The 60,948-nt window shown below is 42.3% G+C and overlaps 2 protein-coding genes across 4 annotated transcripts; both read left to right on the plus strand.

Annotated features, from left to right (window-relative positions):
* Window positions 1–2,677: 2,677 nt before the first annotated feature.
* On the plus strand, window positions 2,678–10,407 carry LOC139381071 (BAG family molecular chaperone regulator 3-like). The gene is made up of 4 exons (XM_071124298.1): window positions 2,678–3,972; window positions 6,999–7,337; window positions 7,557–7,907; window positions 8,316–10,407. Exons 1-4 carry the CDS (start codon window positions 3,778–3,780, stop codon window positions 9,165–9,167), a joined length of 1,737 nt encoding a protein of 578 aa, XP_070980399.1. The 5' UTR covers window positions 2,678–3,777; the 3' UTR covers window positions 9,168–10,407.
* A 3,297-nt stretch (window positions 10,408–13,704) lies between these two features.
* On the plus strand, window positions 13,705–57,494 carry LOC139381354 (phosphatidylinositide phosphatase SAC2-like). Of its 3 annotated transcripts, none has more exons than XM_071124819.1 (20): window positions 13,705–14,084; window positions 16,636–16,716; window positions 30,487–30,623; window positions 32,090–32,218; window positions 32,430–32,597; window positions 32,816–32,872; window positions 36,071–36,269; window positions 36,403–36,582; window positions 36,798–36,865; window positions 37,006–37,130; window positions 38,079–38,156; window positions 38,313–38,433; window positions 38,645–38,773; window positions 41,823–41,940; window positions 47,739–47,937; window positions 48,492–48,563; window positions 48,653–48,726; window positions 48,975–49,103; window positions 49,215–49,302; window positions 49,501–57,494. In XM_071124819.1, the coding sequence occupies exons 1-20, from the start codon at window positions 13,988–13,990 to the stop codon at window positions 50,609–50,611; spliced, it is 3,360 nt and encodes a 1,119-aa protein (XP_070980920.1). In that variant the 5' UTR covers window positions 13,705–13,987; the 3' UTR covers window positions 50,612–57,494. The 3 variants fall into 3 exon arrangements, with proteins under 3 accessions (XP_070980920.1, XP_070980921.1, XP_070980919.1); XM_071124820.1 differs by having other exon boundaries at window positions 13,750–14,084; window positions 29,956–30,623; window positions 49,501–50,834; XM_071124818.1 differs by having other exon boundaries at window positions 13,773–14,084; window positions 32,412–32,597; window positions 49,501–50,834.
* The last annotated feature ends 3,454 nt before the right edge of the window (window positions 57,495–60,948 follow it).

Consider the following 60,948-nt stretch of genomic DNA (forward strand, 5'->3'; position numbering starts at 1 on the left):
ATCAGCTTTTTAAAAATGTTTTTTTTTAAATTAAATGTAATTAGGCAAGTCAGTTAAGAACAAATTCTTATTTACAATGACAGCCCACACTGGCCAAACCCAGATGACGCTGGGCCAATTGTGCACAACCCTATGGGACTCCCAATCACAGCCAGTTGTGATACAACCTGGATTTGAGCAAGGGTGTCTGTGGCGACACATCTAGCGCTGAGATGCAGTGCCTTAGACCACTGCACCACTCGATAGCCCCATGAGGTAGTCACCTGGAATGCAGTTCAATTAACAGGTGTGCCTTGTTAAAAGTTAATTTGTGGAATTTCTTTCTAAATGCTTTTGAGCCAATCAGTTGTGTTGTGACAAGGTAGGGGTGGTATACAGAAGATAGCCCTTTTTGGTTAAAGACCAAGTCCAAGCAAGAACAGCTCAAATAAGCAAAGAGAAACGACAGCCCATCAATACTTTAAGACATTAAGGTCACTCAATATGGATCATTTCAAGAACTTTGAAAGTTCCTTCAAGTGCAGTCCAAAAAAAACATTCAGCACTATGATGAAACTGTCTCTCATGAGGACCGCCACAAGAAAGGAAGACCAAGAGTTACCTCTGCTGCAGAGGATACGTTCATTAGAGTTACCAGCCTCAGAAATGGCAGCCCAAATAAATGCTTCACAGAGTTAAAGTAAGAGACACATCTCAATATCAACTGTTCAGAAGAGACCGTGTGAATCAGGAATTCATGGTCGAATTGCTGCAAAGAAACCACTAATAAAGGACACCAATAATAAGAAGAGACTCGCTGCGGTGGAAATCTATCTTTTGGTCTGATGAGTCCAAATTTGAGATTTTTGGTTCCAACCACTGTGTCTTTGTGAGACGCAGAGTAGGTGAACAGATGATCTCTGTATGTGTGGTTCCCACCGTAAAGCATGGAGGAGGAGGTGTGATGGTGCTTTGCTGGTGACACTGTCAGTGAATTATTTAGAATTAAATGCACACTTGACCAGCATGGCTACCACAGCATTCTGCAACGATTCACCATCCCATCTGGTTTGCACTTCAAATCAAATCAAATTTTATTTGTCACATACACATGGTTAGCAGATGTTAATGCGAGTGTAGCGAAATGCTTGCGCTTCTAGTTCCGACAATGCAGTAATAACCAACAAGTAATCTAACTAACAATTCCAAAACTACTGTCTTATACACAGTGTAAGGGGATAAAGAATATGTACATAAGGATATATGAATGAGTGATGGTACAGAGCAGCATAGGCAGGATACAGTAGATGGTATCGAGTACAGTATATACATGAGGTGAGTATGTAAACAAAGTGGCATAGTTAAAGTGGCTAGTGATACATGTATTACATAAGGATACAGTCGATGATATAGAGTACAGTATATACATATGCATATGAGATGAATAATGTAGGGTAAGTAACATTATATAAGGTAGCATTGTTTAAAGTGGCTAGTGATATATTTACATCATTTCCCATCAATTCCCATTATTAAAGTGGCTGGAGTTGAGTCAGTGTCAGTGTCAGTGTGTTGGCAGCAGCCACTCAATGTTAGTGGTGGCTGTTTAACAGTCTGATGGCCTTGAGATAGAAGCTGTTTTTCAGTCTCTCGGTCCCAGCTTTGATGCACCTGTACTGACCTCGCCTTCTGGATGATAGCGGGGTGAACAGGCAGTGGCTCGAGTGGTTGATGTCCTTGATGATCTTTATGGCCTTCCTGTAACATCGGGTGGTGTAGGTGTCCTGGAGGGCAGGTAGTTTGCCCCCGGTGATGCATTGTGCAGACCTCACTACCCTCTGGAGAGCCTTACGGTTGTGGGCGGAGCAGTTGCCGTACCAGGCGGTGATACAGCCCGCCAGGATGCTCTCGATTGTGCATCTGTAGAAGTTTGTGAGTGCTTTTGGGGACAAACCGAATTTCTTCAGCCTCCTGAGGTTGAAGAGGCGCTGCTGCGCCTTCTTCACGATGCTGTCTGTGTGAGTGGACCAATTCAGTTTGTCTGTATGCCGAGGAACTTAAAACTTGCTACCCTCTCCACTACTGTTCCATCGATGTGGATAGGGGGGTGTTCCCTCTGCTGTTTCCTGAAGTCCACAATCATCTCCTTAGTTTTGTTGACGTTGAGTGTGAGGTTATTTTCCTGACACCACACTCCGAGGGCCCTCACCTCCTCCCTGTAGGCCGTCTCGTCGTTGTTGGTAATCAAGCCTACCACTGTTGTGTCGTCCGCAAACTTGATGATTGAGTTGGAGGCGTGCATGGCCACGCAGTCGTGGGTGAACAGGGAGTACAGGAGAGGGCTCAGAACGCACCTTTGTGGGGCCCCAGTGTTGAGGATCAGCGGGGTGGAGATGTTGTTGCCTACCCTCACCACCTGGGGGCGGCCCGTCAGGAAGTCCAGTACCCAGTTGCACAGGGCGGGGTCGAGACCCAGGGTCTCGAGCTTGATGACGAGCTTGGAGGGTACTATGGTGTTGAATGCCGAGGTAGTCGTTTAGCTCAGTTACCTTAGCTTTCTTGGGAACAGGAACAATGGTGGCCCTCTTGAAGCATGTGGGAACAGCAGACTGGTATAGGGATTGATTGAATATGTCTGTAAACACACCGGCCAGCTGGTCTGCGCATGCTCTGAGGGCGCGGCTGGGGATGCCGTCTGGGCCTGCAGCCTTGCGAGGGTTAACACGTTTAAATGTCTTACTCACCTCGGCTGCAGTGACTTAGTCCCACTATCATTTGTTTTTCTTTCAAAAACAAGGACATTTGTAAGTGACCACAAATTGGCTCCAATTAAGTGCCGTCCACATGGCGTTGCAAAATGGAGTGATAGACTTCCTTCTTCAAGATCCTTTTTACCTTGCATAAATCTCCCACTTTACCACCACCAAAGCACCCCCAGACAATCACATTGCTTCCATCATGCTTGACAGATGGCGTCAAGCACTCTTCCAGCATCTTTTTATTTTTTCTGTGTCTCAAATATGCTATTCTTTGTGATCCAAACACCTCAAACTTAGATAAATTGTCAATGACACTTTTTTTTCAATCTTCCTCTGTCCAGTGTCTGTGTTATTTTGCCCATCTTAGTCTTTTCTTTTCATTGGCCAGTCTGAGATATGGCCTTTTCTTTCTTTGCCTTAGTCCACTGCGCCACACGGGAGGTCCGCAAATGAACTTCTAACAAGGCACACTTGTTAATTGAAATATATTCAAGGTGACTACCTCTTGAAACTGGTTGAGAGAATGCCAAAAGTGTGCAAAGCTGTCATCAAGGCAGAGTGGCTACTTTAAAGAATCTCATATCTAAAATATGTTTTTTTTGTGGTTACTACATGATTCCATATGTGTTATTTCAAAGTTTTGATGTCTTTACTATTATTCTACAATGTAGAAAATAGTAAGAGTAAAGAAAAACCCTTGAATGAATAGGTGTTCTAAAACCTTTGACGGTAGTGTATATATAATGTCAATTATAACGTTACTTAATCAACATTGACCGACGATACATTTGTAACTGTAGCCACCATCTGAGCTGCACACATTATAGCCACCACGTGTGAAGGATACATACAAACATAACTTTGAGTTTCCTGACTGAAATGCCAGTCGCCTTACTGTCAGGCTGGAACCCCTTGAATCTCGAGACACACTTGCAACTTTTACGCAACATTGACCGTGCTATTTATTTCGAGAAACTTCCAGCCCCATCTCCCACACGTCACCGTGCGGAATCTTTAAAGGGTCCATTGACTGAATAAAATGGCACGGTATAAAGGATCAAGGAGTTTGAGCAGCATGAACACACAGTCACCAATGGTAGATATGGTCAATAATAACGATCCTCTACCGCCAGGATGGGAAATAAAAATTGACCCACAGACAGGATGGCATTTTTTTGTGGATCACATTAATCGCAAAACAAGCTGGAATGACCCAAGACACGATTCCAAAAAGGTAGGATCATGGATGTGTAGTAACATGATGTGTACCGTGGGAGGGCTCGTGTGATATATATTCAAAGTTGGAGTGAAATGTCATGTCTGCTTGACAGCATGGCAGACACAACACATAATCACTCTAATATATGGCACGGTCCTCGATCAAGCGCTTCAGTGGTTAATAATGATGGTCACCGCTTCTGATACGCACTGGCTTATATTATAGGGGAGACAGAGTGGGCATATTCTATTTATAGTAGACTATGCTTCTATACATTTTTATTTACTTTAAAAACATGGGCTACAAATTGTCTCTCCTAAGACTTAATATACGCCAACGCAATGGCATGCTGTCTATTGTAGGTTCCAGCTCTCTCCCACATGCATTATAACGGGTTAACTAACAATAGCAATAGCTGTTATAAACGGCTATGTTCTTGTGTTATGGTCTAAGCTGAGCAACGGCTGTTGTAAAAGGCTATGATATTGTGTTATGATCTAAGCTGGCAGGTTTGTTGATGACGCACAGTCATATGTAAAGCCATGCCTTTGAGTGTTTGATCATTTCCATAATGTTTATTTAAAGCCTATTAGGCCAAGCAGACTACAGACTGCATTTGTTCATATTTCTTACACTCTTAGAAAATAGGGGTTCCAAATGGGTTATTTGGCTGTCCCCACATAGGATAACCCTTTTTGGTTCCAGGTAGAATTATTTTGGGTTCCATGTAGAAAAGGGTTGTGTGTAGGGTTCAACATTGAACTCAAATGGGATCTACCTGGGATCAAAAGGGGTTCTTCAACGGGTTCTTCTACCAGGACAGCCAAAGAACCCATTTAGGTTTTTAGATAGCACCTTTTTTTACTAAAACTTTTCCTTACAAGGGATTTGAAGGTGTTCATCACCCACCCATATATAACAGCTCCAAGAAACCTACAATAGCCTACATTAAATTAACAAATCGCTGAATTTGTTGACATGTTTTTACACCATTGAACTGTGCAGAAGTACTATGTGTCAACTTTAAATGTTGAAGGGTTGGAGGAGCAGACCCTAGGCTGCCAGTTGGCGTCTTGCATTAGGAAGATCAACACTTTCTGCTGTCCGAAGTTAGTGTCACTAAGAATCTGCTGGAAAGACACAGCTGTTAGGGGATAAAATTGGTGCAATGCTGGAAGTGCACAGAGACCCTGCCAAAATGGCAGAGGGCAAATGGTCGTTCAGAGCTATTGGCTGTGTCATAACTACTTTTGTTGTATAAAAAAAAGTCAAGGAACGATGTTAAGAAAAGGTAGAATATACCCCACACATCACTCTTAAGTCATATTTAATTGTAATTCTTATTACCATGCAATATACAGCTATTTTGTTATTACATAGTCATGGCAGCTTGAGACTGTTCCAATACAGTGAGTCCAATGGGCCAACAGTCTTGTGGACAAACTTTTGTCTTTGTCGTATCAAACTGTGTGGACTTATACTGAACAAATATATAAACGGAAGATGTAGTGTTGGTCCCATGTTTCATGAGCTGAAATAAAAGATCCCAGAAGTGTTCCATACGCACAAAAAGCTTATTTCTCTCAAATTTTATGCACACATTTTTTTACATGCCTGTTAGTGAGAATTTCTCCTTTGCCAAGATAATCCATCCACATGACAGCGGTGGCATATCAAGAAGCGGATTAAACAGCATGATCATTACAAAGGTGCACCTTGTGCTGGGGACAATAAAAGACCACTCTAAAATGTGCAGTTTTGTCACACAACACAATGCCACAGATATCTCCAAGTTTTGAGGGAGCATGCAATTGGCATGCCTCCAATGTTGTTTTTGAGAATTTGGCAGTACGTCCAACCGGCCTCACAACCGCAGACCACGTGTAACCACACCAGCCCAGGACCTCCACCTCTGGCTTCTTCACCTGCGGGATCGTCTGAGACTAGCCATGAAACTGTGGGTTTGCACAACTGAAGAATTTCTGCACAAACTGTCAGAAACCGTCTTAGGGAAGCTCATCTGCGTGCTCGTCGTCCTCACCAGGGTGTTGACCTGACTGCAGTTCGGAATCGTAACCGACATCAGTGGGCAAATGCTCACCTTCGATGGCCACTGGCACGCTTCTAGGATTAATCCCAAAACTGATCATGTAGTGATATCAAAGAGATACTGTTCCCTGCTGTCACAGTCAGGTGTCTCACTCTGACAGTTGACTGCTTAATTGGTTGTCCTGGTGATCACCAAGACAGCATCATGGAGTTTTTTTTGTCTCCACTGTGAATTTATGATCAACATGCATGTGAGGACATGAGACAACTATGATTTGTTATGTTTTATAATAGTAAACACTGCCTAGCAAACCAACAAATGCAGAGCCTACATACCCACATGTAGTGTTGGCTTGCTTCTTCTGACAGGCACATACTTGCAATTGGATAAGAACTACACTCTTAGAAAAAACAGGTTCTTTGGCTGTCCCCATAGCAGAATCCTTTTTGGTTCCAGGTAGAACCCTTTTGAGTTTCATTTAGAAGATAACCCTCTGTGGAAACGGTTCTACATGGAATCCAAAATGGTTCTTCCTGGTACCAAAAATGGTTATTCAAAGGGTTCTCTTATGGGCACAGCTGAAGAACCCTTTTTGGTTCTAAATAGCACCTTTTCCCCCCCTAAGAGTGTAGTTTCCTCTTCCAAGTGGTCAGAGAAGTGATACTTTTCTTTTTATCTCCCAGGGATATTTCACAATGTACCGAATGTTTTTTGATTATAGATACCAGAGCAGATTCCAGAGCAGACATATTTGTTTCAGCCTCTAGCAAATGGCTCTTTTCAATCAATCTCAATTTAATTTTAATAGCCCAATGGTCTTAGTTTGGAAAAAATAGCAAATCTTTCCGGGATGTTGGACATCATTCCCTCATAGAAAACACATTTTATGATGGATTGGCAGTAATTGCTTGCCTCTGGGGCTAGGGTTTCACTCACATACTTATTTGCATGTCTTAGATATGTATTAATACAGACTTTTTTTCTTCTTCAGGTCAGCCAGCTGTCTCAAAATGGCCCCAGTGTGCCCCCAGAGCCGAGTCCTCAGGAGATGCAGAAGGCCTTCGTGAGAGACATGAAGCACCCCACCCTCCGTCAGGGTTACATCCCAATCCCAGTCTGCCATGAAGGCGGAGACATCCGTCAGCAACAGCAACACCAATGTTTCCCGTACATTCAGCCGACTGCTCTGCAAAATGTACGAGCAGACGGGCGGACACCCTCCCCCACCCCGACGCTCCACTGCAGGCCTAGATCTCCTTTGCAGGGTCCCTCCGAGAGCACTACCCCTGAGCCCTACATGTCCTGTTCGCCTAGTTCACAAGGACCTGAGGTGAGATTGATTTAGCTAATGAGATTACTACGCATTAACTCTTACCATTTGCTTTAATCATAGATTGATGTCATTGGAGGATTTGCAGAGAAAGTTGTAGTTAAATGCAGGTGTTTGATGTCGGAATCAAACTAAACCTCCAGCTACTTCTAGAGCTACTTGTAATATTGAATATACAATTGTACTTCCTCTGATTCATGCTAGACTTTCATTCCTTAGGGCCACCCCTTCCACCAGCCCCCACGACCCAGCAGCACAGGCCTCCAGGCAGGTTACATCACCATCCCAGTGATCCACGAGAGGGCCGGAGGTCACCCACAACAAGCCCCTGTCAACTCCACTCTCTACACCCAGCGCTTTCCGGCTTACTCAGAGCTCCAGCCCTCCTTCCACCACCTACAACCAGAGGACTGGAGCGGTCATCATGGGCCCACGTCTTCTTCCCGGGACCGTGCATCCCCCTTCCCGAGCGTGCTTCCCCAGCACCGTGAGACTGCCGCCATCCATATCCCTCCGCATATGAGGAGCCAGTCTCCCCTCAGTGCACAGGTCATTACAGAGAGACCACAGGTACCTTTTTTCCATCATCACTTCACCTATTGCCAGTCCAATATCATTAGGATTCATCTATATAAAAAGTATAATATAAGTACATAGCCATAAATGCCAGAATAGCAAATTTGACATTATTCCTGATGAATAATTAGCAGGTTGACATTTATTGTGAATGAATCTGAATCTTGCCCAAGAGGTAGAACTGAGTGATTTCCGCTAGATAGGCCAGCTGCAATGTCGAAATTGTCTATATCGTAAACATTTAACTTTAGGGTTAGCAATGTGGTTTTAAGGTTAGGCATAAAATCAGATGATATAACTTTGTAGCTGTGCTAGTTAGTGACCACTCTGCAGAGCTACCTCCAGGTCAAGATTCATGACAATAAATGGCAACATGCAAATAATTCCTTCTTTCTTCCCCAGGTCCAGGTCCACCACCACCATGTCCCACAGAGAGAATCACCCCACAGAATGGAGCAGGAGATCTCTCAGTATCCACAAACTGTGCAGAGAGAGGCTGACACACAGCAGCTTCAACAGCCACAGATGTCACAACGACCACAACAACAGCCACAGCAGCCACAACAATACCAACAACCACAACAATACCAACAACCACAGCAGCCACAACAGTACCAACAGCCACAACAACCACAACAATACCAACAAACTGAACAGTACCAACAACCACAACAGCCACAACAGTATCAAAAGCCAGAAAAATACCAACAACCTGAACAGTACCAACAACAACCACAACATCCACAACAACCACAGCCACAACCGCAGCCGAAACAGACAGAAAACATCACAGTCCAGATGCCCCCAAAACCAGAAGCCCAGGAGCCAGTGGATGCTCCTGCTCCACAGGAGGTCCCGTCCACAACAGCAGAAAACGAGTCCGCCGCTCAGTGTCACCCAGGCTTGGCTAAAGTACAAAAGATAGTGGAGAGAGTGGCGAAACTGGAGCAAGAGGTGAAATGCTTTGATGGAAAGAAGAACGATAAGAGGTACTTGCTGCTGGAGGAGCTGTTGACCAAAGAGCTTTTGGCATTGGACTCAGTGGACCCAGAGGGGCGTGTGGATGTGCGACAGGCGCGACGTGACGGAGTCCGGAGGGTCCAGACCATACTGGATGCACTGGAGATGCTGGATGAGCGGCCATCGGAGCCAGTCAGTGCGTCCTCGATGGAGGGCGAGAGCCCGCCACAGAGTGGAGAGCAGCCTAGTACGATCAGCCAAGCGAATGTGGAGATGGCCAGGGAGATCTCATAATGACTGCTTTATTATGGCGAAGAGTGAAGAGAAACGTCATCAAATATGACGTGGAAATAGGCTGCTCCCAATGTTCCCTATACCCCCCTTTCTACGGCAGATATCACATATGAACTATAAGATGCATGTTTGCTTAATTTCCAGTGTTGGTATTTTCTGGTATTCACCACATATGTGATGGTGGTATCTGAGTGCAATTATGTTTAGCCACTGTTGTTGCCTTTTGCCGTGCCAATGTCTTTTTGCAAGAACATTGTCATGTTCAGTGTGTTAAAGACACATGCAGAATGGAGATGATCTAAGAGGCCTTTATCCATCCATATAGGAAAATACTATGAAAATAGCTTATTTAAATTTTAAAAAGTACATATATGTTGTTGCCTTGGGACCATGTGACGTGGTTGTTGTAAAGTTGTTCAGAACATATTCAATAAGAGAACACTGGTTGGTATGTATAGAGAAGGCTACATCTCTCTATCTAAGAAAGGGACTCAGTTGCTATCGTTAGAGATGCCTAATATTTCCCTCTTAGTTCTAATCCACTACTTCGAGAAACAATATTTACCTCAGATTCCATATGAAGAAATGGGATAAATGTTAGTGAATGTTAATGATTCAGTCAGAGAAAAGTATTTATTTTTGGGCCTCAGGTGACAAAGAGCCACTTAAAGGGAAGAATCTTCCTTTTCTCCTCTCAGAGATTCCTCTCAGAATCTTCCTCTTCCTCTCGGTTCCTCTGGGTTATTTAACACACACCCAACAAATTATATGGTTGATAGAGTTACTTCGGGTTTCATTAGTTTCAGCCTGTAGGTGCATTGCCTATTTTGGGTTCTTGGCACTTATTTCACCATTATAATATGTTTATATTTCATTTGTAATGATTAGGGAACTTGATATGTTACATTCAACAATTACATCTAGTCACCTTTGATTCAAGTAAGATTTAAAATTGGTAGAATGTTTTACAACATTTTTACATTTGTAGTTTCACTTGTAATGTTATTTAAAGAAAGGAATTATTGCTGAATTTAAGAATGCATTTAGACATGTTGGATGTGAGCTGCATAACCTCATGAGATGTGAGACTATTAGCATCAGCTGCTAATCAAGAATAACAATTCAAAGGGTCAATGTAAAAGAAGGCATTGTTTATCACAGCTTGTGCATTGCAGGTTGTTGCAGTGTTGACAGCTTGGAGTCACGTTAGCATGGTTGCAAATAAAATGATTTATTTTGACGTTGTCTATAATTGAGTGATTTTATAGTAGGTTACAGTATTGTGATATGTTGCCATCCTTGCTATCAAATGGTTCTATATGGTTTACGCAAATCTAAACCTCACCTTGTATCCTCTCCATCACGTAACACCTTGTGTGAGACAAGCAACACATGGTAGATCCAGGAAAAAATGACACATTAGGAGAATGCACAGTATTGAATAAGCACTCTATTAACTTGGCATGGGGTGTTCATTTTTTTAGGTTTAATATATTCCATTCAATAATACATTCCATTCACCACCAAACGTGTTTTTTTTTCCACTAAGAGAGCATATAACCCTGCTGTAAGTGCCATCTGAAATAAATATAATGAACTACTACAATTTCAACATACAAACATAAGGGGAAAATGAAAGTTTGATCGACCTTCAATATTCATAACCAACCTATCAACGTTGATAATAACTGGTAGCCTAAATGTGTAATTACCCAAATACCAGTATATCAATAAAACATTATTTGAATTGAATGTCGAATTTTGATGAGAGACGTGTCACTAATTCAGACTCAATCAGCTCAAACAGCTGAGCATTTGAAAACCTTAAACTTGCTGTACGTTGGATTTTGCTCTAGCCTAGGCGGAGCTCCTATTGAACAGTCCCAGAAAAGAGACGTCCACCAATCGGTGCACTGGGCAAGGTAAATCGAGTGCACCTGGTGGAGCTCAATATAGAGTGAAGAGTAAGGTCACGTGTGATTGTTTTGTTTTGGAGCGTGAAATCCTGTGGAAGCAGTTGAGCAACACTGACTTGGCTGTGACTGGGGCAGAGATGGATGGAAAGGCAGTGGGTGAGGTGTTGAGGAGGATGGGATGGAGTGTAGTTAGTGGTGGAGTGGAAAAATGGGTAGGTAGAATAGTGAGATTAAAGGTTAAGAAAAAGAGGAAGCCTAAGGCACCTTTGCAGGTCTTGTGAAGGGAGGGTCTCTTATTGAGGCACAGCGCCTCCAGATGGGAAGAAGGTGAATAGCCTGTCAGTGCTACTAAACTTTTAGGATCTGGTACTGACAGAAACAGTTAGGATTGGGTATATGAGTTACTATGTTTGAGCTTACGTTCCTAAACCATTGTGTTGCTATAACTTTCAAAGGTTTGGGCATGTGGCTGCGGTGCGTAAAGGCAAAAGGAGGTGTGCGAAGTGTGGGGGAGAACATGCATATGGGGAATGTGAGGACGGGGTCCAGTTAAGGTGCTGTAACTCTGGGGGCGCCTATAGTGTGCCATATGGGGGTTGTGCATTGATGAAAAGACAGGTGGAAGTGCAGCAGGTGTGGAGTGAGCGTAAAATCTCGTATGCAGAAGCAGGGAAGGTAGTTCACGCAAAAACGAACGGGGAACCCAGTAGAGCAAGTATTCCAGGGCAGGTCGGGATGCAGGTTGGACGGGATTGAAAACAGGTATGTGGGAAGACAAGACAAAACCAATGGAAAATGAAAAATGGATCAATGATGGCTAGAAGGCCGGTGACGTCGACCGCCGAGCACCGCCTGAACAAGGAGAGGCAACGACTTCGGCAGAAGTCGTGACACTGGTAGTAGATATGAGGAAGGTTGTTACATTTGTGATCGCAGCAATCAATTGCACAGAAGAATTACAATCTAAGACTAAGAAGATACTGATCATAGTGGATCAGGCAGTGAAGTGTCTTTGGATCGCAGGACTGACATGGGAAAATGTACAGGATGACCTCAATAAGATTGAGAATCAGTCCAGCCAGGAATCATGTATTGGTTAATTTTCATAATGGTGTTAATCATTCAATGGAATGACAGAAGTTTGATGGCTTAATGGGCAAGAGTTCAAACAGTTTCTTGAGGAGTTACCGGTCAAACCTATTGTGATATGTCTCCAGGAGATATGGCTTAAACCAGTCTGTAGAGATAGGCTGGCAGGGGAAGGAGGCGGGTGTGCTACCTTTATAATGCCGGGGATCCCATATAGGTGTGTGAGAGATGGAGTTGAACAGGAGTATGTAGTGGTAGAGGTGTGGTTGGGAAGGGGAATATGGTAATAGTGAACTTTTACAACATGTGTAAGAGACTAGAGTTGATGGCCTTTGGGAATGTAGAAGATCAAGATAGGAGACAGCTAATGTGGTGTGTGGTTTTTAATGCTCATAATACGCTCTGTGGAGGGTTACGGACTGATGTAAATGGACATGTGTTGGAGGAACTACTTGATGAGAAAAGTCTTGTGAGACTTCATGATATCCGGGGAACCGGAGGGTGGAAGATTCAGTAGGAAATGGATTGAGGAGATATTTGAGAAAGCAGAGAGGGGTCAGTTTCAGGAGTTGAGTGAACAAGAGCTGTCTCAGGTTGATCTCAATTCAGATATAGAAACAGTCAATGATGAAGTAAGAGGAGCAATAGTAGGGGCCGCAGGGCAGGATATTCCTATGGGTACAGGGGGGACAAAGAGCAAGGCAGGTGAGTCCTATGGGTACAGGGAGGACAAAGAGTAACGCAGTCCCCTGGTTGAGTGTGGAGAAGCTGTGAAGAGCAGGAACAGGGCATTCAGAATGTTGAATAGGTCCCATAATTACCAGCACCTGATTCAGTATAAACAAGCACAATCAGTAGTAAGGAGGATCATTAGGACAGCTAAGAGGGAGTGTTGGTGCCGGTTCTGTGGAAACATAAAAAGGACCACTCCTGTGGGAGAGGTATGGTAGGTGATAAAGAGGATGAGTGGGGTCAGACGAGATTGGGATCTCCCTGTGCTGGATTAGCCCCCTGGGCTAAAAAAAATCAAAATGTTATCTATGCCCAAGCCCTAAGAATATGTTGTGGAGCAATCAGGAGCTCCCCGGTGGCAGCGATGCAGGTAGAGTTGGTAGAGATGCCATTAGAATTAAGAAGACAACAGCTAACCATGATATAATGGGTAAGTCTAAAAGGACATAAGGTTGCACATCCTACAAAAAAGGTACTCCTAGAGAGCTGGAACACGAACAAAATCTGAATACAAGTTTTGGGTAGATAGGCAATGGCATGGCGAGAGAGATGGGGTTGTTTGGGAGGGAGTTTCGACCCTCTGTTGTTCTTCCTGCTATCCCACCTTGGTTGCTCCCTCAGCCAGTGATAGATCTAGGGTTGCCTGAGCAGGTAAGGAGTAGTTGTATTCACAAATAGATCAAGGGAAGACAGGTGGGGAGGACAGGTGCAGTTTGACCTTATGGCTTTGGTCCACACTCCAATCCAGTTGGTGGCGGTAATGCACATTAAAGGTGGTTACCAACCGCGATCAAACATCCATAGAAGAAGTCACGTGTGCTTGTTTCTGCAGGAAATCGACAGTCAGTTGGTCTTTCGACTGGAAATGAATAACCAGCTACATTTTCACACATTGAATAAGTGTCTCATTATGTCTACTTTTTGAACTAAGAAAGAATATTTAAAATAAGCAAAGCAAACGTTAGCCAACTTGCCAGGGCAACGCCCTGTCAGTAACGTTAGATAGGCGTGCTAGCTATAGCTAGCTAACCGGTTTGGACCACAGAAATATTTACATGGTTTGACATACTGTACACCGATAAAATGGAGCTGTTTCAAGCCAAAGACCATTATATTCTCCAGAGTGGCGACCATGCTCTTTGGTGTAGCCGAATAGATGGGACCATGAGCGCCAGACCTGGTAGGCAAAATACATTTGTCATTTTTAAAATTCAGTTTCTCATAGCCATCAATTAGCTAGCTAACGTAACATCAGTAAGCTCGGACATCAAACCCATAACTAAATGGCTAGCTATAATGACGTCAAGCCCATAGCATGAGCATTTCCTCTTGTCTTAGCTATGTCTTCATTATCCAAGCAAGTATTGTTTTACACGTTGACAATGACAACTATATAGGACGCTGTGGATCCAACAACAGCGCACCTTACTAAAATTCGAGTGCCATTCCATTTTTGGTTGCAATAATTTAGCTATCTAAACAAACATCCTCATGTTAACTGCCAGTCCATTAAATGTGTATTATTACCATACTTTCATGTCCAGTGTGGCACTGCCCAGTTGACCTGATAGGGATATTTGGAATAAACAGACTGCGATGCTCGAGGGGCACAGTACAAATTATGTAGCAGGGTTCCATTCAAACAATGAGCCAGAAAACAGACGGTGACATTGCTCCATATGTTTCCATGTTTAATTGTCTTTAAATTGTTTTGTATTGAACAAAACAGTTTTTAGGGTTCATAATTCCTGCATCCTCCATCCATTTTTCTTCTTACATGAGCTTGCTTAATTGAATTCCTTTGGCTACATGGTTAACTGTTCATTTCCTGAAATGCCACTCAAGCATCTGTTGTGGTTCCTTATTTCCTTACACTGAATTCCACATATCTACAGACTAGTTACGGGCTCTCTGCTACACAACACACTACCTTGCGTGACTTGTTCTGCTTCTTGGGAGACAAACATACTTAGGCCAGATTAATTGAGACAGATGGGTCCACCCCAAAGTACCAAATGTCATAATGACACCTGTCTCGAACAATGAGAAGATTTTAAATAGACAAGATAGCGGTGTACACATTGTTGGATTACTTAATGGAGAACAAATAATTATTTTAATAACAGAGCATTTTCTAAATTCAAATGCACCGCACCTTGTAAGTCCCAGTAATGGATACCAAAAATCTTTGGTTAAATCAAATGATCTGGTGTAACAATCTGTAGCTACCTTAGGCTAGATCGTTAGCTCTTGTGCTCCTGTCTGACCTGCACCCGTGTCTTGCCAAAACACCTCCCCCTTCTCTGTGACAGAGTGGCGAGCTAAGCCGGGACAATTCACAGCTGAGCCAATGCCTTTCTGTTGTAACCAAAAAGCTGTTGAGGGGGAGCAGCCACTGTATGGATGTAAATGACTACCCTGTGGGCTAGCTGAGGTCACATGGGTGTGCAGTCAGCCTGAACAGGTTTAGGTTGCACTGCTCTTCCATTATTTAATTGGAAAAGGGTTTCCATTCCTCATTGGACTTGTTGACACTAGCACCGACACGAATTTCCACAATATTTCACATTTCTGAACAAATCTATGGTTGAGTTTGTATCATGGACAAACAGAGAGGTGTGTGTGTGTGTGTGTGTGTGTGTATAGGGGCAGCCCCTATTTTCCACCTCCCTGCCCGGGCTCCAGCGCTGAGGTCGGTACAGAGTTCTCTGGTCCATGGAACAGGAACAGTTATTGTCTCAGCTACCTAGATGTTCTCCAATCTCCACCCTCTTTGTTGCCCATTCATGACTCAACTCTTCAACTGCTTGACATACCCTTCACGTCTAGTTTTCTGTTATACCAAAGTTGTTTTAGTTCAGCATCAGTTAGCTAGTTGTGATGTAGTAATTTGGCATTGATGTAGTCATGCCTCAGTGCATCATGTTACTACACAATTATTTAAGAATGAAAACTGACATTCGCTAGGTTTCCATCCACTTGTTGAATAAAAAAAGTGTAATGATGTCACATCCTGAAAGTTCCATGTGTTTTTTTTTTCTCATTCTAAACTCTATCGATGATGGGTTTGCCATAAAAAGTGTTGCCAGAAACATGGCTACTGTCTGTGACCCTCTGACCTGGTTTTTGTACCTCCGCTTCAGTCAAAGAAATTGTCATCATGTATTCTTTACATCCCTCAAACTCAACTCTGGACCCCTTTAATCGGGGACTGAATGGGACTCCAGGTGGGTGCAATTAATTATCAAGTAGAAAAGAAAACCAGCAGGCTCCGGAGGGTAAGAGTTGAATACTCCACCTCTACATGTATTCTTCCCAAGTGATAACACTTGTTTATTTGAACTGTGAGAAGAATCTCTTGATGTTTTAAGCACTGGATGCATTAAATACTTCTGAACTTGGCATCTAGATACTACTGTAATGTAATGCATCATGATGATCCCTAACAGTATAATCAGAAACCCTCAGTCCAAACCTTGCATGGAAAGTGCAGCAAATGGTCCACAATGTAAATATTATTGGGATGGCATAAGACTGGCACAACCAGGGATAGCCTACAATCCATCAACTTGGTGCTCTGTTTGGAAAATAGGCTAATATGCATGTGCTGTTTATCATTAAATAACTTAATTGCTCTTAGTTTGTGGGGCGATTTTCTTAAATGTTTTTACTTTGTGTCCACTCCATAAGTCTTTATTTTCTCTGATTTGTCTCTTCTCTCTTTATTTCAGCAACAGACCTTCTGTTAGCTTGGAACCCAGTGTGCTTGGGCCTGGTTGAGGGTCTCATCGGGAAAATACAACTTCATACAGGTAAGTGAAATGGTGTAGGCATTGTGCTACAAGTACTGGCTTATTGGCTGACTGGAGAGGTACCATCGATCTTCAAAACAGCTGCAGTCTTCCTTACTGAGAAACACAACCTTGACCAGGACATCCTATCCAACTACAGGCCCATCTCCAACCTCCCCTTCCTATCAAAAGTACGGGAAAAAGTGTTTGCAACCAGCCTCAATCCCATCTATCATCTAATCAGTTGTAAAAGGGTTTCCAGTCTGGTTTCTGGCCTTTGCACAGCACCAAATAGGGATGGGCATGAGTACTCAAACAAACGTCAAAGCTCGATCTTTAACCAGAGATAACAAAAAAAAATCTGTATTCGGTGGAATGCGCTTTGTGGCTGCCCAAATGGGAAAGTAAAACTTTCTCTTGACGACAACATTCATTTGCTTTGACTCTAGTGTTCCATTTGTACATATGATTTGCGGGGCACCACAAAAAAGAAGCCAAGCATCACAATGTTTATCTCCCTAAATTCCTTTTCCCCTCCTTGTCTCATTCACTCAATTGTGTTCTGACCGCTCCCTCCACACACGCAGTGTGCAAACAAAGTCCTATTAAAAAGGTATCTAAATGATTGGATACACAAGCTAAATGACGACAGTTTATCACAAATTCAAAATGGACTGGTTGATTGAAGTAGGAAAATAAGTGTTCTAACAACCATCTGCAGTTTCAGAATAATTGCGTCCCGTCTATTTTCTGTTTAAGGTACTTTGCCCACTGATAGTGCCATTTAGAATTGGTTACCCTAGGTCGCTGGTCATTTTAACTCTGGATTCTGCATTTTTCACACCAAAAAGGAAATAACTATCTTGCTGCGTTTTGTAAACGCAGATCTAAAATGCTTCTTATTGTAAATCCCACTCAGCTTCAGTCAGTGTTTGCTCCAAATCATGAATGTAAAATATTTGTTTCAGTTGCACTTTTCCACTCGGATGAAATATATTTGCTCAGGTCATTGAATCACCAGATAGCGCTCTGACTTAAGCGTAGGCTACTTTTCCCCCGGTACTTTTCTCCGGTAGCAAGTTAAAAGGCAAGATTAACTTAAAACAAAACAGAAAGAATGTAGCTAGCTACATTTCTTAATATGATCTACGTATGAAACAATATGATTGCAATGCTTAATTTTTGCAAAAAATACCTTGCTTTTTCATTGTAAGCTAATGTAGTTGTGTGGCTGCTAGCCAAATAGCTTTGCAAGTCTGTTGAACTATTTTCTGCCGGATGTATTGCACTTATGTACACTACAAGGTCAAAAGTATGTGGACACCTACCTGCTCGTTGAACATCCCATTCCAAAATCATGGGCATTAATATGGAGTTGGTCCCACCTTTGCTGCTATAACAGCCTTATGGGAAGGCTTTTCACTAGATGTTGGAACATTGCTGCGGGGACTTTGTTCCATTTAGCCACAAGGGCATTATTGAAGTCAGGCACTGCCTCGCAGTCATTGTTCCAATTCATCCCAAAGGTGTTCAATGGGTTTGAGGTCAGGCCTCTGAAGGCCAGTCAATTTCTTCCACACCGACCTCGACAAACCATTTCTTTATGGACCTCACTTTGCACAGGGGTATTGTCTTGCTGAAACAGGAAAGGGCCTTCCCCAAACTGTTGCTACAAAGTTGGAAGCACAGAATTGTCTAGAACATCAGTGTATGCTGTAGTGTTAAGATTTTCCTTTACTGTGTTAGGTTCTGAACAGAGTAAAAACTCTAACGGACGACTAGAAAAAGCTCAAACCAAGTTTTTATTCACCCCCTGGGTCATACAGCTGCAAAGACAAGGTATGATTACACAAGGATATATATTTAGAACCTCCTACTAAGCGGGGTTAACTCCTTACACATCTAGACAGCCAATACATCTCTGTTGTTAGGCAGGAACTTCATTGGTTTCTCACACTGATGTAGTCATGGCCCTGCCTGATGCCTTCATAGCCGTGGAAGTGTATGCATTTGACATAAGACTAGTAGGATGGTCGTTGGGGTCTGGCCCCACCCCGGAGGTTTCTTCTCACTTCATCTGACTTGACCTCGAGCCAAAATCCTCCCTAGTTCCACAGCTCGCCTGCCTTATCAGGAACTGAAACTAGACTGTTGCCCTTTGCCTCCCTCCTTAGGAACATTGATATTCAACAATAACATGTTTGAACAGAATATGAACTTTCTGCACTTCACCTCGTCTCACTCAGTAACTTTCCATACATCAAGTTCATATCCACCCTTCATTGACCCCAACATACTTTCCTTATACATGTAAAGTAATTAATAACTTCTAGTATGGTAACATTAACAAGTATATTTCAAGCTAGAATCCAACTGAAACTAAGGGGCCAGCCCGAACCTATGAAAAACCGCTCCAGACCATTATTCCTTCTCCAACAAACTTTACAGTTGGCACAATGCATTCGGCCGGTAGCGTTTCCACTGCTCCAGAGTCCAATGGCAGTGAGCTTTAAACCACACCAGCCGATGCTTAGCATTGTGCATGGGTATCTTAGGCTTGTGTGCAGCTGCTCGGCCATGGAAACCCATTTCAGGAAACTCCTGACGAACAGTTCTTGTGCTGATGTTGCTTCCAGAGGCAGTTTTGAACTTGGTAGCAAGTGTTGCAACCAACGACAGAGGATTTTTATGCACTTCAGCACTCAGCGCTCCTGTTCTATGAGCTTGTGTGGCCTACCACTTCGTGGCTGAGCTGTTGTTGCCAGTGTTTGGTGGATACATTGGCACGGATGTGGTTAGGCCTGAGACGGACCGTGCCAATATATCCTCCAAACACCGGCTTCAAGGGCATTATCACTTTTATATAGCGGGTTACCAACATATTCAAATAATGATTTACCTATATTCCACAATATTTACATCCTTCCACAAGATATAGTCCCTACAAATCTAGGGTTGCTACCCAAGCTGGCTGGTCGTTCATTCTATTGGTTCGGTTGCCAGAGACGCGACCCAGTCGTTCAGTCTTTTTGTTCTGTATCTATGGACCCAGTTGTTCATTCTAAATGTTCCATTGCCATACTGGCTGGCAACGTTCTTATCCTTGGCTTGCTAGCTATCCAACTACGACTAGCTTACAGTCACGTCAAAAAGTGGAACCAGAATAACCGCAAAGTAGCTGCATTTGCGTTTAAGCTATTTTCTAGTTACATTTAATTTGGATACATCCATAACAATAAGCTAATGATGCACGATTCCTCCTGGTATAGAATATGTGCTCTTGTCAGGACACTGTTGTTCAGAGTAGCTAGCCAACAACACAACTAACACAATCACTTCAAGCTGAAGCTGGAAAGACGGTAGACTAGCTGCAATTCGTTTAATTTGACCTGTTTTTCTATTGATCATTTTTAAGGATATATACAAAACAATGCTGATTCAGGATTTTGACTGGCTGAGAAAAGCTGCCGCCTGCCTGTCTGTCTCGTCCCAACTCCTGACATGTTCATTACTATGGGACAGCTGGAGATCGAATTTGAATGTTGAAACAATGTTGCAAATGTTAGACAGACAGCAAGGTTTATACAAATCTCCACTGTTAAACTAAATGTTAGTCTAAAAGAAATGTGAGAATGTCTCGATGTGTTTTATAGTGGAGATCAAGTTTATAAATTGCCTGGCTGGGCTGATGAGACAGTGGATTGCGCAGTCAGATGGAACAGAGTAAATAGGCATTTTTAACATCATAGATTTAGCCGGTGGTAACTTGTGGAATTCACACCAGCTGGAATGCACTTTTAACCAATCAGTATTCAGGATTAGACCCAACCGTTTTATAATTCACAATAACAGCACTTGCAGCTCTAACAGAGCAGACATTTTACGAAGTGACGTGTTGCATCCTGTGACGGTGCCACGTTGAAAGTCACTGGGCTCTTCAGTAAGGCCATTCTACTGCCAATGCTTGTCTATGGAGATTGCATGGCTGTGTGCTCGATTTATACACCCGGCAGCAACGAATGTGCCTGAAATAGCCGAATCCACAAATTTGAAGGTGTGTCCACATACTTGTGTGTGTGTTTGTGTGTATATATAGTATATATTGGCCATATACCACAAACCTCCTAGGTGCCTTATTGCTATTATAGACTGGTTACCAACATAAAAATACATGTTTATTCATGCCTGTGGTATACGGTCTTGATATACCACAGCTTTCAGCCAATCCGCATTAAGGGCTCGAACCACAGAATTTTATAAATATATTTATACTCTGGACTCCTACATTTCTGAACCTAATATTTCTTAATTCCATTCTTTTACTTTTTAGATGTGTCTATTGTTAGATATTCCTGCACTGTTGGAGCTAGGAACACGTGCATTTCCCTACACCCGCAACAACATTAATAAAATACTAATACTAAATATGTGTATGCGACCAATAAAATGTTATTTCATTTGGATTTGACCTACGGGACATCAGAGGGCCAACCAACTTTTTGGTAGAGAATGCCGTGATGAGTATTAAAACTGTCGCCCGTAATAAAGCACAGTGCATTGATGATGAACTGCATCGAAAGTCTTTAATGAAGTGGCAGCTGCATTCAAATCTCCATAGTCTAGGAACGATAGGAACCTCGACTGAATAATCTGCTTTCTGCTATTTAGTGAGAGGCAGGACCTATTTCTATAGAAGAAGCCAGTTTTTTATTTTTTTTATTCTCAGCTTCTTAACTAACTCGTTAATATGCTTTTTAAGAGATGCCCAGGTATTTGTAAGCAGGGACACTATCAATATTGACACCATCCAAAGTACGTACAGTGGGGCAAAAAGTATTTAGTCAGCCACCAATTGTGCAAGTTCTCCCACTTAAAAAGATGAGGCCTGTAATTTTCATCATAGGTACACTTCAACTATGACAGACAAAATGGTTTTAAAAAATCCAGAAAATCACATTGTAGGATTTTTAATGAATTTATTTTCAAATTATGGTGGAAAATAAATATTTGGTCACCTACAAACAAGCAAGATTTCTGGCTCTCACAGACCTGTAACTTCTTCTTTAAGAGGCTCCTCCGTTCTCCACCTCTTTACCTGTATTAATGGCACCTGTTTGAACTTGTTATCAGTATAAAAGACACCTGTCCACAACCTCAAACAGTCACACTCCAAACTCCACTATGGCCAAGACCAAAGAGCTGTCAAAGGACACCAGAAACAAAATTGTAGACCTGCACCAGGCTGGGAAGACTGAATCTGCAATAGGTAAGCAGCTTGGTTTGAAGAAATCAACTGTGGGAGCAATTATTAGGAAATGGAAGACATACAAGACCACTGATAATCTCCCTCGATCTGGGGCTCCACGCAAGATCTCACCCCGTGGGGTCTAAATGATCACAAGAACGGTGAGCAAAAATCCCAGAACCACACGGGGGGACCTAGTGAATGACCTGCAGAGAGCTGGGACCAAAGTAACAAAGCCTACCATCAGTAACACACTACGCCGCCAGGGACTCAAATCCTGCAGTGCCAGACGTGTCCCCCTGCTTAAGCCAGTACATGTCCAGGCCCGTCTGAAGTTTGCTAGAGAGCATTTGGATGATCCAGAAGAAGATTGGAAGAATGTCATATGGTCAGATCAGACCAAGATATAACTTTTTGGTAAAAACTCGACTCGTTGTGTTTGGAGGACAAAGAATGCTGAGTTGCATCCAAAGAACACCATACCTACTGTGAAGCATGGGGGTGGAAACATCATGATTTGGGGCTGTTTTTCTGCAAAGGGACCAGGACGACTGATCCGTGTAAAGGAAAGAATGAATGGGACCATGTATCGTGAGATTTTGAGTGAAAACCTCCTTCCATCAGCAAGGGCATTGAAGATGAAACGTGGCTGGGTCTTTCAGCATGACAATGATCCCAAACACACCGCCCGGGCAACGAAGGAGTGGCTTCGTAAGAAGCATTTCAAGGTCCTGGAGTGGCCTAGCCAGTCTCCAGATCTCAACCCCATAGAAAATCTTTGGAGGGAGTTGAAAGTCCGTGTTGCCCAGCAACAGCCCCAAAACATCACTGCTCTAGAGGAGATCTGCATGGAGGAATGGGCCAAAATACCATCAACAGTGTGTGAAAACCTTGTGAAGACTTACAGAAAACGTTTGACCTCTGTCATTGCCAACAAAGGGTATATACCAAAGTATTGAGAAACTTTTGTTATTGACCAAATACTTATTTTCCACCATAATTTGCAAATAAATTCATTAAAAAACCTACAATGTGATTTTCTGGATTTTTTTTTCTCATTTTGTCTGTCATAGTTGAAGTGTACCTATGATGGAAATGGCCTCTCATCTTTTTAAGTGGGAGAACTTGCACAATTGTTGGCCGACTAAATACTTTTTTGCCCCACTGTATGTTTAAATCATCAGAGTTATGTTTATGCGAGTCCAACATACAAGGTTTTACCTGCATTCAATACCAATTTGAGGTCAATAAAGTTTTTCTGCAATACAATGAAGGCAGATTGAAGTTAAGATAGAGCCTGGTCAACCGTGGGTTCAATAGCATACACTACAGTATCATCGGCATACAAGTACAGGACATTTTTTTGACAGTCAGTATTGTTAATGTAAAAAGTACAGGACCTAGAATTGACCGCTGCAGAACCTGATTTGACACCATCTGAAGATACACATTGAATTATGTCAAGTAATGTTTAAACCAGTTACATGCAGCCTTTAAGGACAGCCTCTGAATTAGCAGTGACAGTATTAAAGGTCTTTGAAAGATGGTGTTATGTATTTTCAAAACTTTGGTTTACTTTAATGTAGCTGTAAGCTAGTTGTTGATAGGGGCGGCAGGGTAGCCTAGTGGTTAGAGCGTTGGACTAGTAACCGGAAGGTTGCAAGTTCAAACCCCTGAGCTGACAAGGTACAAATCTGTCGTTCTGCCCCTGAACAGGCAGTTGTTCCTAGGCCGTCATTGAAAATAAGAATTTGTTCTTAACTGACTTGCCTAGTTAAATAAAGGTAAAATAAACTCATGTAGCGCTAATGTAACGTTAACAGGCTAGTTGGCTAGCAACCTTGCAAGTTACTTTAGGAATTGATTGTTATAAATCATTTCCTTGTAAGTTGGCTCAATGCTATTGAGACCAGTCGTGAGTGCAAATGATTTGGTTTAATTAGAGAACTTTAATGCGTAAAGCAATTCCATATGTTACATGTGGTTCAGTTTATGCCACCTACCCTTTTTAAATACAATACAGGTAAACACAATTAACCAATTAAATGTCTTGGGGGAGGTAATGAGCAATTAGTTACACTTGTGAGGTGTGGCCAGAGGTCTGATACGTTGGGCTGCACCACCTCCTGTGCCTTTTGTTTCTGTTCTGTTATTTGGTATGTTTTATATTTGTGGTTTATTTGTGTTCTTGGGTCAAAACCATAACAGTACTGAAAATATGAACTGATGAAAGGATAACATCATCCAACTTTCAAAACAAGTCCTTTTTGGCTAGCTACAGCATTCATCGAGTTAGCTAGGTTGCTGTTTAGCTTTCCAGCACGTTCACTAATTTGTTTGTAAACAATTAACAAGATAGTTACCTACCACGTCTTGTCCAACTGTCTTTACACATCTATATGCACATAGTTTGGGTAGCCATTTGATTAGATGTTCAGGAGTCTTATGGCTTGGGGGTAGAAGCTGTTTAGAACGTTCTTGGACCTAGGCTTGGCGCTCCGGTACAGCTTGCCGTCCGCATAGCAGAGAGAACAGTCTATGATTAGGGTGGCTGGAGTCTTGGACAATTGTAGGACCTTCCTCTGAAACCGCATGGTTTTTAGGTCCTTAATGGCAGGAAGCTTGGCCCCAGTGATGTACTGGGCTATACGCACTAGAGGTCGACCGATTAATCGGAATCGCCGATTAATTAGGGCCGATTTCAAGTTTTCATAACAATCGGTAATTTTGGACGCCGATTTTGCCGATAAAATAAAAAAGTTTTTTAATTTTTAATTTGATTTAATTATTTATTTGATATATACACTGCTCAAAAAAATAAAGGGAACACTTAAACAACACAATGTAACTCCAAGTCAATCACACTTCTGTGAAATCAAACTGTCCACTTAGGAAGCAACACTGACAATAAATTTCACATGCTGTTGTGCAAATGGAATAGACAACAGGTGGAAATTATAGGCAATTAGCAAGACACCCCCAATAAAGGAGTGGTTCTGCAGGTGATAACCACAGACCACTTCTCAGTTCCTATGCTTCCTGGCTGATGTTTTGGTCACTTTTGAATGCTGGCGGTGCTTTCACTCTAGTGGTAGCATGAGGCGGAGTCTACAACCCACACAGTTGGCTCAGGTAGTGCAACTCATCCAGGATGGCACATCAATGCGAACTGTGGCAAGAATATTTGCTGTGTCTGTCAGCGTAGTGTCCAGAGCATGGAGGCGCTACCAGGAGACAGGCCAGTACATCAGGAGACGTTGAGGAGGCCGTAGGAGAGCAACAACCCAGCAGCAGGACCGCTACCTCCGCCTTTGTGCAAGGAGGAGCAGGAGGAGCACTGCCAGCGCCCTGCAAAATGACCTCCAGCAGGCCACAAATGTGCATGTGTCTGCTCAAACGGTCGAACACTCCATGAGGGTGGTATGAGGGCCTGACGTCCACAGGTGGGGGTTGTGCTTACAGCCCAACACTGTGCAGGACGTTTGGCATTTGCCAGAGAACACCAAGATTGGCAAATTCGCCACTGGCGCCCTGTGCTCTTCACAGATGAAAGCAGGTTCACACTGAGCACATGTGACAGTCTGGAGACGCTGTGGAGAACGTTCTGCTGCCTGCAACATCCTCCAGCATGACCGGTTTGGCGGTGGGTCAGTCATGGTGTGGGGTGGCATTTCTTTGGGGGGCCGCACAGCCCTCCATGTGCTCGCCAGAGGTAGCCTGACTGCCATTAGGTACCGAGATGAGATCCTCAGACCCCTTGTGAGACCATATGCTGGTGCGGTTGGCCCTGGGTTCCTCCTAATGCAAGACAATGCTAGACCTCATGTGGCTGGAGTGTGTCAGCAGTTCCTGCAAGAGGAAGGCATTGATGCTATGGACTGGCCCGCCCGTTCCCCAGACTTGAATCCAATTGAGCACATCTGGGACATCATGTCTCGCTCCATCCACCAATGCAGACACCAACGCACACAGACTGTCCAGGAGTTGGCGGATGCTTTAGTCCAGGTCTGGGAGGAGATCCCTCAGGAGACCACCTGCCACCTCATCAGGAGCATGCCCAGGCGTTGTAGGGAGGTCATACAGGCACGTGGAGGCCACACACACTACTGAGCCTCATTTTGACTTGTTTTAAGGACATTACGTCAAAGTTGGATCAGCCTGTAGTGTGGTTTTCCACTTTAATTTTGAGTGTGACTCCAAATCCAGACCTCCATGGGTTGATAAGTTTGATTTCCATTGATAATTTGTGTGATTTGTTGTCAGCACATTCAACTATGTAAAGAAAAAAGTATTTAATAAGAATATTTCATTCATTCAGATCTAGGATGTGTTATTTTAGTGTTCCCTTAATTTTTTTGAGCAGTGTGTGTGTGTGTGTATGTGTATATATATATATATATATATATATATATTTTTTTTTACACCTTTTATTTAATCTTTATTTAACTAGGCAAGTCAGTTAAGAACACATTCTTATTTTCAATGAAGGCCTAGGAACAGTGGGTTAACTGCCTTGTTAAGGGGCAGAACGACAGATTTTTACCTTGTCACCTCAGGGATTCAAACTTGCAACCTTACGGTTAACTAGTCCAAAGCTCTAACCACCTGCCTCACGAGGAGCCCGCCTGTTACGCGAATGCAGTAAGAAGCCAAGGTAAGTTGCTAGCTAGCATTAAACTTAATCAATCATAATCACTAGTTATAGCTACACATGGTTGATGATATTACTAGTTTATCTAGCGTGTCCTGCGTTGCATATAATCGATGCAGTGCGCATTCGCGTGAAAGGACTGTCGTTGCTCCAACGTGTACCTAACCATAAACACCAATGCCTTTCTTAAAATCAATATACAGAAGTATATATTTAGTTACTAGAAATCCAGGTTAGCAGGTAATATTAACCAGGTGAAATTGTCACTTTTTAAAAACCTTTATTTAACTAGGCAAGTCAGTTTAGAACAAATTCTTATTTTCAATGACAGCCGTGCAGTCATGAGTGAACAGGGAGTACAGGATGGGACTGAGCACGCACCCCTGAAGGGCCCCCGTGTTGAGGATCAGCGTGCCGGATGTGTTGTTACCTAACCTTACCACCTGGGGGCGGCCCGTCAGGAAGTCCTCGATCCAGTTGCAGAGGGAGGTGTTTAGTCCCAGGGTTCTTAGCTTAGTGATGAGCTTTGAGGTCATTATGGTGTTGAAAGCAGAGCTGTAGTCCATGAATAATACATTGGTTTTACCAGAGAAGAGCATGTATATACCTCTGATTCTAACGAATCAATTGAATTTGAATGCTTGAAATTTCAGTTCGTTTAGCCAGATGCTGTGTTTCACCACAGACAGACATTGAGAGAGAGAAAAGGTGAATAAGTCACTAGACTTGGGTGGTTTATGTACCATATACGGCCATTTGGAAATGGCCCTGGGAGGGTTTTTCCAATACCATGTTAATATTAGCTACATTAAGTAAATACCTTCAGTCAACTTGTGCAATATGTTAGGCGATCCGCTTCATTTCACCTGTTCCATTATTTTACATTGTGAAGCTTACCGTAGTTCCTCAGAACATTTGACCCAGTCACATGTTTGTTTGTTTGTTTGTTTGTAAATAGCACAACAGGAGAAAGCGAGAGCAGGTTGAGTTCAGCTGTGTATTGACTGAGGTCACGTTTTATATTGAAGTGTATTCAAGTGTTTTTCTTCAATCGAGTGATCAGGGACGGGCACGTGCAACTACACTCAATTAGTATTTGGTAGCATTGTCTTTTAAATTGTTTAACTTGGGTCAAATGTTTCGGGTAGCCTTTCACAAGCTTCCTACAATAAGTTGGGTGAGTTTTGACCCATTCCACCTGACAGAGCTGGTGTAACTGAGTCAGGTTTAAAGGCCTCCTTGCTCGCACATGCTTTTTCAGTTCTGCCCACACATTTTCTATAGGATTGAGGTCAGGGCTTTGTGATGGCCACTCCAATACCTTGACTTTGTTGTCCTTAAGCCATTTTGCCACAACTTTGGAAGTATGCTTGGGGTCATTGTCCATTTGAAAGACCCATTTGCGACCAAGTTTTAACTTCCTGACTGATGTCTTGAGATGTTGCATCAATATATCCACATAATTGTCCTACCTCATGATGTCATCTACTTTGTGAAGTGCACCAGTCCCTCCTGCAGCAAAGCACCCCCACAAGATTATGCTGCCACCCCCGTGCTTCACGGTTGGGATGGGTTCTTTGGCTTGCAAGTCTTCCCCTTTTCCCTCCAAACATAACAATGGTCATTATGGCCAAACAGTTCTATTTTTGTTTCATCAGACCAGAGGACATTTCTCCAAAAAGTACGATATTTGTCCCCATGTGCAGTTGTAAACTGTAGTCTGGCTTTTTTATGGCAGTTTTGGAGCAGTTGCTTCTTCCTTACTGAGCAGCCTTTCAGGTTATGTTGATAAAGGACTCGTTTTACTGTGGAGATAGATACTTTTGTACCTGTTTCCTCCAGCATCTTCACAAAGTCCTTTTCTGTTGTTCTGGGATTGATTTGCACTTTTTGCACCAAAGTACATTAATCTCTAGGAGACAGAACACATCTTCTTCCTGAGTGGTATGATGGCTGCGTGGTTCCATGGTGTTTATACTTGCGTACTATTGTTTGTACAGATGAATGTGGTACCTTCAGGCATTTGGAAATTGCTCCCAAGGATGAACCAGACTTGTGATTAAATGTTTTTTTTAAATCTGCGGTCTTAGCTGATTTCTTTTGATTTTCCCATGATCAAGCAAGCAAAGAGGCACTGAGTTTGAAGGTAGGCCTTGAAATACATCCTCAGGTACACCTCCAATTGATTCAAATGATGTCAATTAGCCTATCAGAAGCTTCTAAAGCCATGACATCATTTTCTGGAATTTTCCAAGCTGTTTAAAGGCACATTGAACTTAGTGTATGTAAACTTCTGACCCACTTGAATTGTGATTAAGTGAAATAATCTATCTGGAAACAATTGTTGGAAATCTTACCTGTGTCATGCACAAAGTAGATTTCCTAACCAACTTTTCAAAACTATAGTTTGTTAACAATAAATTTGTGGAGTGGTTGAAAAATGAGCTTTAATGACTCCAACCTATGTGTATGTAAACTTCCGACTTCATCTGTATGTATTCATTTGTAGATGGCCATCACCCATTTCGTATGATATGAATTACGATTCGTATTGTATGTTATGAATTTGCAACAATTACAATGTTACGAATTTGCATAACGTATAATATGTTAAATTCTAGCTTGGTGACTAACGTTAGCTAGCTCGTTAAATGTTAACTCCTTGCCTAGCTATGTTTAAGGTTATGTTTAGCGGAATTGTTAGCTAACATACTAAGTAGTTGCAAAGTAGCTAAAAAGTAGTTCAAAAGTTGCTAAAGTTGTCCGTGATGAGATTCAAACTCGCAACCTTTGGGTTGCTAGACGTTCACGTTATACGCCCATCCATCCCGACTTTAGTTTTTGCCTTAACTAACCATCTGTCTTATGTAACCATACGAGTGTCTCGGATTTACATGCAGAATAATATGAAATGCTCTGAGACCAGGTTGAAACGATGCATGGCCATCATATTTCTAATGTTTATCATAGAAAGAATGTAGCTCCATTTCCTAATTTTTTGTTTAAAGTTAATCTTTAATTTTACCCGGAGAGAAGTAGGCTGGCTACACTGAGAAAAGCACAGGAGAAGTAGCTACACATTAGTCAGAGCACTGTCTGCTGATAAAATATTTGTGTTATCTTTTTTTTTGCTTGAAAAACACTGAATTCTGCGTTAATGCGACCCCCAAGTTTAACTTGCTAGTTATCTAAGTGGCTCAGTTAATGACGGGGCATCATATTGTGTTAGCTTTCTGCCATGTTTGAAAAGTCAACTCATCCAAAGGGCTTTATCTGTACAGTTGCCACTGCTAACTTCATTTTCTTGTTTTTTTCTCCTCTCCATACTCTGCCTGTTTGCTACTCCCCCATGTTCTCTGAGCAGGCCTGTTGCCCTAGCGACTTCACACAGACACAGCCTGTACATACACATGCTGCTACAGAGCCAGTACTGTTTTTCCATCAGATAAGCATGCCTCAACTTAATTATTTTGCACAATGTCTCTCGTTCACATTCACTTGTAAATGTCCAAACTCACCAAAATTGATATTAGGTAGCTCCTACCTATATATGTGTAACTTTATGATTTGGATTGCCTGTCATTTGCAATTCGTTTATTTTAGTTTACGCTCGTTAGCATATTTAGCTAGCAACCTCCATGGAATTTCGCCATAACTTGTGCTATAATAATGGTAATAAACGCCAAGTGGGCTGTTTTTTTGGGGGGGCGGTGGGGCTTTGGCGCACCCTTGGGTACTAAACCGGTAATACTGTAAATTCCTGTGAGAGAAGGATGATATGACAATACGAAAGTCTGGATACCGCCCAACCCTAGAAGTCAAACCTTATGGAATGTGTGGAATTCTGTGCCTTTGATGATGTCCCCCTTACCCCCTTACCCCTTCTTGTTGGCAGATCTTCCTCTGGGTCTCATACTGATCCGCCAAAAAGCGCTGGTTGGCCAGATGCCAGGTGACCACAAAGTCTACAAGATCACCAAGATAGCTGTCATTCCTCTGTCTGAGGAAGAGCCACTGGATCTGGAGCTGGAGGTGAGAGATTGTCTGTGAGGCACGTTTTATCTTTGAGGTTAATGGAGCTCTGAGCATTCAAGCAGTACTGTGACTTTAAGTGTGAAAATGCAGCGGTAATCACATTAAAGTAGCCACTGATGTGCTATTGTCTCCTTTTTTAAAGGTGCAATATGTAGCTTTTTTGGCGACCCGACCAAATTCATATCGAAATGTCTTATAGAGCTGTCATTCTCATTGAAAGAAACGGTAGATATGTTCTATATGCTTTATTTCTATGCTTCCTGTTCTTAAGTTTCGTTTTTATGGCTTTTACCTTTGGTTATGTACACCAGCTTCAAACAGCTGAAAATACAATAGATGGTACAATGCTTCTCTACACTATACTTGCTTGTTTTGTCACAAACTAAAATTTGTCAAACTATTAGAATTTTAGCAACCAGGAAATGGCGTGGAGATTTCTGCATAGTGCATCTTTCTTTAATCTAGGATGCAGCCATGATGAGATGAAAACCATAGTTTGCCGCTATAATCTAGGCTACCCTTAGTGTTTTTCAATTTTACGATTTCATTTCAATGTTTCTAGTAATTGCCCTGTTTTGATTGACACCTTGATGAGTCCAATTAATCACCTTGTAAGATGAACATCCAAGGTACACTACATTAGTGTTATTTTTCTGCATTGCCAATGTTAATCAGAATTGTTTAATTAGAAACCAAAGTAATGTGATTTTGCTAAATGATCTCAGAGAAATTGGGATTTTGCTTAGATGCCAGTCTTACAGGTGAGCCATGATGATGATACAGATGATACTGATCATGAGAAAGTAAGTGAAACATTTCCAGTAAACGGGATGTGTTGGATAATCATGTCTCTGGTATGTTTCTAGAACCTAGCCCTACATACTGTCCATACCACAGAATTATTATTCCATCCCGTCTAGGAATTCAGTAGCCCTGTGAAGTTGTTTTAGAGTTTTCTGAACCACTTGTTTTGGATGTTTTTGACTGTTGGTAGCGAGTAGCTTTGAATTGATGTAATTAGCTAGCAATCACATTGAGACTGAACCAATTAACTCAGACACCATAGTGATTAGCTGTCAATCAACCTCGTAGACATGTCCACCAGTATGATCCCAATTGTCTATCATTCCCTGTAAATATATTTGGAAAACTTTAATCATGAACTAAATTATGAGGAAGTCTTATAGAGTTGGGGTCAATTCAGAATGCTTTGGTATACTCAATTAGCCTAAACTGATCTGAATTAAGGGTCATTTTTTAAATTCTTAATTGAACATTTATTTAACTAGGCAAGTCAGTTAAGAACAATTTTATTCAAATTCTGCTTTCAGATAGGTTGGAAAAGTGGGCGTATTTCTCAGAGTTAATTTTTAAATTCCTGTTACATATCACTACAGGGGATGATGATGTTGGTATGTTAGCAATGTACAATTTTGATAGAAAGTCTGTCCTTTTTCTTTTAGCTTTGTAAGAAGCATCACTTTGGGATCGACAAGCCAGAGAAGCTTGCACCGTCTCCAGATGAGTCGAAGTACCTGATGAAAACTCTGAGTCAGATCAAGTCCAATGTTGGGGCTCCCACTAAGAAAAAGGTTATAGAATTTGTAGTTCTGTGCTCAGATATCCCATGTATTATCATCTTACATGCCTCTTGTACATTTTTTAAATTGGTACATTTGCTTTTATTTATTTATTTATTTATTTTCATTTATAGTTTATTTGTTAGTTATTTTTCTATATTATTTTGACAATTTAATACCATCCCTGTCCATGTCCACCACCCAGTATTCCCCTGCCTTTCAGGTCAAGGAAAACAAAGAGAAGGAACGTCTCGAGAGGCGGTTGCTCGACGAGCTGTACAAGATATTCATGGACTCCGATTCCTTCTACTACAGCATGACTTATGACCTCACCAACACTGTGCAGCGGCAGGGAGACACAGAAAAGTCCAACTTACCCCAATGGAAACAGGTAAGTGGTTATTACTACACTCAAAGCACACAGGTCGCATTTACTAAATTAGATCGCTGGTAACGTTTGGCCTGGGGTTCGCCGGTTTGAGATGCCTGGTTTAAGTACAGTAGTATTTTACCACACATTTCCTGTCTTTTAAGATAAGTTTAACCAAGCTTAAATAATTAAAATAAAGTAATTGTGTTTGACTGATAATAGTTATTTTCCTCTTCAAGGTGGATGACAGATTCTTCTGGAACAAACACATGGTCCAGGAGCTAATTGATCTGCAGGTAACTGATGCATTTCAAGACTGGTTTGACAGGAATGGATAGACTAGATATTAATTTGTGAATTGTCAGATACAGTGCATTCGGAAAGTATTCATACCCCTTATCTTTTTCCACATTTTGTTACATTACAGCCTTATTTTTAAAAAAAAATCCTCAAAGCAGGACTAGCTTCGGGATAATAACCCATAATGACAAAGCGAAAACAGGTTTTTAGAAATGTTGGCAAATTTATATATATTTTTAAACATAAATACCTTAGTTACATAAGTATTCAGACCCTTTGCTATGAGACTTGAAATTGAGCTCAGGTGCATCCTGTTCCCATTAATCATCCTTGATGTTTCTACAACTTGGAGTCCACCTGTGGTAAATTTAATTGATTGGACATGATTTGGAATGGCACATACCTGTCCATATAAGGTCCCACAGTTGACAGTGCACGTCAGAGCAAAAACCAAACCATGAGGTCAAAGGATTGTCCATAGAGCTCCGAGACAGGATAGTTTCGAGGTACAGATCTGAAGGGTACCAAATAATGTCTGCAGCATTGAAGGTCCCCAAGAACACCGTGGCCTCCACCATTCTTAAATGGAAGAAGTTTGACTCTTAGAGCAGTCCGCCCGGCCAAACTGAGCAACTGGGGGAGAAGGGCCTTGGTAAGGGAGATGACCAAGAACCCGATGGCCAATGTGACAGAGCTCCAGAGATACCCTGTGATACCCTGTGGAGATGGGAGACCCTGGGGAGACCCTACCATCTTTGCAGCACTCCACAAATCAGGCCTTTTATAGTAGAGTGGCCCAACGGAAACAACTCCTCAGTAAAAGGCACATGAAAACCCGCTTGGGGTTTGCCAAAAGGCAACTAAAGGACACTCAGACCATAAGAAACCAGATGTTCTGGTCTGATGAAACCAAGATTGAACTCTTTGGCCTGAATGCCAAGAGGCACGTCTGGAGGAAACCAGGCGCCGCTCATCACCTGGCCCAATACCATCCCTACTGTGAAGCGTGGTGGCAGCAACATGCTGTGGGCATGTTTTTCAGCGGCAGGGACTTTGATACTAGTCAGGATCAAGGGAAAATGAACGGAGCAAAGTACAGAGAGATCCTTGATGAAAACCTGCTCCAGGGTGCTCAGGACCTCAGACAAAGGTTCACGTTCCAACAGGACAATGACCCTAAGCACACAGCCAAGGCAATGAAGGAGTGGCTTCGGGACAAGTCTCTGAATGTCCTTGACTGGCCCAGCCAGAGCCCGGACTTGAACCTGATCGAACATCTCTAGCGAGACCTGAAAATAGCTGTGCAGCGACGCTCCACATCCAATCTGACAGAGCTTGCGAGGATCTGCAGAGAAGAATGGGAGAAACTCCCGAAATACAGGTGTGCCAAGCTTGTAGTGTCATACCCAAGACTCGAGTCTAATCGCTGCTTAAGGTGCTTCAACAAAGTACTGAGTAAACGGTCTGAATACTTATGAAAATGTAATATTTCTGTTTTTTTATTTTTAATAAAATATCCAAACATATCAAGGGATCTGAATACTTCCCGAAGGATCTGTATAAGAGTACAGACGGTCATGGTGCACTGGTGTGACACTGAACGCTTCTGCAGAACCCTATCTGAACAATAGGGAAATGTTCTAGCAAGGAAACACTTAGTGGCAGGTATTTTTGGAGTGATTTGAACGGATGGCAATCATACTCCTTTTAATCAATGTTAAATATACAGTACCAGCCAAAGGTTTGGACACACCTACTTATTTAAGGTTTTTCTTTATTTTTCCTTTATTTTTATTTTTTTCTTCTACTATTTTCTAGAATAATAATGAAGACATCAAAACTATGAAATAACACATGGAATCATGTTGTAACCCAAAAAGTGTTAAACAAATCTAAATATATTTTAGATTTAAGATTCTTAAAAGTAGCCACCCTTTGCCTTGATTACAGCTTTGCACACTCTTGGCATTCTCTCAACCAGCTTCATGAGGAATGATTTTCCAACAGTCTTGAATGACTTTCCACAAATGCTGAGCATGTGGCTGCTTTTCCTTCACTTTGCGGTCCAACTCAACCCAAACCATCTGTTGGGTTGACGTCGGGTGATTGTGGAGGCCAGGTAATCTGATGCAGCACTCATCACTATCCTTGGTCAAATAGCCCTTACACTGCCTGGAGGTTTGTTTTGGGTCATTGTCCTGTTGAAAAACAAATGATAGTCCCACTAAGCGCAAATGAGATGGGATGGTGTATAGCTGCAGAATGCTGTGGTATCCATGCTGGTTAAGTGTGCCTTGAATTCTAAATAAATCCCAGACCATGTTACCAGCAAAGCACCCCCACACCATCACTCCTTCTCCATGCGTCACGGTGTGAACCACACATGCGGAGGAGATCCTCTGTTCACCTACTCTGCGTATCACAAAGACACAATGGTTGAAACCAAAAGTCTCAAATTTGGAATCAGACCAAAGGACAGAATTCTTGGCCCAAGCAAGTCTCTTCTTCTTATTGGTGTCTTTTAGTAGTGGTTTCTTTGCAGCAATTTGACCATGAAGGCCTGATTCATGCAGTGTCCTCTGAACAGTTGATGTTGAGATGTGTCTATTACTTGAACTCTGAAGCATTTATTTGGGCTGCAATCTGAGGTGCAGTTAACTCTAATGAACTTGATTGACTGTCATTTCTCTTTGCTTATTTTACCTGATCTTGCCATTATATGGACTTCGTCTTTTACCAAATAGGGCTATCTTCTGTAAACCACCCCTACCTTGTCACAACACAACTGATTGGCTCAAACACATTAAGGAAAGAAATTCCACAAATTAACTTTTAACAAGGCACACCTGTTAATTGAAATGCATTCCATACCTCATGAAGCTGGTTGAGATAATTACAAGTGTTCAAAGCTGTCATCAAGGCAAAGGGTGACTACTTTGAAGAATCTCAAATATAAAATATATTTTAATTTGTATAACACTTTTTTGTGGTTACTACATGATTCCATATGTGTTATTTCATAGTTTTGATGTCTCCACTATTCTACAATGTAGAAAATAGTAAAAATAAAGAAAAACCCTTGAATGTGTGTCAACTTTTGACTGGTACTGTATACTGAACTACTGCATTCCATCTTTATACATCTCAAGTTAGCATCACTGTACAGAGTTGTAACTTTTCTTGTTGTGTTGCAGGTTCCAGAGGTGGACTTCTGGGTGACACCCATCATTCAGGGCTTTGTGCAGGTGCAGGAGCTGGTAGTGAATTACAACGAGAGCCCAGAGGAGGAGAAGAGCAGCCCCGATACGCCGCTCCAGGAGCTCACCTGCGTGGACGACATCCACCCGCGCTTCACCGTGGCCCTCATCTCCCGCCGCAGTCGCCACCGTGCAGGTACAGTTTAGAGGTCATGGACACCCAGGCCAAATTGCTAGGGTCTATTTGCAACACTTTGATTAAGTCATAGTTACATTCTGATCATTATTGGAGGGTGAATTTAATGATCATAGTTTTCTTCTCCCCAAAGGGATGCGGTACAAACGCAGAGGGGTAGACACAGATGGACACGTGGCTAACTTTGTGGAGACAGAGCAGCTGATACACGTGCACAACCACTCACTGTCCTTTGTGCAGAGCCGCGGTTCGGTGCCTGTCTTCTGGAGCCAAGCAGGCTACCGCTACAACCCCAGGCCTCGGCTAGAGAAAGGTCAGTGGGATATTTACAATCCAAAATACTGCCTTGGGAATAATGGGTGCATTCGTTTAAGCATGTCCAGTGCCCCGGGTGGGCCGAATGTATTTTTGTGACTAATGCAATGGGCTTAAATATGCATACTCCACCCACCCAGGGCACTGGGCAAGCTAAAATGAATACGACCCCATCATATACTTTTTCCCGTTATGTTATAATCATCTTTTCAGGAGAAAAGGAGACCATTCCTTACTTTGCGGCTCACTTTGACGAGCAGCTCAACCTTTACAAGAAGCAGGTGAGAATCGTATGCCAGACAGCATTGGCATTACTTTGATATCACTACCAAAGCTTGAGTTTTCGTTTAACTTAGACTTGTCTATGTAAAGACTTATCATTATAGTAAAGTTGATACAATTTGCAACTATGTTTTGACAGGTCATCATAAACTTAGTGGACCAAAGTGGGCGTGAGAAGATTATTGGCGACGCATATCTCAAACAAGTCCTTCTGTACAACAATCCTAACCTTACATATGTCTCTTTTGACTTCCATGAGCACTGGTAAGAAAATTGATACACAGAAACAATCAGCTCTTGGCTGCACAGGTCATTTTAATACTGAACAAAAATATAAACACAACATGTAAAGTGTTGATCCCATGTTTCATGAGCTGAAATAAAAGATCCCAGACATTTTTCCACATGCACAAAAAGCTTATTTCTCTCAAATTTTGTGCACAAATTTGTTTCTGTGTTTGTGAGCTTTTCTTCTTTGCCAAGATAATCCATCCACCTGACAGGTTTGGCATATCAAGAAGATGATTAAACATCCTGGTCATTACACAGGTGCTGGGGACAATAAAAGGCCACTCTCTAAAATGTGCAGTTTTATCACACAACACAATGGCACAGATGTCTCAAGTTTTGAGGGAGAGTGCAATATGCATGCGGACGGCAGGAATGTCCACCAGAGCTCTTGCCAGAATGGAATGTTAATTTCTCTATGATAAGCCACCTCCAACGCCATTTTAGAGAATTTGGCAGTACGTCCAACCTGTCATACAACCACGTGTAACCCCGCCAGCCCAGGACCTCCACTTTCGGCTTCTTCACCCGCGGGATCATCTGAGACCAGCCACCCGGACAGCTGATGAAACTGAGGAGTATTTTTGTCTGTAATAAAGCTCTTTTATGGGGATAAACTCATTCTGACTGGCTGGGCCTGGCCCCCCAGTGGGTGGGCCTATGTCCTCCCAGGTCCACCCATTGCTGTGCCCCTGCCCATTCATGTAAAATTCATAGGGACTTATTAATTTATTTCAATTGTCTGATTTCCTTGTTTGTACTGTAACTCACAATTTTTTGGGAAATTGTTGCATTTTATGTTTTTGTTCAGTATAATAAGTAACTCTAATAAGCAAAGAATAACCTAAACTACAATTATTGTATTTATTTTTGTATTATAGTATGCACTTCCCCTGTATTTTAATTGGTCTTTTGTCTTCTCAGTCGAGGTATGAAGTTTGAGAATGTGCAAACGCTGACAGATGCCATCTCTGATATTATCGCAGACATGAGATGGGGCTGGTAAGTGTGCGTGTGGGAGTGTGTTATTGCCAACCTCAACAGACTTTTTTTAGGGCAAGTAAAAAATCTTGAATGAATCATTAATTGATTGCATATGTTGATCAGAACCTCCATATCTACATGCAGTGCATCACACAGTGAATGTTCCTCTGTCAGGGTGGACCAGGCAGGAGTCATCTGCCATCAGGAGGGCATTTTCCGGGTCAACTGCATGGACTGTCTGGACAGGACCAATGTAGTCCAGGCTGCCATAGCTCGTGCGGTAATGGAGGCACAGGTGAGATTCCCCCTACTTCGAACATGTCAACTTAAAGCTGATGATGTAATGGTAGACATAGTAATGTGGTAATGGATGGCATATTACATATGAAAAGGTAAAGAATAAAACATCAAATGTAAACTTTTTCAGTGGAATTCTCCTGTAAGTGTAGTTTTCTGGCAAACGTTCAATGGTGACTGATGCCTAGCTTTATGTCTGCGTCACTCAGCTGAAGAAACTAGGTGTGATGCCCCCTGAGCAGCCTCTGCCGCTCAAGTGCTACAGGATCTACCAGGTCATGTGGGCCAACAACGGCGACACCATCAGCAGACAGTACGCCGGCACAGCCGCCCTCAAGGTAAAATCATTAGCACGTGTAAAGTTTTAAGCTAATATTAGGTTTGCTATATTCGGTTTGCATCTGCCAACAGGATACTGTCCTGTTACCCCTCAGTTAGTAGGCCTCCACTGCAAACTGATCAAGTAATTAAACTAGAAATGAGGGAGGCAGACAGCCTAGTGGTTAAGAGCATTGGGCCAGTAGCCAACTACAGTTGGAAGTTTACATACACCTTAGCCAAATACATTTAAACTCAATTTTTCACAATTCCTGACATCTAATCCCAGTAAAAATTCCCTGTTTTAGGTCAGTTAGGATCACCACTTTATTTTAAGAATGTGAAATGTCAGAATGATTTATTTAATCTTTTATGTCTTTCATCACATTCCCAGTGGGTCAGAAGTTTACATACACTCAATTAATATTTGGTAGCATTGCCTTTAAATTGTTTAACTTGGGTCAAACGTTTTGGGTAGCCCACTATAAGTTGGGTGAATTTTGGCCCATTCCTCCTGACAGAGCTGGTGTAACCAAGTCTGGTTTGTAAGCCTCCTTGCTCACACACACTTTTTCAGTTTTGCCCACAAATTTTCTATAGGCTTGAGGTCGGGGCTTAGTGATGGCCACTCCAATATCTTGACATGGTTGTCCTCAAGCCATTTTGTCACAACTTTGGAAGTATGCTTGGGGTCAATTGTCCATTTGGAAGACCCATTTGCGACCAAGCTTTAACTTCCTGACTGATGTCTTGAGACTTTGCTTCAATATATCCACATAATTGTCCTACCTCATGATGCCATCTATTTCTCAGAACAAAAATAGACTGACAAGCTTCAGAAAGTTATTTGTTTCTGCCCATTTTGAGCCTGAAATTGAACCCATAAATGCTGATGCTCCAGATACTCAACCATTCTAAGGTGGGCCAGTTTTATTGCTTCTCTAATCAGGACAACATTTTCGGGTGTGCTAACATATTTGCAAAAGGGTTTTCTAATGATCAATTAGCCTTTTAAAATTATAAACTTGGATTAGCTAACACAATGTGCCATTGGAACACAGGAGTGATGATTGCTGACAATGGGCTTCTGTACGCCTATGTAGATTGTCCATAAAAAAATCAGCCGTTTCCAGCTATAATAGTCATTTAAAACATTAACAATGTCTACACTGTATTTCTGACCAATTTGATGCTATTTTAATGGACAAAGAAATGTGCTTTTCTTTCAAAAACAAAGAAATATCTAAGTAACCCCAAAGTTTTGAACGGTAGGAAGTAGGAAGTTGTTCCTAATGTTTTACTAATGTCGACTTGGAAATATCCAGGAAGAAAAGTACACCAGGAGGATGGAGAAAGTAAAGAAGAGTCCTACAACTTTTTCCCCCCACTTTCTTTTAGATTAGTGCAGGCTGTATCACAACCTGCCGTGATTGAAAGTCCCATAGGGCGGCGCACAATTGGTCCAGGTTTGGCTGGTGGAGGCTGTCATTGTAAATAAGAGTTTGTTCTTAACTGACTTGCCTAGTTAAATAAAGGTTAGATAAATAAAAAAAATATGCCTCAACCATGGCATGTAATCTAGCTCTTATACTGAGCGACTTAATTAGTGCAGTCATCTAAGAGCTAGGTAAGACAACCACATATCACAGTCAATTGGTTACAGATTTTCATGCAAATAGTCAAAAATCTGCATAAAAATGATATGTGCATTTTCCCACTGGCGACGTTTCCATCAAATTGTCTTGTTGCAGATAAAATGCTGTGCGTGATGACGTAGTGCACATAAAAATAACTTTTGCGGTTAAATTCCCATGTACAGAATAAAACATAAGTAAAATGTTTTTCCATCAGATTTTCAACTCTGCTGATGTTTTGTTACGAAAAATTGCATTGTACAGCGATTGTGCCCACTCTGGTATTGGCAAGTGCGCTCTAGCGAGCAGCTAACATATACAATGCGGGTATAGCCTACATGATGAGATTATTATGGACAAAAGAGGATGATTATTTTTATTTGTCAAACGGCAACCAAGCATCGATCATCATGTCACCAGAATAAGACCCTCGATATTTATTGGAAAGGAGCATCAAGCTCATCACCTTGCATTTTCACCAGCCTGTAAAATTCATCATAACTTATTTCATCTGTAGCCTATAAATGTTATGCTTTCCTGAGTCATACTGGGAGGGCCACACAATAGAATAGCCATCATTACTTCGATATCATGGCATAATTAATTTTACAGACACAAAAATATCCCTCCTTTTTCTAGCGTATATTGCAGGGTTCCCCAACTGCCGGGGTAGGTTTTAATTGGCCCCCAAGTTTTCTGAGCAACATTTTGTTATAAATTAATTGTATTTGGAATTTATTGTTGTGCATATTACTGTAAAAATACCAGGAAATCAGCTCCAAGTGATTGTAATTTCAGAAATCTGTTCCCAATTATTCCCACGCATAAGAGATGTGACCGAATAGAAATAATAATTTAATAATAATTGACTGGATTTATATAACGCTTTTCTAGCAACTGAGGTACTCAGAGTGCTTTACATAGGTGGGGGAAACTCACCTCATCCACCATCAATGTGTAGCACCCACCTCTGTGATGCATGGCAACAAATTTTCTGCCAGAATGCTCACCACACATCAGCTATCAGGTGGAGAGGTGAGGAGTGATATGCCAATTAGGAATGAGGAGGATGATTAGGTGACAATGATGGAATGTTGGGAATTTAGCCATGATACAGGGGTGAATACCCCTAATCTTACAATAATGAATGACCACATAGAGTGACCAAATTAGCTGTTTCCATCAGGCCTGATGTTAGATTTTTATTCGGCATGTACTTTATTCACATCAAAATGTTGGATGGAAATCTAGTTAGAGGAAGTAAAACTTTTCCTCAATAAAGCCAATAACAGCCAAGTGTTTACACTACATAGTCCTAAGTCATGAAGAGTATAACATATTTTTCCAGCCTACTACTTTTGTGGAACGGATCAGACATTGACTGTGCAATATTCTGCTTGTTTTTGACATCCTCTGTCTGTAATCCCATATACAGGGAGACTTCACCAGAACGGGGGAGAGAAAACTGGCCGGGGTGATGAAAGATGGCGTGAACTCAGCCAACCGCTACTATCTGAACCGCTTCAGGGACGCATACAGACAAGCAGTCATTGGTAAGAAGTGACCTGTAATACTTTACTTAAAGCCTGCAGGTATGATGCAGTTATAATTCATTCTAAGACGTGTAATAAGCATGCATGATCCCCTTATGTGTTATTAATCATATCATATCATTGTGTGTCAGGAAAACAAAATATATACACTACCGTTCAAAAGTTTGGGGTCACTTAGAAATGTCCTTGTCCAAATGTTTTAAAATAACATCAAATTGATCAGAAATACAGTGTAGACATTGTTAATGTTGTAAATGACTATTGTAGCTGGAAACGGCTGATTTTTAATGGAATATCTACAGAGGTCCATTATCAGCAACCATCGCTCCTGTGTTCCAATGGCACGTTGTGTTAGCTAATCCAAGTTTATAATTTTAAAAGGGTAAATGATCATTAGAAAGCACAGCTGAAAACTGTTGTGCTGATTAAAGAAGCAGCATCCTGGATGCTGATGCTCCAGATACTCCACTAGTCTAAAAAAGGCCAGTTTTATTGCTTCTTTAATCAGTGCAACAGTTTTCAGCTGTGCTAACATAATTGCAAAACGATTTTCTAATGATCAATTAGCCCTTTAAAATGATAAACTTGGATTAGCTAACACAACGTGCCATTGGAACACAGGAGTGATGGTTGCTGATAATGGACCTCTGCAGATATTCCGTAACAAAATCTGCTGTTTCCAGCTACAATAGTCATTTACAACATTAACAATGTCTACACTGTATTTCTGATCAATTTGATGTTATTTTAAATGGACCAAAAAAAAGGACATTTCTAAGTGACCCCAAACTTTTAAATGGTAGTGTATAACAAGTTAAATAGCATTATCCCTGCAGGCTCTAAGTAAAGTGTTATACAAATAGGTTCCAAATCAAATTTATTTATATAGCCCTTCGTACATCAGCTGATATCTCAAAGTGCTGTACAGAAACCCAGCCTAAAACCCCAAACAGCAAGCAATGCAGGTGTAGAAGCACGGTGGCTAGGAAAAACTCGCTAGAAAGGCCAAAACCTAGGAAGAAACCTAGAGAGGAACCAGGCTATGTGGGGTGGCCAGTCCTCTTCTGGCTGTGTCGGGTGGAGATTATAACAGAACATGGCCAAGATGTTCAAATGTTCATAAATGACCAGCATGGTTGAATAATAATAAGGCAGAACAGTTGAAACTGGCCATGGCACAACCCAAGGGGGGGGCGCCAACCCAGACAGGGTGACCACATCAGTGAATCAACCCACTCAGGTGACGCACCCCTTCCAGGGACAGCATGAGAGACCCCAGTAAGCCAGTGACTCAGCCCCTGTAATAGGGTTAGAGGCAGAGAATCCCAGTGGAAAGAGGGGAACCGGCCAGGCAGAGACAGCAAGGGCTGTTCGTTGCTCCAGAGCCTTTCCGTTCACCTTCCCACTCCTGGGCCAGACTACACTCAATCATATGACCCACTGAAGAGATGAGTCTTCAGTAGAGACTTAAAGGTTGAGACCGAGTTTGCGTCTCTGACATGCGTAGGCAGACCGTTCCATAAAAATGGAGCTCTATAGGAGAAAGCCCTGCCTCCAGCTGTTTGCTTAGAAATTCTAGGGACAATTAGGAGGCCTGCGTCTTGTGACCGTAGCGTACGTGTAGGTATGTACGGCAGGACCAAATCAGAGAGATAGGTAGGAGCAAGCCCATGTAATGCTTTGTAGGTTAGCACTAAAACCTTGAAATCAGCCCTTGCTTTGACAGGAAGCCAGTGTAGGGAGGCTAGCACTGGAGTAATATGATCAAATGTTTTGGTTCTAGTCAGGATTCTAGCAGCCGTATTTAGCACTAACTGAAGTTTATTTAGTGCTTTATCCGGGTAGCCGGAAAGTAGAGCATTGCAGTAGTCTAACCTAGAAGTGACAAAAGCATGGATTAATTTTTCTGCATCATTTTTGGACAGAAAGTTTCTGATTTTTGCAATGTTACGTAGATGGAAAAAAGCTGTCCTTGAAATGGTCTTGATATGTTCTTCAAAAGAGAGATCAGGGTCCAGAGTAACGCCGAGGTCCTTCACAGTTTTATTTGAGACGACTGTACAACCATTAAGATTAATTGTCAGATTCAACAGAAGATCTCTTTGTTTTTTGGGACCTAGAACAAGCATCTCTGTTTTGTCAGAGTTTAAAAGTAGAAAGTTTGCAGCCATCCACTTCCTTATGTCTGAAACACATGCTTCTAGGTAGGGCAATTTTGGGGCTTCACCATGTTTCATTGAAATGTACAGCTGTGTGTCATCCGCATAGCAGTGAAAGTTAACATTATGTTTTCGAATAACATCCCCAAGAGGTAAAATATATAGTGAAAACAATAGTGGTCCTAAAACGGAACCTTGAGGAACACCGAAATTTACAGTTGATTTGTCAGAGGACAAACCATTCACAGAGACAAACTGATATCTTTCCGACAGATAAGATCTAAACCAGGCCAGAACTTGTCCGTGTAGACCAATTTGGGTTTCCAATCTCTCCAAAATAATGTGGTGATCGATGGTATCAAAAGCAGCACTAAGGTCTAGGAGCACGAGGACAGATGCAGAGCCTCGGTCCGATGCCATTAAAATGTCATTTACCACCTTCACAAGTGCCGTCTCAGTGCTATGATGGGGTCTAAAACCAGACTGAAGCATTTCGTATACATTGTTTGGTCTTCAGGAAGGCAGTGAGTTGTTGCGCAACAGCCTTTTCTAAAATTTGTGAGAGGAATGGAAGATTCGATATAGGCCGATAGTTTTTTATATTTTCTGGGTCAAGGTTTGGCTTTTTCAAGAGAGGCTTTATTACTGCCACTTTTAGTGAGTTTGGTACACATCCGGTGGATAGAGAGCCGTTTATTATGTTCAACATAGGAGGGCCAAGCACAGGAAGCAGCTCTTTCAGTAGTTTAGTTGGAATAGGGTCCAGTATGCAGCTTGAAGGTTTAGAGGCCATGATTATTTTCATCATTGTGTCAAGAGATATAGTACTAAAACACTTGAGCGTCTCTCTTGATCCTAGGTCCTGGCAGAGTTGTGCAGACTCAGGACAACTGAGCTTTGAAGGAATACGCAGATTTAAGGAGGAGTCCGTAATTTGCTTTCTAATAATCATAATCTTTTCCTCAAAGAAGTTCATGAATTTATCACTGCTAAAGTGAAAGTCATCCTCTCTTGGGGAATGCTGCTTTTTAGTTAGCTTTGCGACAGTATCAAAAAGGAATTTCAGATTGTTCTTATTTTCCTCAATTAAGTTAGAAAAATAGGATGATCGAGCAGCAGTAAGGGCTCTTCGGTACTGCACGGTACTGTCTTTCCAAGCTAGTCGGAAGACTTCCAGTTTGATGTGGCGCCATTTCCGTTCAAATTTTCTGGAAGCTTGCTTCAGAGCTTGGGTATTTTCTGTGTACCAGGGAGCTAGTTTCTTATGAGAAATGTTTTTAGTTTTTAGGGGTGCAACTGCATCTAGGGTATTGCGCAAGGTTAAATTGAGTTTCTCAGTTAAGTGGTTAACTGATTTTTGTCCTCTGGCGTCCTTGGGTAGACAGAGGGAATCTGGAAGGACATCAAGGAATCTTTGTGTTGTCTGTGAATTTATAGCACGACTTTTGATGGTCCTTGGTTGGGGTCTGAGCAGATTATTTGTTGCAATTGCAAACGTAATAAAATGGTGGTCCGATAGTCCAGGATTATGAGGAAAAACATTAAGATCCACAACTTTTTTTCCATGGGACAAAACTATGTCCAGAGTATGACTGTGACAGTGAGTGGGTCCAGAATCATGTTGGACAAAACCCACTGAGTCGATGATGGCTCCGAAAGCCTTTTGGAGTGGGTCTGTGGACTTTTCCATGTGAATATTAAAGTCACCAAAGATTAGAATATTATCTGCTATGACTACAAGGTCCGATAGGAATTCAGGGAACTCAGTGAGGAACGCTGTATATGGCCCAGGAGGCCTGTAAACAGTAGCTATAAAAAGTGATTGAGTAGGCTGCATAGATTTCATGACTAGAAGCTCAAAAGACGAAAACGTCATTTTTTTTTTTGTAAATTGAAATTTGCTATCGTAAATGTTAGCAACACCTCCGCCTTTGCGGGATGCACGGGGGATATGGTCACTAGTATAGCCAGGAGGTGAGGCCTCATTTAACACAGTAAATTCATCAGGCTTAAGCCATGTTTCAGTCAGGCCAATCACATCAAGATTATGATCAGTGATTAGTTCATTGACTATAATTGCCTTTGAAGTAAGGGATCTAACATTAAGTAGCCCTATTTTGAGATGTGAGGTATCATGATCTCTTTCAATAATGACAGGAATGGAGGTGGTCTTTATCCTAGTGAGATTGCTAAGGCGAACACCGCCATGTTTAGTTTTGCTCAACCTAGGTCGAGGCACAGACACGGTCTCAATGGTGATAGCTGAGCTGTTTACACTGACTGTGCTAATGGCAGACTCCACTATGCTGGCAGGCTGGCTAACAGCCTGCTGCCTGGCCTGCACCCTATTTCATTGTGGAGCTAGAGGAGTTAGAGCCCTGTCTATGTTGGTAGATAAGATGAGAGCACCCCTCCAGCTAGGATGGAGTCCGTCACTCCTCAGCAGGTCAGGCTTGGTCCTGTTTGTGGGTGAGTCCCAGAAAGAGGGCCAATTATCTACAAATTCTATCTTTTGGGAGGGGCAGAAAACAGTTTTCAACCAGCGATTGAGTTGTGAGACTCTGCTGTAGAGCTCATCACTCCCCCTAACTGGGAGGGGGCCAGAGACAATTACTCGATGCCGACACATCTTTCTAGCTGATTTACACGCAGAAGCTATGTTGCGCTTGGTGATCTCTGACTGTTTCATCCTAACATCGTTGGTGCCGACGTGGATAACAATATCTCTATACTCTCTACACTCACCAGTTTTAGCTTTAGCCAGCACCATCTTCAGATTAGCCTTAACGTCGGTAGCCCTGCCCCCTGGTAAACAGTGTATGATCGCTGGATGATTTGTTTTAAGTCTAATACTGCGGGTAATGGAGTCGCCAATGACTAGAGTTTTCAATTTGTCAGAGCTAATGGTGGGAAGCTTCGGCGTCTCAGACCCCGTAACGGGAGGAGTAGAGACCAGAGAAGACTCGGCCTCTGACTCTGACTCGCTGCTTAATGGGGAAAACCGGTTTAAAGTTTCTGTCGGCTGAATGAGCGACACCGGTTGAGCGTTCCTACAGCATTTCCTTCCAGAAACCGTGAGAAAGTTGTCCGGCTACGGGGACTGTGCCAGGGGATTTATACTACTATCTGTACTTACTGGTGGCACAGACGCGGTTTCATCCTTTCCTACACTGAAATTACCCTTGCCTAACGATTGCGTCTGAAGCTGGGCTTGTAGCACAGCTATCCTCGCCGTAAGGCGATCGTTCTCCTGTATATTATGAGTACAGCGACTGCAATTAGAAGGCATCATGTTAATGTTACTACTTAGCTTCGGCTGTTGGAGGTCCTGACGAACCTTTGAGGAATAAAAAACAAAAATATAAACGGTAATTAAAAAGTAAAGTTGGCAGGTAGCAAAATAGGTTAGCAACAAAACGCACAGCAACTCGAAAATAAGTCTGCAAGTTGTGACAGGAAATGACGTCACCTCAGGGAAAAAAACTAGGTCGGTAACGGCCGAAGGGGAGGGGTGCTCACATGAACTTTGTCAGGACTTTGGTCTGAAGAAGAGTATGGTTTGCACTGTTCAATGACAGTTCATTTGTTTAGTCTTAAAACCGTGACTCAATCGTTCTTCCCTCCCACCTCTCTCTCTAGACCTGATGATGGGCCATCCTGTGACAGAGGACCTGTACTCCATTTTCAGTAAGGAGAAGGAGCATGAGGAGAAGGAGCAGGAGAGCCAGAGAGTAACCCAGGAGCAGGTCAGCCTCCTGCTACAGACTTACATGCAGCTACTGCTGCCCGACGACGAGAAGTTCCATGGTGGCTGGGCACTCATCGACTGTGACATGAGGTTGGTGCTGGAACCATCCACAAATCACAACTCTAAACGTAAAGGGGCAGTGCAGTCAAAAACATGATTTGTGTTTTTTGTGCCTGTGTTTTTTATATATTTCCACATCATGATAATACACTTTTTGTGTAAGAGCAATTTGAAAAGATCACCTGTAATTTCAGCTTATTTGGTTGGGTGGGGTTTTTAAGTTAATAGACATATAACAAAGAGAGTTTGAACTCCTCTCTGTCAATAACAGCTAATTTTCAGGTTACACATCCCTCCCATTAGGCTCCTCCAATTAGGTCCCACTCCCAGACAGTCCTAGCAAAATTCTTGCTTGAGAAATTGCATTTAGTTATTTTTTTTTCATTGACTGAATCCTTTAATGAGTTGGCTCTCATAGTGTTTGTTCTCCCAACACTGTTAGTGTGCATCAATTAAATGCAGCTTTATTTATTTCCTCAGGGGAAATTAAGATGCACTTCAAAATCAACACCTTGAAAGTGTTTGTTCCTCAACAAATTGTTCATGTAGAAAGCTCATTGTCACATTTTTTTTCTACTCAACAGCCTTATTGACGCAACCAGCAAAGACGTGGATGTTCTCCTGCTGTTATCCAACAGTGCATATTACATTGCATAGTAAGTGCCTACATTTTATTACAGAAGAGTCAATTACATGTTTTAGCTGTTCATTATATCATCGTTTTTTTTTGCTTTTGTTTTTACAGCTATGATGAGGAAGCTGACAAAGTCAATCAGTACCAGCGCCTCAACTTGGAGGGTTTGGAAAAGATTGAAATAGGTGAGTGTTTCCCCTTAAGAGGAATATAGCTCCACAAAGTGAAAATTCCAAAGTGTAGACAGGGTCGAAATCAGTCCTTCACAGCTTCAAGATTTATTTCACACTGTAAATCTACTAAGCACACACTTTGGGCATGGTTTTCATTCATTGTACACAAATTCTGAATGATGCAACTACTGTTTTTGATTTACCACAAACGTCTAAGTAATGCATCAATAAAGCTCACACCATGTCCTGTTCTTTTTTAGGCCCAGAACCTACTCTGTTCGGGAAGCCCAAATTCTGCTGTATGCGTCTACACTACAAGAATGAGGAGACAAGTGGGTATTTTCACACACTGAGGGCTGTCACAAGGAATCCTGAGGATGACGGTAAAGGTATGGGAAGATTACCAGATTTTATTTTAAATAAATAGACTGGAAGCACACAAAATTACTTGAATTCCTTGTCCTGACCTCCCATTGTGGGAATGATTCATTATATTTCAGACACGTTACAGTGCATAGCTGAGATGCTTTGCATAACAAAGCAAGCCATGGGACTTGACATGCAGGTGATTGAAAAGAAACTGGAGAGGTGAGTTGGAATTCATTATCACTCTTTCTAGATCTTCAGAATATTCTTCTCTCATAGTTACTGTATTTTACACTTGTGCAGTATGCCTATACTAGCCCTTTTACAGTTCTAGAACAAAATCTCATTGACATGGATATGCACTATGAATAGAAGCCCTGGATAAAATACTAGACTATATTGTCAATCCATTTGTTTCAGAAGGCACAGTAAACCTCACGAGGACATCATGGGCAGACACCCTGACCAGGTCCTTGGCAGCTCTGGTCTGGCTCAGGGAAAGAGCTTCCTCCTCAACAAGTTCTCCTCTCTCAACCAGAGGGTGAAGAAGTCCAATGTCAACATGGGCTCCTTCAAGGGGAGGCTGGGCAACACCTTCTCCACTAAGCCCGACGTGAACTTCCTGAAGCCCACCATTGGGATCACCCTCTGGAAGTCTGACAGCAGCTTGGAGACCTCCGAGGGGGCAAACACCGGCCCGGCTCTGAAGGACCTCTGTGACAACCACTCAGAGATGTCGTCCGACTCAGATTCGTACAACTCGGATGAACACCTGCGCGCCGGCTCCTTGGAAAATGTGGACTATGTGCTGCCCAGCTGCGGCATCGTGGCATCAGCTCCTCGGCTAGGCAGCGTGGAGCTTAACATCAGAGTCACTGGCTGTGACAGTAAACAGGGGGCTCCGGCTCTAGCCGGTCCTGAAGACCAGTCTCCCGACGCTACCTCAGAGGGTGAGGAGGCCATCCTGATAGACTTTGGAACGCCCATTGATGCCTATTGCCACCAATTCATCCAAGATGCGCAGACCAAACCTGTGGAGGTATTCGGGGAGCAGATGACTGGTGGCGTCCCAACACAAAACCCACATGTCCCTTCACATGCTAAAGGTCCCCTGGCCCCAGACGAGCACCCAGGTTCAGATCAGAAGATGCAGGCGAAAGAGCTCCAGCTCCCTTCCAGGCCATCCCAGCTAGATGTTACGTCCAGACCCAATCTCCTGACTGCCCAGAAGCTCAGCTCGGCAGCTTCTGGCAGCTCCCAGAGGAGCCTGGGCTCTCACATGGAGGGCAGCCTGGGCCCCTTGCCCGCCGACGGCAACAGCAGCCGAGTGGTCTCCCCCTTTGCCAAGATCAAGAGCTCAATGGTGCAGGTGGCCAGCCTGACCCAGGCCGGACTTACCCAAGGCATCAACTTTGCCGTGGCAAAGGTGCAGAAAAGCCCAGAGCCAGAAATGGGCGGTCTCAATGAGACACAAGAGAAAGAGCTGAAGGCAATGTTTACACAGTGCCAGACAAGGATCATACAGATCTAGCACTTCTAAAGTTGTAGCCTCTAAGCAGGTTTTTGTACAGTTAGTAGTATAGTATGTGACTTCCAGTACAGTAGCTAGCAGTAGCATAAGCTTGCACAAGAAAGGACCCACACTGACTTGACTAAGAACCCTGCTCTTCAATTCCCCTTGTAGTTGACCTGACCATGTTTACAGCCAGTGTTGTGTAGTATATAATACCCCAGCTCAATACACGGCGTACTTAATCCTAATGCAATTCCTTTCCGACTACCGCAAAGCATTATATTCTGCCAATATGAACTAATTGAACTAACCATAGCCTAAAGAAAATGATTTAATGAAAAGCAGCAAACAGACAACATTCTTTAATAAGACTCAAACAGAAAAAGGCAATAGCTACACCTCGTTTCAATTTCCCACCCAAATACAGGGAAACTCTACATATTTCAATGTGTTGAGTGCGCAAGTGGGTCTGTACTCTGTACGCAGCGTAGTACCTTCGTTGACGTGTTTTGCTCGACAAAGACTGAAGCATTCCTTTCAATTGATTTTCCAGCTACATTTGCATGTCAGGCTATTGTTGATAACTGAATTAGATAAGGTAGGCAATATCCAGTGCATGTTGAGAGATGAGCTCTGAATTGATTACTTTTGTGATTCCATAGGTGCAGTGCACCTATTGGCGTTTGTGATATAGGCCTAGTTCATAGCTCTGTTTCAAAAACATTAGTAGAAGTATCCGACCAAATGTCCCTATTGACTTTCAAAGGGCAGCTCAATGTTAGATATTAGACCTACCCTAGGCTAGTAAGAAAACAAACATACAACTCCTAGATAAATGGGGATCAGTAGCTCGGTTTCCATCAAATTGGTGACAGATTTTCATGCGAATATTCAAAAATCTGCATTAAAAACAATATTCTCATTTTCCCACCAGAGATGTTTCCATCAAATTGACTTGTTGTGGATAAAAAGCTGTGCATGATAACGTAGTGCACATAAAAATTACTTTTGCGGTTACATTCCTGTTCCGAAAAAAACTAAACTAAATTGGTTTCCATCGCATTTAACTCTGTTTTGTCACAAAACAAATTGTTATACAGTGGGGTCAGAAATTATTGACAACTTTAATAAAGATGAGCAATGACTGTGAAATAATTAAAATACTGAACTATATTGACTGGGGGAAATTATATTAATACAATTACTCAGAAAATAGATTGTTTAAAAAAGTAATATAAAAAGATCTAAAGAAGGTGGGGTTCAAAATTGACTCCACTAAAGATTCTTGTAAATAAAGTAGTCAAGTTTAGTATTTGGTCCCATATTATTAATGGTAAATAATGTATTGTGTTATTTTGGAGTCACTTTTGTAAATAAGAATGGAATATGTTTCTAAACACCACTTGATACCATGATTACAGCTAATCCTGAAATGAATCTTGAGTGAGAAAGTTTGACCTAAGATCATACCCCCCCAACAAGTTTGAGTCACACGCTTAATGTTGTCATTGCGTGCTAGGAATATGGGACCAAATACAACACTTTTGACTACTTTATCTTTACGGATGACAATTTTGACCCCTAACTTTGAGATTTTTTTTTAATGACTTGTTAAACAAAATCTCGTTCTCTGAGAAATTGTATTAGTATAAAATAATTGCATTCATTATTGCTCATATTTATCAAGGGTGCCAATAATTTTGGACCCCACTGTAACCTATGTGCCCACACTGGTCTTTGCACGTGCTCTCTAGCCAAAAGCTAGAGAGCTACCAACATGATGAATTTCCTATTATGGACAAAAGAGCAAGATTATTTTTACTTGTCAAACGGCAGCCAAGCATCGATCATCATGTCACCATAATAAGACTCTCGATATTTATTTGAAAACAGCATTAAGCTTATCACCGTGCACTTTCTCCACCCTCATAACTTATTCCATCTGTAGCATAATACACTCCATGCTTTTCCGAGTCGTAGTGGGTGGACCACACATGTCATTGTGTGACTCCAAGTTCGATATGATGGTTATTATATCAATATTTGCATATAATTAATTTTACTGACACAAAAAGATCCCACCTTGTCTAGCAGATTCTGTCGTGAATTATTTTATTTTTCTATCCCACATGTACTTTACTCTCATAAAAAAGTTAGTTGGAAACCTGGTTACTGTTGTCGAGTTTATTCCCAATCAATATAGGACATTTAGCAACGTACAAGAATTCCGGTAAGAGTATACTGTTTGATATGTAAGTATTGTACTGTATGTATATCTGTTCCCTAAGTTATAACCTTTTCATTGACCAACATGTATTTATGGACATATAACTATATCTCCGTACACTTTGGCTTTTGATCATGTTGATGCTAGAGTTAGATGCACTGCTGCTGAACATTTCCGAAGGGGTTTGAGCATTTTTCTTTGAGAATACCCAAAAGTCACTATTAACTGACAGCTTACCAAAATCATTTGAGATTCCGTAAGCATTGGTGGATTGATAGGATGTAATTGAATTTTCATACAAATGGTTGTACCTCATGTCTGCATTAGGTCTATGAGCCGTAAGTCCGTCACATGTTTGACAAATACTGTACAGTAGCATATAGAATATATGCAATGTGGTCCGTCCAAAGCTTATTAAAAACACACTTCGATGCTTTATACACTCCTGAATCTAAAGTGTAAGCCTTAAAAGGACATGAAAGTGGGAGATTGTAATCAGGTATTTATGGCAAATCTACCTTTAGAGTTAAGTTTATTCCATCATGATGTTGCATAATTTGTTTGATCTTGGTACTGTATATTAGATCATGTTCAGGGTAATGCCAGCTTTGTCTTGGGATATTCCATCCTCTGGCCTATGTTTTTAAATGGTGTTCAATGCTCAGGACATGAGCTCCATTGGTGTGTTTTCAACTTTGTGGCAACAGTTTGGGGAAAGTCAATACAGAAATGGTTTGTTGAGATTGGTGTGGAAGAACTTGACTCCATATTAATGCCCATAATTTTGGAATGAGATGTTCAATGAGCAGGTGTCCACATTGGCCACGTCGTGTATAAACGCAACATGCAATAATTTCAAAGATTTTAATGAGTTACAGTTGTTATAAGGAAATCAGTCCAATTGCAATATATTAATTAGGCCCTAATCTATGGATTTCAAATGGGAATACAGATATGGATCAGAAAACCAAGAAACTGTCCTCGGAATTGTGGGTGCCGAATGATTTCCTAGTAGCCTGCTGATATTGTTTGGCGCTGCCAAAGCTTTAATATGACAGCTGCAATGCATTAGGAATATAAGGCTTTAAGCAGGGCTACGGGTTGTATTTAGGAATGCATACACTACACTGGAGCAGAAACCGTTCTTACCTGAATTAGGTACCGATTTGTAAAACATGATTCTTTTATAGTGTAAACACTCCTTTCATATGGAGTTTTAATGTTAGGAGCGGGTATAGTCCTTACATTTGCCAGATGGGAGTTTTTTTTTTTCCTTTTTTGTTTTTACACCAAGTGCTTTTGAAACAACCTTTTTATTTGTCATCAATGGCTGATGTCACTTGCCAGATATATACCAGTAAGGATTCTGCCCATAGACAAAGTACAGTTCTATTTCAAATATATTGTTTCGATATCTCACAATGGCCGTTGTCTTAGATGGATTCTCTAATGGAAGAACCAATCACAGCAGAGCTATTGAGCCTACTGCTACGCAAAACCCCCAGCTACGCAGCAGGCTGTCAACCCACATTTCGGCCTTTCCCAGAGGCCGACAGTGGGGGAAGCGGTCGGTCGCTGCGACTGCATCGAGGTCCCGCCCAACTGGAGGGGCGTCTGACCTAGGGGTACGTGCCTGGCGGTAGAGGCAGCCAACAGATCATTATGGGGCAGAGGCACATCTCTACTCCTAAAACCCTACCACTCGTGCAGCGGTGCACTTCTATGCATCTGCTCACAGGGACCACCACTGGTGAGCAAGAGTCATCTGACTTGTGAGCAACTCGCTGCAGGAAACTGGCGAGCATGTGCAGTCAATGCCTGCCCTATTCTGGATCTACGGATCCTCAACAGATTTCTGAGAAAGTCCATATTCTGTATGCTTATGCTCAACGTGCTGTCTCGCTCTGTTGAGGCGACTGGTTCATTTCAGTAGAGACCGTAAGAGAAAGACAGATTGGAGAGCTGTTTGTACCAGATTCGAACCCACGCCAGCGGCCCTAACTGCTAGGCTGTCGCAGGACGCTTGTTTTCACATAAGTATTCTGCCGACACACAGGAGGTTTCTCAGGTTTGCCTTTCAAGGCAAAGCTTCCGAATACTTTGCTGTTCGCTTCGGGCTAGTGTTGGCTCCCTGAACGTTCAAGTGTGTAGAGGCGGCGCTAGCACCCCAGAGGGGTTAAAAGTATCCTCTTACATAGACCATTACCTGCTTTGCTCCCCTACACAGAAGCAAGCGGTACTAGACATCTCTTGTATACCACTTCACCGAGCTAGGGTTCAAGGTCAACCAGAAAAAGAGCTGTTTGGTGCCCACTCAGAGAATAGAATACCTTGGCGTCAAGCTGGATTCTCTCTTATTATCTCTTACACTATTGGACGGCCATGCTCAAAACATGTCTCCGAGTTCTTGGGTTGATGGCGTCCACCTCAGTAGTACCACCAGGACTACTGAGAATGACACTTCCAGAGTTGGGTAAAAACTGTCAACGTTGGCACCTCAATCGAAAGATGAAGGTTTCCACAGACTGTCTCTCAGCTCTCCGTCACTGGAATATCCCCTCAATCTCCTTTTCAGGCACACCCTTAGGGGTAGTGTCATCGAGGAAGGAGGTGATGACAGATGCATCAGTCAAAGGATGGGGCGCAGTTTACGAGAGAAGAGCAATAAACAGACTGCGATCCCCAAAGCTCCGCCACGCTCGTATAAATTACCTCAAACAATTGTCACATCCTGGTCAGAACAGACAATATTACTGGAGGCATACATCAACCACCAGGATGGCACTTTCTCGCTGCGCTTACACAGACTGCCAAGAGTATTCTGTGGAGCAGTGCACATCTCTCATTATGCGTGACTCATGTCCCGGGTGTACTGAATGTGGGAGCGGACTTGTTGTCCAGGGGGAATCCCAGATCTGGGGGAGAGTTACCGTAGATCGCTTCACAGAAAGACACGTTGTCCCTTGGCCAAGAGTGTTGCTCTATGCTTGATCCTCCCCTCTCTGAACAGAGTGAGGGAACAAGGCTTATCCCTGATCTTGATAGCCCCTCGATGGCCAGGAAAGCTCTGGGTAGCAAAGCTCACTTTACGACGAGCCCTGGCAGATACCATTACGCAAGGGATCTACTGACCCAAGCGAACATGTATGGGAACAAGTGGTGCGTATTTGAGAGGTGGTGTGACCAGAAACAGAATTCCTTACCAATGCTCTGTATCCAAGGTTTTATGCTTCTTGCAGGATTTTAGACGGAGGGGAGGCATTCTCCACTGTTAAGGTTTATTTAGCCGTCATATCTGCCTGTCGTATAGACTTCAACAATCACACAGTAAGGAAACGCCCTCTTATGATTTATGAAGAGAGTGCGTCGTTTACGCCGTCGCCAAGCCTTTAACTCAGTCTTGGTACTTTGCTTGAGGCAATTTCCCAGCAGTTGCTGGAAAGTGTGGAGATGAAATATCTCTGCCCAAAACGAGTGAGTGAGTTGCATGCACTGTCAGTTCAACATTCATGCCTACAGTTTGCCCCAGGGTTATCCAAGGTAACACTGTAACTCAACCCTGCTTTCATGCCTAAGGTCAGCGGCAATTACAATTGTCTAGTCTTGGAGTTTATAGCTTTCCACCCGCCGCCCTTCACTTCTATGGAAGAAGAGCATCTCCACCGTTTGTGTCCAGTACGAGCTTTGAACATCTATTCTGAACAGAAATATAAAGCGCAACATGCTCAAAATGTTGAGTTAAAGTTCATAAGGAAATCAGTCCATTTAAATAAATTAACTAGGCCCTAATCTATGGATTTTACATGACTGGGCAGGGGCGCAGCCATTGGTGGGCCTGGGAGGGCATAGACCTCATGCTGTTTAATCAGCTTCTTGATATGCCACACCTGTCAGGTGGATGGATTATCTTGGCTAAGGAGAAATGCTCACTAACTGGGATGTAAACAAATGTGTACAATTTTAAATGAAGAAGCTTTTTGTGCGTATTGAATGTTTATGGGATCTTTTATTTCAACTCATGAAACCAACACTTTATATGTTGCATTTATATTTTTGTTCAGTATACTCGGATAGAACGAGAGCATGGTAAGAGTGACCAACTCTCCATCTCCTAGGTGCCCCCCGTGCAAGAGGGCCCCTCTCTTGTCAACGACTATCCCATAGTGGAGGCTATTATAATAGCAAGGGTTTGCAGCCCCCTGGGGGCTTGAAGGCTCATCCCACTATCTCTTGGGCACTGATTAAGGGCATTTGTTTGCAATACTGCACGTTGGGCCACCCCTCATACATTTGAGGTTTTAACAGCTGGATGTTTCTGCTCCTTCGTTGGTGCATACTGTCCTCTGTGTGGTGCCTCAGGGGTGATATTGTTGGGACTAGTCTGGCTTCGGAGAGCAAGTGGGCAATCTATATCCCCATTGTGAGAAAGTGAAGCGATATATTTGAAATAGAACTTGGGGTTACTTACGTAACCGAGATTACGAAGTTACATTTACGTCATTGTGAGTGACTAGACTAAACACGATTGCACTGCATTTAAACACATTTTCCAGCGATAATCCCATGTCTGAATGTCTGTGGTTGTACTTCACCTCTCAAACAACTGACTTGTCATTTTTTTTATGTTGTACTCAAATTTGATTGAATATTAAAATATATTTCTTATTTCTACCGTATAAGGTTCTTTGTCCTGGGTCTATGAAAAATACTATCTACACAAAGAATTTCAGTAAATTAAAGATTTGAAGATATGACAATTATTTTACATGTTCACTTGTGTCATCATGAATGCTTTGAGAGGCAAGTTAAGGATCATATCACCTCTAGCTTACATGACACCCTAGACTCACTTCAATTTGCTTACCCCCCTAATAGATCCACAGACGATGCAATTGCCATCACACTGTCCTACCCCTTCTGGACAAGAGGAATACCCATGTAAGAATGCTGTTCATTAACTATAGCTCAGCATTCAACACCATAGTACCCTCCAAGCTCCTCATTAAGCTCGGGGCCCTTGGTCTGAACCCCTTCCTGTGCAACTGGGTCCTGGACTTCCTGACGGGCCATCCCCAGTAGTGAAGGTAGGAAACACCACTTCACTGATCCTCAATACAGGGGCCCCACAAACGTGTGTGCTCAGCCACTTCCTGTTCACCCATGCCTCCAACTCACGAATCAAGTTAGCAGACAACCGTAGTAGGCCTGATTACCATCAATGACGAGACAGCCTACAGGGAGGAGGTGAGGGCCCTGGGAGAGTGGTGCCAGGTGAATAACCTCTCACTCAATGTCAACAAAACAAAGGAGCTTATCGTGGACTTCAGGAAACAGCAGAGGGTGCACACCCCTATCCACATTTACGGGAACGCAGAAAGCTTCAATTTCCTCTGCATACACATCACTGACGATCTGAAATGGTCTACACAGACAGTGTGGTGAAGAGGTCAGGAGGCTGAAGAAATTTGGCTTGGCCCCTAAAACCCTCAAACTGTTAGATGCTCAATTGAGAGCATCCTGTCGGGCTGTATCATCGCCTGGTACGGCAACAGCACCGTCCGCAAGGTTCTCCAGAGGGTGGTGCGGTCTGCCCAACCCATCACCGGGGGCAAACTACCTGCCCTCCAGGACCCGATATCATAGGAAGGCCAAAAAGATCAAGGACAACCACCCTCTCCACAGCCTGTTCACCCCGCTATCATCCAGAAGGCGAGGTCAGTACAGGTGCATCAAAGCTGGGACCGAGACGGAAGCTGTTTTTCAATCTCAAGGCCATCAGACTTAAATAGACATCACTAGCCATCTTCCATCCGGTTACTCCTCCTGCACCTTAGAGGCTGCTACCCTATATACAGTGCCTTGCGAAAGTATTCGGCCCCCTTGAACTTTGCGACCTTTTGCCACATTTCAGGCTTCAAACATAAAGATATAAAACTGTATTTTTTTGTGAAGAATCAACAACAACAATGGAACGACATTTATTGGATATTTCAAACTTTTTTAACAAATCAAAAACTGAAAAATTGGGCGTGCAAAATTATTCAGCCCCCTTAAGTTAATACTTTGTAGCGCCACCTTTTGCTGCGATTACAGCTGTAAGTCGCTTGGGGTATGTCTCTATCAGTTTTGCACATCGAGAGACTGACATTTTTTCCCATTCCTCCTTGCAAAACAGCTCGAGCTCAGTGAGGCTGGATGGAGAGCATTTGTGAACAGCAGTTTTCAGTTCTTTCCACAGATTCTCGATTGGATTCAGGTCTGGACTTTGACTTGGCCATTCTAACACCTGGATATGTTTATTTTTGAACCATTCTATTGTAGATTTTGCTTTATGTTTTGGATCATTGTCTTGTTGGAAGACAACAAGTCCCAGTCTCAGGTCGTTTGCAGATTCCATCAGGTTTTCTTCCAGAATGGTCCTGTATTTGGCTCCATCCATCTTCCCATCAATTTTAACCATCTTCCCTGTCCCTGCTGAAAAAAGCAGGCCCAAACCATGATGCTGCCACCACCATGTTTGACAGTGGGGATGGTGTGTTCAGGGTGATGAGCTGTGTTGCTTTTACGCCAAACATAACGTTTTGCATTGTTGTCAAAAAGTTCAATTTTGGTTTCATCTGGCCAGAGCACCTTCTTCCACATGTTTGGTGTGTCTCCCAGGTGGCTTGTGGCAAACTTTAAATGACACTTTTTATGGATATCTTTAAGAAATGGCTTTCTTCTTGCCACTCTTCCATAAAGGCCAGATTTGTGCAATATACGACTGATTGTTGTCCTATGGACAGAGTCTCCCACCTCAGCTGTAGATCTCTGCAGTTCATCCAGAGTGATCATGGGCCTCTTGGCTGCATCTCTGATCAGTCTTCTCCTTGTATGAGCTGAAAGTTTAGAGGGACGGCCAGGTCTTGGTAGATTTGCAGTGGTCTGATACTCCTTCCATTTCAATATTATCGCTTGCACAGTGCTCCTTGGGATGTTTAAAGCTTGGGAAATCTTTTTGTATCCAAATCCGGCTTTAAACTTCTTCACAACAGTATCTCGGACCTGCCTGGTGTGTTCCTTGTTCTTCATGATGCTCTCTGCGCTTTTAACGGACCTCTGAGACTATCACAGTGCAGGTGCATTTATACGGAGACTTGATTACACACAGGTGGATTGTATTTATCATCATTAGTCATTTAGGTCAACATTGGATCATTCAGAGATCCTCACTGAACTTCTGGAGAGAGTTTGCTGCACTGAAAGTAAAGGGGCTGAATAATTTTGCACGCCCAATTTTTCAGTTTTTGATTTGTTAAAAAAGTTTGAAATATCCAATAAATGTCGTTCCACTTCATGATTGTGTCCCACTTGTTGTTGATTCTTCACAAAAAAATACAGTTTTATATCTTTATGTTTGAAGCCTGAAATGTGGCAAAAGGTCGCAAAGTTCAAGGGGGCCGAATACTTTCGCAAGGCACTGTACATAGACTTGGAATCACTGGTCACTTTGATAATGTTTAAATACTGCTTTAGTCATCTCATAAGTATATACTATATTTTAGTCAATGCCACTCCGACATTGCTCAATCTAATATTTATATATTTCTTAATTCCATTCTTTTACTTTTAGATTTGTGTGAATTGTTAGATACTACTGCACTGTTGGAGCTAGGAACACAAGCATTTCACTACACACACATACTTATCAGACGGTATTGCGGATGTTGCCAATAAAATTTTATTTGACGCCTTTGTCCTCACTGGTAGCAGGGATCTGCCCTCTGACGTGATGAGCACATTAATATTGCAGGGGAATTCCATCTTGTTGAAGTCATAATCAACCTTCTGCCAGGAAATCAGGTTCCTCAGAGCCGGGATGTTCCAGACACCTACAACAGGACACATTTCTATGAACATATTACCACAACAAGGCTATTCAATGGATTAAATGACATTGCACTACAGCAATTGGTATACTAAATGAATTAATATACCATGGCTGTTGCACAAAAAGCTAGAGGCACTTCTGTGGGTATCTTAAACTAGTTCCCAGTCCCTGCAGTACAGTACATCTTTCAGCATGCCCAGAAACAACCCTTCTCCCAACCCCCCACTTGGAGATATGAGTGAATAAGACAGGTATCAC

Source organism: Oncorhynchus clarkii, chromosome 23 (assembly GCF_045791955.1).
Source record: "Oncorhynchus clarkii lewisi isolate Uvic-CL-2024 chromosome 23, UVic_Ocla_1.0, whole genome shotgun sequence".
In the NCBI taxonomy this organism is placed as follows: domain Eukaryota; kingdom Metazoa; phylum Chordata; class Actinopteri; order Salmoniformes; family Salmonidae; genus Oncorhynchus; species Oncorhynchus clarkii.

Coding starts and splice junctions, on each gene's coding strand:
- LOC139381071 (XM_071124298.1), top strand. CDS start 3,778: ATGGCACGGTATAAAGGATCAAGGAGTTTGAGCAGCATGAACACACAG. Junction 3,973..6,998: donor CAAGACACGATTCCAAAAAG/GTAGGATCATGG, acceptor TTTCTTCTTCAG/GTCAGCCAGCTGTCTCAAAA. Junction 7,338..7,556: donor CTAGTTCACAAGGACCTGAG/GTGAGATTGATT, acceptor TTCATTCCTTAG/GGCCACCCCTTCCACCAGCC.
- LOC139381354 (XM_071124818.1), top strand. CDS start 13,988: ATGGAGCTGTTTCAAGCCAAAGACCATTATATTCTCCAGAGTGGCGAC. Junction 48,727..48,974: donor TTTGGAAAAGATTGAAATAG/GTGAGTGTTTCC, acceptor GTTCTTTTTTAG/GCCCAGAACCTACTCTGTTC. Junction 49,303..49,500: donor ATTGAAAAGAAACTGGAGAG/GTGAGTTGGAAT, acceptor CATTTGTTTCAG/AAGGCACAGTAAACCTCACG.